Below are 72,089 nucleotides of genomic sequence, written 5' to 3'. Positions count from 1 at the left end.
AAACTTTGAATCAGAGCTCAGATGAAACTTCAAAAAAGCAGTGTACTGAACTCTCACTTGACTTTGTACCAGACAGTGTTGATGATGGGGATGTCTATGACTTTACATCTGACGCAGTTGTTCCTGAAATTGTAAGTCAGGGTCAGGGGCGTTATAGACTGAGACCGAGACGAGCCCCTAGAATTACTTCTGACTGGACAATGAATAAGTGGACTAATCCTTACCATACGCAAAGGTTTGACTCGTAAGAATGACAGAATGACAAACAAAGTTAGATTGATGTTTAAAAATGTTGTATGTTCATGGTTCCCAACTAAGAAGAGGTGAGAATTTAATTGTTGTGTTGTGGGCATACTTTCTTGAGTGTTACTAAACTAATGTATGCAGTGTGAACATGTATGCTTGTACTGCCTGTGCATTATCTACCCCTATGTCTTGTTAACTTTTCAACTAAGTCATGTATGAGTAGTTGTTAAGTACAAGTGCTCACTCTGCTGTGTACGGCTGAGGGCAGCCTTTTTTCTGGCCGGGGGAAATATGTAACGAGTAGAAATATAGTGTGGCCCCTTTAAGAGCTGCGCGCGCTCCCTGTGAACGAGTTCTGCATCTTGTGTAGGTGCGCAGAGTTTTTGAGCTCCCATGCGTGGGGATTATTCTCTGTTTTTCTGTTGCTAACAGTCAGGTATTTTGTTTTATTGATTAATGCTGTGGAAGGAAATGGAGTTGTGATGAGAGTTCAGCGGGGGAATAAAGCGCGACATGTTTGACGTTAATCGCCTCCGTGTTTGCATCCACTCCAGGTTATATTAAGTGAGCTATCCGCATTTTTCACCCGGACACAAGCATTACACACACATCTATGCACATTTAATAAAACCACCAATTTGGATTATAACCTGAGTGAGACATCATTGTTCTGACCGGACAAACTGTAGCCTTTAACCAAAACCGAAATAGCAATAAGAGTGAAGATTTACAATATTTTTCACAGCAGGGCAAGTTCAGATCTCATGAGTCTAGACTTCTGAACTTCTCTTGCAGTTTAAAACATTTCACAATTTGAACATTCAAATTCACTTTCCAACATAAGATTTTTAATGGCAAATATCACACGTCTGTTTAATCTCTTCATCTGTCGAATGAGAGTGAGCATTTGTCTTCCTTTCCAGGTCAATTCTCTACTGGGAGAAGTTTTCTTTTCTTGTGGCTTTAAAAGTTCTTTTCTCTTTCTTCTCAGTCTTCCTGAGCTGTTTGGCGAGCTCCCTCTTGCATCGTTGCGCTAAAAGATTATCCATAAACAGTTCATTTGAACTTCACACTTGTATTACTATAATTAATGTATTAATGAGAAGATGTGTTGCCGGGGAATCAAAGGAATTCAATTATTGACCATTCATGGCCAATTCAACAAAGTGTATCCATCCATTAAAAAAGTGCATCTATCCATCATAAAAGTGCATCCATCTTTCATAAAACTGCATCCATCCATTATAAAAGTGCATCTATCCATCATAAAAGTGCATCCATCCATTATAAAAGTACATCAATCATCATAAAAGTGCATCTATCCATCATAAAAGTGCATCTATTCATTATAATAGTGCATCCATCCATCATAAAAGTGCATCCGTCCATCATAAAAGTGCATCTATCCATCATAAAAGTGCATCTATCCATCATAAAAGTGCATCCGTCCATCATAAAAGTGCATCCGTACATCATAAAAGTGCATCCGTCCATCATAAAAGTGCATCTATCCATCATAAAAGGGCATCCGTCCATCATAAAAGGGCATCCGTCCATCATAAAAGGGCATCCGTCCATCATAAAAGTGCATCCGTCCATCATAAAAGGGCATCTATCCATCATAAAAGGGCATCCGTCCATCATAAAAGTGCATCCGTACATCATAAAAGTGCATCCGTCCATCATAAAAGTGCATCTATCCATCATAAAAGTGCATCCGTCCATCATAAAAGGGCATCTATCCATCATAAAAGGGCATCCGTCCATCATAAAAGTGCATCCGTACATCATAAAAGTGCATCCGTCCATCATAAAAGTGCATCTATCCATCATAAAAGGGCATCCGTCCATCATAAAAGGGCATCTGTCCATCATAAAAGTGCATCCATCCATCATAAAAGTGCATCTATCCATCATAAAAGGGCATCCGTCCATCATAAAAGTGCATCCGTCCATCATAAAAGGGCATCTATCCATCATAAAAGTGCATCCGTCCATCATAAAAGTGCATCTATCCATCATAAAAGGGCATCCGTCCATCATAATAGTGCATCCATCCATCATAAAAGTGCATCCGTCCATCATAAAAGTGCATCCGTCCATCATAAAAGTGCATCCGTCCATCATAAAAGTGCATCCATCCATTATAAACGTGCATCCGTCCATCATAAAAGTGCATCCGTCCATCATAAAAGTGCATCCGTCCATCATAAAAGTGCATCTATCCATTATAAAAGTCCATCTATCCATCATAAAAGTGCATCCGTCCATCATAAAAGTGCATCCATCCATCGTAAAAGTGCATCTATCCATCATAAAAGTGCATCCGTCCATCATAAAAGTGCATCCGTCCATCATAAAAGTGCATCTCTCCATCATAAAAGTGCATCTATCAATCATGAAAGTGCATCCATACATTATAATAGTGCATCCATCCATCATAAAAGTGCATCTATCCATCATAAAAGTGCATCTATCCATCATGAAAGTGCATCTATCAATCATAAAAGTGCATCCATCCATCATGAAAGTGCATCTATTCATCATGAAAGTGCATCTATCCATCATAAAAGGGCATCTATCCATCATAAAAGGGCATCCATCCATCATAATAGTGCATCCATCCATCATAAAAGTGCATCCGTCCATCATAAAAGTGCACCCGTCCATCATAAAAGTGCATCCGTCCATCATAAAAGTGCATCCATCCATTATAAACGTGCATCCGTCCATCATAAAAGGGCATCCATCCATCATAAAAGTGCATCCGTCCATCATAAAAGTGCATCCATCCATTATAAACGTGCATCCATCCATCATAAAAGTGCATCCGTCCATCATAAAAGTGCATCTGTCCATCATAAAAGTGCATCCATCCATCATAAAAGTGCATCCGTCCATCATAAAAGTGCATCCATCCATCATAAAAGGGCATCCATCCATCATAAAAGTGCATCCGTCCATCATAAAAGTGCATCCGTCCATCATAAAAGTGCATCCGTCCATCATAAAAGTGCATCTGTCCATCATAAAAGTGCATCCATCCATCATAAAAGTGCATCCATCCATCGTAAAAGTGCATCCGTCCATCATAAAAGTGCATCCGTCCATCATAAAAGTGCATCCGTCCATCATAAAAGTGCATCCATCCATCGTAAAAGTGCATCTGTCCATCGTAAAAGTGCATCCATCCATCGTAAAAGTGCATCCATCCATCATAAAAGTGCATCCGTCCATCATAAAAGTGCATCCATCCATCGTAAAAGTGCATCTGTCCATCGTAAAAGTGCATCCATCCATCATAAAAGTGCATCCATCCATCATAAAAGTGCATCCATCCATCGTAAAAGTGCATCCGTCCATCATAAAAGTGCATCCGTCCATCATAAAAGTGCATCATAAAAGTGCATCCGTCCATCATAAAAGTGCATCCATCCATCGTAAAAGTGCATCTGTCCATCGTAAAAGGGCATCTGTCCATCGTAAAAGTGCATCCATCCATCATAAAAGTGCATCTGTCCATCGTAAAAGGGCATCTGTCCATCGTAAAAGTGCATCTGTCCATCGTAGAAGTGCATCTGTCCGTCATAAAAGTGCATCTATCCATCATAAAAGTGCATCTATCCATCGTAAAAGTTAATCTATCCATCATAAAAGTGCATCTATCCATCATAAAAGTGCATCAATCCATCGTAAAAGTGCATCTGTCCGTCATAAAAGTGCATCTGTCCATCATAAAAGTGCATCTGTCCATCATAAAGTGCATCAATCCATCATAAAAGTGCATCTATCCATCGTAAAAGTGCATCTGTCCATCATAAAAGTGCATCCGTCCATCATAAAAGTGCATCCGTCCATCATAAAAGTGCATCCGTCCATCATAAAAGTGCATCCGTCCATCATAAAAGTGCATCCATCCATTATAAACGTGCATCCGTCCATCATAAAAGTGCATCCGTCCATCATAAAAGTGCATCCGTCCATCATAAAAGTGCATCTATCCATTATAAAAGTCCATCTATCCATCATAAAAGTGCATCCGTCCATCATAAAAGTGCATCCATCCATCGTAAAAGTGCATCTATCCATCATAAAAGTGCATCCGTCCATCATAAAAGTGCATCCGTCCATCATAAAAGTGCATCTCTCCATCATAAAAGTGCATCTATCCATCATGAAAGTGCATCCATACATTATAATAGTGCATCCATCCATCATAAAAGTGCATCCATCCATCATAAAAGTGCATCTATCCATCATAAAAGTGCATCTATCCATCATGAAAGTGCATCCATACATTATAATAGTGCATCCATCCATCATAAAAGTGCATCTGTCCGTCATAAAAGTGCATCTATCCATCATAAAAGTGCATCTATCCATCATGAAAGTGCATCTATCAATCATAAAAGTGCATCCATCCATCATGAAAGTGCATCTATTCATCATGAAAGTGCATCTATCCATCATAAAAGGGCATCTATCCATCATAAAAGGGCATCCATCCATCATAATAGTGCATCCATCCATCATAAAAGTGCATCCGTCCATCATAAAAGTGCACCCGTCCATCATAAAAGTGCATCCGTCCATCATAAAAGTGCATCCATCCATTATAAACGTGCATCCGTCCATCATAAAAGGGCATCCATCCATCATAAAAGTGCATCCGTCCATCATAAAAGTGCATCCATCCATTATAAACGTGCATCCATCCATCATAAAAGTGCATCCGTCCATCATAAAAGTGCATCTGTCCATCATAAAAGTGCATCCATCCATCATAAAAGTGCATCCGTCCATCATAAAAGTGCATCCATCCATCATAAAAGGGCATCCATCCATCATAAAAGTGCATCCGTCCATCATAAAAGTGCATCCGTCCATCATAAAAGTGCATCCGTCCATCATAAAAGTGCATCTGTCCATCATAAAAGTGCATCCATCCATCATAAAAGTGCATCCATCCATCGTAAAAGTGCATCCGTCCATCATAAAAGTGCATCCGTCCATCATAAAAGTGCATCCGTCCATCATAAAAGTGCATCCATCCATCGTAAAAGTGCATCCATCCATCATAAAAGTGCATCTGTCCATCGTAAAAGGGCATCTGTCCATCGTAAAAGGGCATCTGTCCATCGTAAAAGTGCATCTATCCATCGTAGAAGTGCATCTGTCCGTCATAAAAGTGCATCTATCCATCATAAAAGTGCATCTATCCATCATAAAAGTGCATCTGTCCGTCATAAAAGTGCATCTGTCCATCATGAAAGTGCATCTATCCATCGTAAAAGTTAATCTATCCATCATAAAAGTGCATCTATCCATCGTAAAAGTGCATCTGTCCGTCATAAAAGTGCATCTGTCCATCATAAAAGTGCATCTGTCCATCATAAAGTGCATCTGTCCGTCATAAAAGTGCATCTGTCCGTCATAAAGTGCATCTATCCATCATAAAGTGCATCTATCCATTGTAAAAGTGCATCTGTCCATCGTAAAAGTGCATCTGTCCATCGTAAAAGTGCATCTGTCCGTCATAAAGTGCATCTGTCCGTCATAAAAGTGCATCTGTCCGTCATAAAGTGCATCTATCCATTGTAAAAGTGCATCTGTCCATCGTAAAAGTGCATCTGTCCATCGTAAAAGTGCATCTATCCATCATAAAAGTGCATCTATCCATTATAATAGTGCATCCATCCATCATAAAAGTCCATCTATCCATCATAAAAGTGCATCTATCCATCATAAAAGTGCATCCGTCCATCATAAAAGTGCATCCGTCCATCATAAAAGTGCATCCGTCCATCATAAAAGTGCATCCGTCCATCATAAAAGTGCATCCGTCCATCATTAAAGTGCATCCGCCCATCATAAAAGGGCATCCGTCCATCATAAAAGTGCATCTATCCAAGTGTAGCTGTAAATCTGGTAAAATGTTACACAAAATATATTCATGAAAAACAAGTAAATATATCAACAAGTGCTCTAACCAATACACCTATAGGTCGTTTGTCACTTCCTTGAAATACGACCCTTAGAAGCGTATACTAAAGTTGCACCCCTTTCGACAATATTTTAATTAATTTAGTAAGATGCACAGGAGCGTTTTCTAAAGTTGTGCTCCTATTGACAGCAGGACACTTTCATTTTAAAGCATTTTTCCCTTTTATCTGCTTAATATTTCAGGTCTTGAATAGCTATGTGTTGGTAAAGCATTGCACTATACAACAACAACATGTGATCATGCGATCGTTTGTAAATTAAAAAAAATATTTTTGCTAAATGGAAATATGACAAATGGTGGTAAAAAAATGTTGGAGTATTTTTTTGGAGGACAGGTTGAAATATATTCAGAAATAGAGCCTATATACTAAGAAATTACATTTATTTTAAATGAATAGTGCATCTTTTTAATAAGGCGGCAACATATAGATAGGGCGGAACAAGAAAGGCTATTAATAAGGCTTTCATGGCGCAACAGCGCGTATGCGCATCCCGTGCGCAGGATGATGCGCTTGAAGCAACACCGAGTCACATGCTCACAGCGCTCCGTGCCTCCGTCCGCATTGAGAAGTTCAAAACAAGATATAGACGCGTCGTGTATCTATGCAGTATTCTTATAAGCCGTTTATTTTAACATTTCAGTTACTGTGTGTGAAGAACAATACAATCTCTAGTCCAGTGTTGTGATGTAACAGACACCCGGTAGAAAGTAACACGATTTACAGCAATAAACGCCAGCAAGATAGTCATTTTATGAGAAACCATAGACTGATAATAATAGAAACAAAAATAATCTTGGAGAGAGTTTCATCGTGTTGACTGTCGCAACCGAACGCAGCACGCAGTTTAAAGCTGAATGGAGAGTGACTGAGCCGCAGTGGAGGGAAGCATGTGTAACGGGATGAATATCATAGTTCAAGGGTTCTTTAAATAAATCCCGCTGTAATGTGTTCACGCTTCCTATTGGCGGCGCTGGTGGCGCTGTAATTCACTGCGCTCGAACGATCTGCAGCAGAGCTAGAGAGAACTGCTGTGGGTGAGTCGTTTCTGATGCAGCTCCGTATTAAAAGTTAAAAATAAAAGTTTCATATTGAATGTTAGACGATGTATGAAGGGGATTGCACACATTGAACACTAATTGACATCTAGAGTGTGTTTTCTGTTTATATTTTTGTGTATTTGATAGTTTTATTTCTGTTTTAATGAACTCAATCTTTCCATGTGCGCCATTTTCCATGTGCGTTCTAACAAGGTGAAATATGTTTCGAATAGATGGAGCTGAAGCGTTTGTACTCACTACTTTCTCTCTCTTCACTGCTCTGTGCAGGTAATTGTTTTTTGTGAAATGGTATTTAAGAATTTACTGTTTTGCAGAACATGTTTTATGGAAAATGTTATTTCTATTAATTTTACTCTGTTTAATGTAAAGTGGATGATTATTATCTTATATTTAATATATAATATCTCTGTCTATTCATATTCCTAATTAAATGTTGGAAAAATACTATACGATCACAAAGCATTACATTTAAGAAGCTGAGTGGTTTTGTTAAAGTCTATAGTAATAATTTTTCAGAATTTGTTTATTTCTGATTAATACAACACAATGTGAATAAATTGTTTACTGTTATATTGAGAATAGCAGAGCTAGAGAGAACTGCTGTGGATGGAGCTGAAGCGTTTGTACTCACTACTTTCTCTCTCTTCACTGCTCTGTGCAGGAAAATAAATTTCATCAAATCTACTACATTCTGAGTGTATGTGCTTTGAAGGGTGGGACAAACCGGGCCAGAGCAAGATCAAAATGGTCACACATGCATTGACGTGAACTTGAATTTAATGACTTAAATATTCATCTGTACCTCACAATAAACAATGGAATGGCTTTAGAACACTTGTAATATAGTACACAAATTATTGATGATGCTTTATAATGTTTCTGTGCCTTTTTGTGGGGCACTGGGGCTTAACAATAACACAGAATATTATATGCACAGTATCGAATTTGGATCGGTCCTGTCTGATCGATACCCGATCCGGCAAATAATGGCGGATCGGAGCCGATACCGATCCTGAGTATCGGATCGGTGCATCCCTAATCCGTCCATCGTAAAAGTGCATCTATCCATCGTAAAAGTGCTTCTATCCATCGCAAAAGTGCATCTATCCATCGTAAAAGTGCATCCATCCATCGTAAAAGGGCATCTATCCATCATAAAAGTGCATCTATCATCATAAAAGAGCATCTATCCATCATAAAAGTGCATCCGTCCATCATAAAAGTGCATCCGTCCATCATAAAAGTGTATCCATCCATCGTAAAAGTGCATCCGTCCATCATAAAAGTGTATCCATCCATCGTAAAAGTGCATCTGTCCATCGTAAAAGTGTATCCATCCATCGTAAAAGTGCATCCATCCATCATAAAAGTCCATCTATCCATCATAAAAGTGCATCTATCCATCATAAAAGTGCATCTATCAATCATAAAAGTGCATCTATCCATCATGAAAGTGCATCTATCCATCATAATAGTGCATCTATCCATCATAAAAGTGCATCCATCCATCATAAAAGTCCATCTATCCATCATAAAAGTGCATCCGTCCATCATAAAAGTCCATCTATCCATCATAAAAGTGCATCCGTCCATCATAAAAGTCCATCTATCCATCATAAAAGTGCATCTATCCATCATAAAAGTGCATCTATCCATCATAAAAGTGCATCCGTCCATCATAAAAGTGCATCTATCAATCATAAAAGTGCATCCGTCCATCATAAAAGTGCATCTATCCATCATAAAAGTGCATCTATTCATCATAAAAGTGCATCCGTCCATTATAAAAGTCCATCTATCCATCATAAAAGAGCATCCGTCCATCATAAAAGTCCATCTATCCATCATAAAAGTGCATCTAGCCATCATAAAAGTGCATCCATCCATCATAAAAGTCCATCTATCAATCATAAAAGTCCATCTATCAATCATAAATGTGCATCTATCAATCATAAAAGTGCATCTATCCATCATAAAAGTGCATCCGTCCATCATAAAAGTCCATCTATCCATCATAAAATTGCATCTATCCATCATAAAAGTGCATCCGTCCATCATAAAAGTGCATCTATCCATCATAAAAGTGCATCTATTCATCATAAAAGTGCATCCGTCCATCATAAAAGTCCATCTATCCATCATAAAATTGCATCTATCAATCATAAAAGTGCATCCGTCCATCATAAAAGTGCATCTATCCATCATAAAAGTGCATCTATCCATCATAAAAGTGCATCTATCCATCATAAAAGTGCATCCGTCCATTATAAAAGTCCATCTGTCCATCATAAAAGTGCATCTATCCATCATAAAAGTGCATCCATCCATCATAAAAGTCCATCTATCAATCATAAAAGTCCATCTATCAATCATAAATGTGCATCTATCAATCATAAATGTGCATCTATCCATCATGAAAGTGCATCTATCCATCATAATAGTGCATCTATTCATCATAAAAGTGCATCCATCCATCATAAAAGTCCATCTATCAATCATAAATGTGCATCCATTCATCATAAAAGTGCATCCATCCATCATAAAAGTCCATCTATCAATCATAAATGTGCATCCATCCATCATGAAAGTGCATCTATCCATCATAAAAGTGCATCTGTCCATCATAAAAGTGCATCTGTCCGTCATAAAAGTGCATCTATCCATCATGAAAGTGCATCTATCCATCATAAAAGTGCATCTATCCATCATAAAAGTGCATCCGTCCATCATAAAAGTGCATCCATCCATCATGAAAGTGCATCTATCCATCATGAAAGTGCATCTATCCATCATAAAAGTGCATCTATCCATCATAAAAGTGCATCCATCCATCATAAAAGTGCATCCATCCATCATGAAAGTGCATCTATCAATCATAAATGTGCATCTGTCCATCATAAAAGTGCATCTATCAATCATAAAAGTGCATCTATCAATCATAAATGTGCATCCATCCATCATAAAAGTGCATCTATCAATCATAAATGTGCATCTGTCCATCATAAAAGTGCATCTATCAATCATAAAAGTGCATCTATCAATCATAAAAGTGCATCTATCATCATAAAAGTGCATCTATCAATCATAAATGTGCATCTATCCATCATAAAAGTGCATCCATCCATCATAAAAGTGCATCCGTCCATCATAAAAGTGCATCTATCAATCATAAAAGTGCATCTATCCATCATGAAAGTGCATCTATCAATCATAAAAGTGCATCTATCAATCATAAAAGTGCATCTATCCATCATGAAAGTGCATCCATCCATCATAAAAGTGCATCCGTCCATCATAAAAGTGCATCTATCCATCATAAAAGTGCATCCATCCATCATAAAAGTGCATCTATCCATAATGAAAGTGCATCTATCAATCATAAAAGTGCATCTATCCATCATGAAAGTGCATCTATCCATCATGAAAGTGCATCTATCCATCATAAAAGTGCATCCGTCCATCATGAAAGTGCATCTATCAATCATAAAAGTGCATCTATCAATCATAAAAGTGCATCTATCCATCATAAAAGTCCATCTATCATCTATCCATCATAAAAGTGCATCTGTCCGTCATAAATGTGCATCTATCCATCATAAAAGTGCATCCATCCATCATAAAAGTGCATCCGTCCATCATGAAAGTGCATCTATCCATCATAAAAGTGCATCCATCCATCATGAAAGTGCATCTATCCATCATAAAAGTGCATCCATCCATCATAAAAGTGCATCTGTCCATCATAAAAGTGCATCCGTCCATCATGAAAGTGCATCTATCCATCATAAAAGTGCATCCATCCATCATGAAAGTGCATCTATCCATCATAAAAGTGCATCTGTCCATCATGAAAGTGCATCTATCCATCATAAAAGTGCATCTATCCATCATGAAAGTGCATCTATCCATCATAAAAGTGCATCTATCCATCATAAAAGTGCATCTATCCATCATGAAAGTGCATCTATCCATCATAAAAGTGCATCTATCCATCATGAAAGTGCATCTATCCATCATAAAAGTGCATCTGTCCATCATAAAAGTGCATCTATCATCATTAAAGTGCATCCGTCCATCATAAAAGTGCATCCGTCCATCATAAAAGTGCATCTATCAATCATAAATGTGCATCTATCAATCATAAAAGTGTATCTATCAATCATAAAAGTGCATCCGTCCATCATAAAAGTGCATCTATCAATCATAAATGTGCATCTATCATCATAAAAGTGCATCCATCCATCATAAAAGTGCATCCGTCCATCATAAAAGTGCATCTATCAATCATAAAAGTGCATCTATCAATCATAAATGTGCATCTATCAATCATAAAAGTGTATCTATCAATCATAAATCTGCATCTGTCCATCGTAAAAGGGCATCTATCAATCATAAATGTGCATCTATCATCATAAAAGTGCATCCATCCATCATAAAAGTGCATCCATCCATCATAAAAGTGCATCTATCCATCATAAAAGTGCATCTATCAATCATAAATGTGCATCTATCAATCATAAAAGTGCATCTATCATCATAAAAGTGCATCCGTCCATCATAAAAGTGCATCTATCAATCATAAAAGTGCATCTATCAATCATAAATGTGCATCTATCAATCATAAAAGTGTATCTATCAATCATAAATCTGCATCTGTCCATCGTAAAAGGGCATCCATCCATCATAAAAGTGCATCTATCCATCATAAAAGTGCATCTATCAATCATAAATGTGCATCCATCCATCATAAAAGTGCATCCATCCATCATAAAAGTGCATCTATCCATCATAAAAGTGCATCTATCAATCATAAATGTGCATCTGTCCATCATAAAAGTGCATCTGTCCATCGTAAAAGTGCATCTATCAATCATAAAAGTGCATCTATCAATCATAAAAGTGCATCTATCAATCATAAATGTGCATCTGTCCATCATAAAAGTGCATCTATCAATCATAAATGTGCATCTATCCATCATATAACTGTGCCACACGGCTCCAGAGGTAAATAAAGGCCTCCTGAAAGCGAATGAATGAATGAATGAATGAATGAAGTATTCAAAGGTGCCATGGCATGGATTTTTTTTTATTATTTTATAATGTTTCCTGAGGTGTACTTATATTGTTAGTATGGTTTTTACATCCAAAAATGTCATAATTTAGAAATGAAAGGCATTTTTTCTATACTGATATTAGCCCTCTGGCTGGAATGCTCTGTTTCAAGAGGCGTGTCTTCTGTGAGTCTTCAGTGAAAACACCCACTGTTGCTTGGCTGACATCTTTGCATTTGAATTGAGATTACGTGTGGACGGGGCATGGTTTAGTCAGGCGCGAGCAGGAGCAGCACTCACTGCCAGTCGAGAGAGAGAGCGAGAGACAGAGAGAGAAGGAGCTGGAGAAAGATTACTGAGAAAGTGTTATTGTACCGAGTTTTTGAGAGCGTGAGTTTTTGTTGGTCTCTGAGAGCTCTGAATAAACACGAGTGAACTTTGCAATGTATTTCTCTCACAAATTGCTTTCACCACAGCTAACAACAAACATGACATCGACATGAATACAGTAAGAGCTTCTGTTGAGCATAATGAGCAGCGTCATTCAAACGGCAGTTTGGACGAGTGTGCACTGCAGATATACGTGTGATTGATAGATCCGAACATTATAAAGAGTGTTCTTTGATCGCTCTCTGTAGTTTAATCATTTAAATAACAGATTTGTTTCATGCTGCTAACAGAAATGACGTGAAGTTGATGGTTTTAGTCACTGGCTTGATTCACTGATGCATCAAGACGGCCAGCGGCGGGACTGAGAGTTTTAAACGATTTAGAAAGAAAGTCTGTGTGAACTTGAATGATTAGCTACACATCAGAATTCACTGATCCCAGATCAGGCATTATTGAACACTGTTACTCACTCTCTGTGGCGGTGCTGTTGAATCCATATGGTAAAACTGACTCCTTTCTCTAATTCTCTGGGCGGAAAAGCAGAGGAAGGAGAGGAAACCTTTCCTGGTATGATGTCATAACAGGATAATTCAAGATCAGCTCGTCTGAGCTCTCATTTTCTCAAAGGTAGAGAAAGAGCCAGAACTCGGTTTACACTTATCAACATTTCTAGCCACTTGGGGACAATATTCAGGCTAGGGGAACTCATATCAATGTCGAAAAACCTCATAAAATGAAAATGTCATGCCAGGGGACCTTTAAACACTGTTGGCGCTTTAAAAAGGGGGAGGACACAGAAAGAAACTCTGGGTTAACCGAAGAAAACCTGCTTCAGACCATGTTAGGTTCACAGAGTAAGTAACCCCGGTAACTGACTGAGTATAAGTTACCTCTCTTTCAGAAACGGGCTTGACTTACCCTGCTTTCTCAGGTTTAACATACCTTCCATTCTGAAACAGAAAACCCAGAGTTCCCCTTATTTCAGGGATTAACTTTCTCAGGGTTTTCATTTAACCTCCTTTCTGAAATGGGCCACTGGTCTATAACTCCTCCGTGAACCTCCCGCTGCCCTGTATCTTTCTCTCTCATTGGTTGTCGGTCATCGCTGATGTTATTTTCAGACAGAACTCTCCATTTCACACAGCAGGAGTTTGAATCACAGACAAGTCCAGATATTTAGCATGCCAAATATCTCAGAGGTGTCAGACTAGTCTGCAATTCTCTTTGATCAAATCTTTGATCATTCACACTGTGTGATTGTCATTTGTGTGAACGAGCATCGATTTGCAGAGGTGGAAAGTATTCTCAATAAGAGCTTATTTAGATGTCTGACAAAAATAAAGTCAGTCTGGTTAGTAATGTGTGAAGCTGGTAATGCTGTTTGGCAGGACTATATATACTACATACAGTATTGTTCAAAATAACAGCAGTACAATGTGACTAACCAGAATAATCAAGGTTTTTAGTATATTTTTTATTGCTACGTGGCAAACAAGTTACCAGTAGGTTCAGTAGATTGTCAGAAAACAAACAAGACCCAGCATTCATGATATGCACGCTCTTAAGGCTGTGCAATTGGGCAATTAGTTGAAAGGGGTGTGTTCAAAAAAATAGCAGTGTCTACCTTTGACTGTACAAACTCAAAACTATTCTGTACAAACATTTTTTTTTCTGGGATTTAGCAATCCTGTGAATCACTAAACTAATATTTAGTTGTATGACCACAGTTTTTTAAAACTGCTTGACATCTGTGTGGCATGGAGTCAACCAACTTGTGGCACCTCTCAGCTGTTATTCCACTCCATGATTCTTTAACAACATTCCACAATTCATTCACATTTCTTGGTTTTGCTTCAGAAACAGCATTTTTGATATCACCCCACAAGTTCTCAATTGGATTAAGGTCTGGAGATTGGGCTGGCCACTCCATAACATTAATTTTGTTGGTTTGGAACCAAGACTTTGCCCGTTTACTAGTGTGTTTTGGGTCATTGTCTTGTTGAAACAACCGTTTCAAGGGCATGTCCTCTTCAGCATAGGGCAACATGACCTCTTCAAGTATTTTAACATATGCAAACTGATCCATGATCCCTGGTATGCGATAAATAGGCCCAACACCATAGTAGGAGAAACATGCCCATATCATGATGCTTGCACCTCCATGCTTCACTGTCTTCACTGTGTACTGTGGCTTGAATTCAGAGTTTGGGGGTCGTCTCACAAACTGCCTGTGGCCATTGGACCCAAAAAGAACAATTTTACTCTCATCAGTCCACAAAATGTTCCTCCATTTCTCTTTAGGCCAGTTGATGTGTTCTTTGGCAAATTGTAACCTCTTCTGCACATGCCTTTTGTTTAACAGAGGGACTTTGCGGGGGATTCTTGAAAATAGATTAGCTTCACACAGACGTCTTCTAACTGTCACAGTACTTACAGGTAACTCCAGACTGTCTTTGATCATCCTGGAGGTGATCATTGGCTGAGCCTTTGCCATTCTGGTTATTCTTCTATCCATTTTGATGGTTGTCTTCCGTTTTCTTCCACGTCTCTCTGGTTTTGCTCTCCATTTTAAGGCATTGGAGATCATTTTAGCTGAACAGCCTATCATTTTTTGCACCTCTTTATAGGTTTTCCCCTCTCTAATCAACTTTTTAATCAAAGTACGCTGTTCTTCTGAACAATGTCTTGAACGACCCATTTTCCTCAGCTTTCAAATGCATGTTCAACAAGTGTTGGCTTCATCCTTAAATAGGGGCCACCTGATTCACACCTGTTTCTTCACAAAATTGATGACCTCAGTGATTGAATGCCACACTGCTGTTTTTTTGAACACACCCCTTTCAACTAATTCAACTAATTGCCCAATTGCACAGCCTTAAGAGCGTGCATATCATGAATGCTGGGTCTTGTTTGTTTTCTGAGAATCTACTGAAACTACTGGTAACTTGTTTGCCACGTAGCAATAAAAAATATACTAAAAACCTTGATTATTCTGGTTAGTCACATTGTACTGCTATTATTTTGAACAATACTGTATAACATATGGCAGGACTTTTACTTTCTGACCCCTTGACTTTACACCTCTGGTGATTTGCCTATGATTTCGGGCATTTGTCTGCGATTTCGCAAAACCTGTCATCAAACCAAAATTGGGGCTTAAAGGGTTAGTTCACCCAAAAATGTAAATTCTGTCATTAATTCCTCATGTCGTTGGACAGCCGTCAGACCTCCGTTCATCTTCACACACAGATGAAGATATTAGTATTGAAATCCGACGGCTCAGAAAGGCCTTCATTGACACCAATGTCATTTCCTCTCTCAAGACCCATAAAGGCACTAAAGACGTCGTTACAAAGCCCATCTCACTACAGCGGCTCAACAATCATTTTATGAAGCCACGAGAATAGTTTTTGTGTTAAAAATAAATAAATAAATAATGGCTTTATTGTGATGGGCTGATTTCAAAACAAAGCTTCTTGAAGCTTCGAAGCCTATGAATCAGTGTATTGAATCATGATTTGGATCGCGTGTCAAACCACCAAAACTGCTGAATTCATGTGACTTTGGCGATCCAAAACGCTGAATTTGTCTTGTTGCACTGATGCTTAACAATGAAAATAAAATAACCTAGTGTTCTGCCAGTTTTCACCTCTGATATTATAACAGTGATTAAGTATCAAACTTATGTATTGACCCGTAAGTATGCAGATGTCTTTTTGTCGGGTGCTGTTGCCATGGTGAATCCATGCATCTATCCAAGCCACAAGAACATAGGGTGTCCCATTTGTCATTTAAGCTTAAAGAAAAGTGCTTGTGAGCACTACCTTTGCAGCTGTAATGCACCCTCGATGTGCACTTCAGCTGAGCCCGCAAGTTCACAAGCTAAGCAAAGCAGTCTACCCGGCAGTCTTCTTCTACAAGAAGTCAAAGCGGCATTACATCGTGAAAGTGCGGACTCAGAGTTGAATGAACTAACTCAATTCAACTGTTAACAGGGACCAATAGCTTATCATGTCTCTGGTCCCCACTGTAAATTCTAACAAGCTCAGTTTACTTAAAGGAAGTGTATGTAAGATTGTGACCAAAACTGGTACTGCAGGTGTAACACTGATCACCATGATGGTGAGAGGAGTGGAGGAAGTGAGTCAAAAGTCTATTAAAAAATGCCCCGCCTTAAAAACACTTTGGCCCGCCTGTTTTTGTTGTTGTGGTTGTTGTTGTTTTGTTTTGTTTTTTGCAAAATGGTGCTCAAACCAGTCAAGTAATGCTTACTTTAAGTACTTAAAGCATAACATCCAAATAGTTTGGATTACTAATTTGTTCAACAAATTACTGGACATTAAGTTTACTAAAAAGTCTATTAAGAACAACTGTTGTATTTTACAGTGTATAAAATAGGACATTTTAACCTTTATTTGAATAATTTGATATACTTTTACTGTAACAACAAAATAATAGTGGGCCAATTAATATTTTGAGCCAAAACTAAGGCTTCTTTGGTAATTTTTTTATGTATTTATCTTTTTCCCTCTCACATCATATTAATGTTTTTTTTCTAGGCTATATAAAAATACACGGACCAGACATGATACCAAATCTGTGTTTAAATGTGGTCTTGCTGGGAAGAACTGGTGCTGGGAAAAGTTCAACAGGAAACACAATACTGAGACGAGAAGCTTTCAAATCAAGGAAAAGCCCTACTTCAGTCACTCGAGATGTTGCTGCTGAAGATGGTTTTGTTTGTGGAATACCAATCACTGTTTATGACACACCAGGATTTTTGGGTTCTGAAAGTAAGGAAGAGCTTCGTAAATATCAGAAGGTTCTGCAGAAATGTGAATCCGGTCCCTGTGTGTTTCTGCTGGTCATCAAAGCTGACAGATTCATTGAAGAAGAGAGAGAAACTGTGGCGAAGATTGAGGAGCTGCTGGGAGAAAAGCACCTGAAGGACACCTGGATTCTCTTCACCAGAGGAGACGAACTGGAGAAAGAAAACAAGACCATAAATGAAGTCATTGTTGAAACTGAACCACTAAAGAGACTCGTTCAGAAATATGAGGGCAGATGCCACGTGTTCAACAACAAACACATAGAAGAACCTGGTGACCAAATTAAATCTCTGATATCTAAAGTTTGCGAGAGGAAAAAAGAGAATCGTAAGTTCAGTTTAAAGGGGTACTTCAGTGCTGGGAAGATGAATCTGTATTTAAACTGGGTCATTAATGTAGTTGAAATGTGAAATTATTTTTGAATTTGGTGCCTTCTAGACCGAAAATGTATTTTTGTCTCATGGGGATGAAAGACTACAATTCCCAGAATGCTTCGCTGCCCTTTGAGGCCATTCCCAAAGCCACCGCTACTAGATTACTGAATCACTGATCACTTTCATAAAATCAGTTCAGTTAGAGAACAGACACTACAATTAAAAACTGAACGTGTCTGTTTAATATGTGATTTAGCCGCTGAGGGAGTCTCACAGCCCAAAACGCTGCTGGAGTCACATTGACAGTCATGGATGAGCTCGTGATGAGAGCTGAGGTAAACGCGCCCGCGGCATAGATTCACAGCGCATGTTCAGTCTGGCGCGTTTTCAGTTCATGCCTTTGAAAGCGTAACTTTCATAGGAATTAGTTTGAGAAGTTGAAAGACTTACTTTAACCCGCTGGCTGCACCGTTTAAACATGAAGGCCTGAGGCTGCAGCTGCCAGCTTAGCTGTGAGTGTGATCTCCATCCCCCACGCGCGAGATGAAAACATGTGGAAATAGCTCCCTCTGCTGGCTGTAGTCTTTAGCCTCTGGCCAACAATTCCTCTGATGGCGCAAATTGACAATATTTGGCAATCAATCACGACGACAATCATTCGAATATACTCCAGGGTTTCTACTGATACAAAGCCATATGCTAATCGCTAAAGTAACCCTTTAACAGTATTGAAAGGAAATGTTTTACCCATGGTTATCCTAAGTGATGAAGAAATTAAGCTTGCTCATTAATTCTTTATTTCAGTCATTTGTTTAACATTTGCACAGGTTTTCCATGGAAGCAGTAAAAAAAAAAAAAAAAAAACTCCCAGGTCTTTTTTGACATGAAGAAAGTGGCTTAAATTATAAATGTAATTTTGTAACCAAACAAATTATATGGACAAAGCAGAACTGTTTGTGATTTTAAGCAGCAATGCTACTGTTTCCTTTATCTGGATACCAAACTAGTATTTACTGTAAGTTAACAGTAGAATATGAGCATACATTATAGTAATATAAGTTAACAGAGTATATAAAGCTCATTTGGTAAAATAAGTCACTGAGTGATCTGTTCTCTTTAATGCAGTCTCAAGGAAACCACAGCAAAGAATTCCAGTCAACATCCAGGATATTCCTGCTGACAGTCTCTCATCCAGACGGATTGTTCTTCTGGGTAAAAGTGGCATTGGGAAGAGTGCAGCTGGAAACACAATCCTGGGACAGAAAGAGTTCAGATCTGAGAGGAGAATGATTTCAGAAACTACCAAATGTTCAGATGCTCACGCCACTGTTTCAGGCAGATCTGTGTCTGTAGTTGATACTCCTGGATTCTTTGACACAGAGATGAGAGCTGAGGAGTTAGTGACAGAGATAGCCAGAAGTGTTTATATATCCAGTCCTGGACCGCACGCTTTTCTCATTGTGTTCAGAGTAATTGACAGATTCACAGAGCAGGAGCAGAAGATACCTCAGATGATTGAGATGTTGTTTGGTCAGGGGGTGTTAAAATACTCCATCATTCTCTTCACTCATGGAGATCTTCTGGAAGGAGAGTCTGTAGAGGAGCTCATTAAGGAGAACTGTAGATTAAGACGTATAGTTGATCAGTGTGGAGGCAGATTTCACGTCTTCAACAATAAAGCTCAGAATAACAGAGAGCAGGTGAATGATCTACTGCAGAAGATTGACTCAATGATAGAGCAGAATGGAGGAGGACACTACAGTAATCAGATGTACGAAGATGCTCTGAGATTCAGACGAGAGGAAGAAGAGCAGGGACTGAGAGAGGAAAAGGAAAGACTGAGAGAGGAAGAGGAGAGAAAACAAGAGATGGAGAAACAAAGACAAGATGAGATTGAGAGAGTGAGAAGGGAGACGGAGGAAAGAGTCAGATCAGAGATGGGAGCTAAACATAAGTCTGAGCTAGAAATATGTAAAGCGGAGAGAGAAAGAAATATCATGGTTAGAAAAGAACAGGAAGTTAAACAAAAACAAGTGGAGATTAAGGAAGCGAGAAAGGAGAAAATCAGAGCACAGTGTGTGACTCGACAGAGATCTAGCGAGAGTAAAAGTAAATTTCAAGAATTTTTTTCAATGTATTGGGAATATTTTTATTGGGCTGCTGTTGGTGGAGCTGTTGTTGGAGGTGTTGGTGGAGCTGCTGTTGGAGGTGTTGGTGGAGCTGTTGTTGGCGCTGTTGTTGGAGGTGTTGTTGGAGGTGTTTTTGGAGTTGTTGGAGGAGCGGTTTCTGCAGCTGTTAGTGTAACCACTAAGACGGCGAAAGGGACACAAGATGGATTTTGAAGAAACTAATGAGGCCTAGAATCCCTAATGACAGCAGTGGGTGGGGTTGCTTGTGAAATATGTGTTTGTTAGGACAATAATCTTTGATCAACAACATTATCTTAACCAGGGCTCTGGACTGGTTCAAGGAGCAAAAAAAAATAAAAAAATAAAAATAACAGAAACTAACACAATTTTATCAAGAACTTAAAAACAACCGTTCTGGACAGAAGTACTTATTTGAATTTAAGATTAACGGATTATTATCTTCTCCCCCACCAAAATTGGTTAAAAAAAAAAAAAGTGCCAGCAACTGCCAGGGTTTTTTATAATTTTCACAAAAATGTTATGGCCCATAGATTATTTTGTTAATAATATCTGAGCATGAAATATATAAAAAGAAAGGATAGACCCTCTGTTTTTAAACAAACAAAACATTTTTTTTTATTCTTATCAACACTAGAATATGGGCGAGTTTCATCAAAAAGCAACATTTTTATCAAAAAGCTGAGAAAAATCACGATTTTGTGAAAGACTGAATCCAGATCAATTTCAGAGTGATGATCAAACACAGCTGGAGTATATGGAGACCATAATGCTTGCACAGTCCTGTAGCTCATTAGAAAAGAAGACTAATCTATGAAGATCTCATCAGAGGAGGATTAAACAACTCCACAAACAGCATTACCAGCTTCACACATTACTGACCAGACTGACTTTACTTCTGTCAGACGTCTACAGAAGCTCTTATTGAGAATCAGCAGAAATTTAGATGTTGAGGTTTTAATGAAAATAAAATAAAGTCACCATTATGGAGATTAGTGTTTGCTTTAGTTGGGCTCTTGGCCCTTGACTTTTAAACATCAGACTTTCTTTATTTGCTGTAGCTGTGTTTGTTATGGTGAGAACAGCAAGATAAAACATGATCAGATGAGTTTGGCTACTTGATGATACAGAAGTAATCATCATGAAGTGTATTCTCTGTGTTTGCTGATCTCTTTGATTATAGCAACCATGTGAATCTACAGCATGATATCCAGCAGTGTTTTAATCAGATCAACTGAAGAGGCTGATTCTTGATATATGTGTGTGAGGAAAACTTGCAGAAGTATAAAATGTTTAGTGTACAATGCATTTTAAAATGTATTCACATATTCTGATTAAAATGTGCTATATATCTTGCTGTAGAATCACCACACGACAATACTCAGACAGAAATTAATAACAAATGTCACACATATACAAATCGGACATAAGATCAGTGAATTCAGCAACAACGTGACGATTATATTCGTATCAATAAGCCAACATCAACTGATCACATTTTCTCTTTTTTTCTCACGCCATAACAAACAGACAAAAAAACACAAAAAATAAATAAAAATAAATTAGGGCTGCACGATAAATCGCAGTAAAACCGCTGAATGCTTGAAACTAATTGGTTGACAAAGGTTCTAAGGTGTGCAATTATTTTCAGGGAAACACATGGCTAAAGTAGTTCCAGCAGGTCTTGACTGCATTACAGGTCCATATCCCTTCACCAAATGATTTCAGTTATTTCAACAGTCCTTACAGCAATTCTTTAGCAGCACTAAGCAAACAAAGAAATATAGTAAACAATGGGATAAAAACCACAAATTTGTATGTTTTTTTCCCCCCACAAAATTACATTTAATTATGTACAGACAGGATTCCCGTCTTGCTCCCGCTATCTCTGCACTCCCATTCAAACACACACACACACACACACACACACACACACACACACACACGTTGTCATCACGGTTCTGATTATTTTATCAGCAAAATAGTTCAAAGCTACGTGACATTTGTCACTAGTGAGGCACTTTTCTTAGAGTTTAGTATTAGTATAGTTGCTGCTGTTGAATACTGTTGAGAGAGATGCACAGACTGACGCAATTCACATGCGCGCTCTCTCTCTCTCTCTTTAATAACTCATCGCATTAATAACGGCATTATTCTGCTATCAATGGCTCAATTTATAGCTCTAAAATTACGATTTGGGATTAGGAACAGAGGCTTGGGTTTAGATGCGTAAGAAATTAGTCCTGCACACAAGAGCGTTTTAAAGACAAAATCTGACTAATGTTTTTTAATAAATCATCTTAAAGGTGGGGTAAGTGCTATCTGGGAAACGTTGTTGATATTTCAAATCACCCAAACAAACACGCCCCTACCCCCAAAATGGTCTCGCCCCTATTTTGATAGCGCCGTCCCACACATACGTAACCCAGGCAACGGCTATGGCAGAATCTGTGTGTAACTAATCCAGGTCAAATATTCAATGAAAAAGTCATCCCTTCATCACAAAAACACAAACCGTTCTCATGAACAACTTGATAGAACACAAGCGGACAGTCCAGCTAATGACATATTACAATTATGACCAGATTAGAGTTATAGCGATCACAAAACACAAACCGTTCTCATGAACATCTCGATAGTACACGAGCCGACAGTCCAGCTGACGACATATTACAATTATGACCAGATTAGAGTTATAGCGATCACAAAAACACAAACCGTTCTCATGAACAACTCGATAGTACACGAGCCGACAGTCCAGCTGACGACATATTACAATTATGACCAGATTAGAGTTATAGCGATCACAAAACACAAACCGTTCTCATGAACAACTCGATAGAACACGAGCCGACAGTCCAGCTGACGACATATTACAATTATGACCAGATTAGAGTTATAGCGAACACAAAAACACAAACCGTTCTCATGATCAACTCGATAGAACACGAGCACGACAGTCCAGCTAACGACATATTACAATTATGACCAGATTAGAGTTATAGCGATCACAAAACACAAACCGTTCTCATGATGAACTCGATAGAACCCAAACCGACAGTCCTTCTAACGACATATTACAATTATGACCAGATTAGAGTTATAGCGATCACAAAACACAAACCCTTCTCATGATGAACTCGATAGAACCCAAACCGACAGTCCTTCTAACGACATATTACAATTATGACCAGATTAGAGTTATAGCGATCACAAAACACAAACCCTTCTCATGATGAACTCGATAGAACCCAAACCGACAGTCCTTCTAACGACATATTACAATTATGACCAGATTAGAGTTATAGCGATCACAAAACACAAACCGTTCTCATGATGAACTCGATAGAACACGAGCTGACAGTCCAACTAACGACATATTACAATTATGACCAGATTAGAGTTATAGCGATCACAAAACACAAACCGTTCTCATGAACAACTCGATAGAACACGAGCCGACAGTCCAGCTAATTACATATTACAATTATGACCAGATTAGAGTTATAGCGATCACAAAACACAAACCGTTCTCATGAACAACTCGATAGAACACGAGCACGAGTCCAGCTAACGACATATTACAATTATGACCAGATTAGAGTTATAGCGATCACAAAACACAAACCGTTCTCATGAACAACTCGATAGAACACAAGCCGACAGTCCAGCTGACGACATATTACAATTATGACCAGATTAGAGTTATAGCGATCACAAAACACAAACCCTTCTCATGATGAACTCGATAGAACCCAAACCGACAGTCCTTCTAACGACATATTACAATTATGACCAGATTAGAGTTATAGCGATCACAAAACACAAACCCTTCTCATGATGAACTCGATAGAACCCAAACCGACAGTCCTTCTAACGACATATTACAATTATGACCAGATTAGAGTTATAGCGATCACAAAACACAAACCGTTCTCATGATGAACTCGATAGAACACGAGCTGACAGTCCAACTAACGACATATTACAATTATGACCAGATTAGAGTTATAGCGATCACAAAACACAAACCGTTCTCATGAACAACTCGATAGAACACGAGCCGACAGTCCAGCTAATTACATATTACAATTATGACCAGATTAGAGTTATAGCGATCACAAAACACAAACCGTTCTCATGAACAACTCGATAGAACACGAGCACGAGTCCAGCTAACGACATATTACAATTATGACCAGATTAGAGTTATAGCGATCACAAAACACAAACCGTTCTCATGAACAACTCGATAGAACACAAGCCGACAGTCCAGCTGACGACATATTACAATTATGACCAGATTAGAGTTATAGCGATCACAAAACACAAACCGTTCTCATGAACAGCTCGATAGAACCCAAACCGACAGTCCAGCTGACGACATATTACAATTATGACCAGATTAGAGTTATAGCGATCACAAAACACAAACCGTTCTCATGAACAACTCGATAGAACCCAAACCGACAGTCCAGCTAACGACATATTACAATTATGACCAGATTAGAGTTATAGCGATCACAAAACACAAACCGTTCTCATGAACAACTTGATAGAACACGAGCACGAGTCCAGCTAACGACATATTACAATTATGACCAGATTAGAGTTATAGCGATCACAAAACACAAACCGTTCTCATGAACAGCTCGATAGAACCCAAACCGACAGTCCAACTAACGACATATTACAATTATGACCAGATTAGAGTTACAGCGATCACAAAACACAAACCGTTCTCATGAACAACTCGATAGTACACGAGCCGACAGTCCAGCTAACGGCATATTACAATTATGACCAGATTAGAGTTATAGCGATCACAAAAACACAAACCGTTCTCATGAACAACTCGATAGTACACGAGCCGACAGTCCAGCTGACGACATATTACAATTATGACCAGATTAGAGTTATAGCGATCACAAAACACAAACCGTTCTCATGAACAACTCGATAGAACACGAGCACGACAGTCCAGCTAACGACATATTACAATTATGACCAGATTAGAGTTATAGCGATCACAAAACACAAACCGTTCTCATGAACAACTCGATAGTACACGAGCCGACAGTCCAGCTAAAGGCATATTACAATTATGACCAGATTAGAGTTATAGCGAACACAAAAACACAAACCGTTCTCATGATCAACTCGATAGAACACGAGCACGACAGTCCAGCTAACGACATATTACAATTATGACCAGATTAGAGTTATAGCGATCACAAAACACAAACCCTTCTCATGATGAACTCGATAGAACCCAAACCGACAGTCCTTCTAACGACATATTACAATTATGACCAGATTAGAGTTATAGCGATCACAAAACACAAACCGTTCTCATGATGAACTCGATAGAACACGAGCTGACAGTCCAACTAACGACATATTACAATTATGACCAGATTAGAGTTATAGCGATCACAAAAACACAAACCGTTCTCATGAACAACTCGATAGAACACGAGCCGACAGTCCAGCTAATTACATATTACAATTATGACCAGATTAGAGTTATAGCGATCACAAAACACAAACCGTTCTCATGAACAACTCGATAGAACACGAGCACGAGTCCAGCTAACGACATATTACAATCATGACCAGATTAGAGTTATAGCGATCACAAAACACAAACCGTTCTCATGAACAGCTCGATAGATCACGAGCCGACAGTCCAGCTAACGACATATTACAATTATGACCAGATTAGAGTTATAGCGATCACAAAACACAAACCGTTCTCATGAACAACTCGATAGAACCCAAACCGACAGTCCAGCTAACGACATATTACAATTATGACCAGATTAGAGTTACAGCGATCACAAAACACAAACCGTTCTCATGAACAACTCGATAGAACACGAGCTGACAGTCCAGCTAACGACATATTACAATTATGACCAGATTAAAGTTATAGCGATCACAAAAACACAAACCGTTCTCATGAACAACTCGATAGAACACGAGCACGACAGTCCAGCTAACGACATATTACAATTATGACCAGATTAGAGTTATAGCGATCACAAAACACAAACCTTTCTCATGAACACTTCGATAGAACACGAGCTGACAGTCCAGCTAACGACATATTACAATTATGACCAGATTAAAGTTATAGCGATCACAAAAACACAAACCGTTCTCATGAACAACTCGATAGAACATGAGCACTCCAGCTAACAACATATTACAATTATGACCAGATTAGAGTTACAGCGATCACAAAAACACAAACCGTTCTCATGAACAACTCGATAGAACACGAGCCGACAGTCCAGCTAACGACATATTACAATTATGACCAGATTAGAGTTATAGCGATCACAAAAACACAAACCGTTCTCATGAACAACTCGATAGATCATGAGCCGACAGTCCAGCTAACGACATATTACAATTATGACCAGATTAGAGTTATAGCGATCACAAAACACAAACCGTTCTCATGAACAACTCGATAGAACACGAGCACGACAGTCCAGCTAACGACATATTACAATTATGACCAGATTAGAGTTATAGCGATAACAAAAACACAAACCGTTCTCATGAACAACTCGATAGAACACGAGCACGACAGTCCAGCTAACGACATATTACAATTATGACCAGATTAGAGTTATAGCGATCACAAAACACAAACCGTTCTCATGAACAACTCGATAGAACACGAGCCGACAGTCCAGCTAACGACATATTACAATTATGACCAGATTAGAGTTATAGCGATCACAAAACACAAACCGTTCTCATGAACAACTCGATAGAACACGAGCCGACAGTCCAGCTAACGACCTATTACAATTATGACCAGATTAGAGTTATAGCGATCACAAAACACAAACCTTTCTCATGAACACTTCGATAGAACACGAGCTGACAGTCCAGCTAACGACATATTACAATTATGACCAGATTAAAGTTATAGCGATCACAAAAACACAAACCGTTCTCATGAACAACTCGATAGAACACGAGCACGACAGTCCAGCTAACGACATATTACAATTATGACCAGATTAGAGTTATAGCGATCACAAAACACAAACCTTTCTCATGAACACTTCGATAGAACACGAGCCGACAGTCCAGCTAACGACATATTACAATTATGACCAGATTAGAGTTATAGCGATCACAAAACACAAACCGTTCTCATGATCAACTCAATAGAACACGAGCCGACAGTCCAGCTAACGACATATTACAATTATGACCAGATTAGAGTTATAGCGATCACAAAACACAAACCGTTCTCACGAACAACTCGATAGAACACGAGCCGACAGTCCAGCTAACGACATATTACAATTATGACCAGATTAGAGTTATAGCGATCACAAAAACACAAACCGTTCTCATGAACAACTCGATAGATCACGAGCCGACAGTCCAGCTAACGACATATTACAATTATGACCAGATTAGAGTTATAGCGATCACAAAACACAAACCGTTCTCATGATCAACTCAATAGAACACGAGCCGACAGTCCAGCTAACGACATATTACAATTATGACCAGATTAGAGTTATAGCGATCACAAAAACACAAACCGTTCTCATGAACAACTCGATAGATCACGAGCCGACAGTCCAGCTAACGACATATTACAATTATGACCAGATTAGAGTTATAGCGATCACAAAACACAAACCGTTCTCATGATCAACTCGATAGAACACGGGCCGACAGTCCAACTAACGACATATTACAATTATGACCAGATTAGAGTTATAGCGATCACAAAACACAAACCGTTCTCATGGACAACTCGATAGAACACGAGCCGACAGTCCAGCTAATGACATATTACAATTATGACCAGATTAGAGTTATAGCGATCACAAAACACAAACCGTTCTCATGAACAACTCGATAGTACACGAGCCGACAGTCCAGCTAACGGCATATTACAATTATGACCAGATTAGAGTTATAGCGATCACAAAAACACAAACCGTTCTCATGATCAACTCGATAGAACACGAGCCGACAGTCCAACTAACGACATATTACAATTATGACCAGATTAGAGTTATAGCGATCACAAAACACAAACCGTTCTCATGATCAACTCGATAGAACACGAGCACGAGTCCAGCTAACGACATATTACAATTATGACCAGATTAGAGTTATAGCGATCATAAAAACACAAACCGTTCTCATGAACAGCTCGATAGAACCCAAACCGACAGTCCAGCTGACGACATATTACAATTATGACCAGATTAGAGTTATAGCGATCACAAAACACAAACCGTTCTCATGAACAACTCGATAGAACACGAGCCGACAGTCCAGCTGACGACATATTACAATTATGACCAGATTAGAGTTACAGCGATCACAAAACACAAACCGATCTCATGAACAACTCGATAGAACACGAGCCGACAGTCCAGCTAATGACATATTACAATTATGACCAGATTAGAGTTATAGCGATCACAAAAACACAAACCGTTCTCATGAACAACTCGATAGTACACGAGCCGACAGTCCAGCTGACGACATATTAAAATTATGACCAGATTAGAGTTATAGCGATCACAAAACACAAACCGTTCTCATGAACAACTCGATAGTACACGAGCACAACGGTCCAGCTAACGACATATTACAATTATGACCAGATTAGAGTTATAGCGATCACAAAACACAAACCGTTCTCATGAACAACTCGATAGTACACGAGCCGACAGTCCAGCTAACGACATATTACAATAATGACCAGATTAGAGTTATAGCGATCACAAAACACAAACCGTTCTCATGATCAACTCGATAGTACACGAGCCGACAGTCCAGCTAACGACATATTACAATTATGACCAGATTAGAGTTATAGCGATCACAAAACACAAACCGTTCTCATGATCAACTCGATAGTACACGAGCCGACAGTCCAGCTAACGACATATTACAATAATGACCAGATTAGAGTTATAGCGATCACAAAACACAAACCGTTCTCATGAACAACTCTATAGCACACGAGCCGACAGTCCAGCTAATGACATATTACAATTATGACCAGATTAGAGTTATAGCGATCACAAAACACAAACCGTTCTCATGATCAACTCGATAGAACACGAGCCGACAGTCCAGCTAACGACATATTACAATTATGACCAGATTAGAGTTATAGCGATCACAAAACACAAACCGTTCTCATTATCAACTCGATAGAACACGAGCCGACAGTCCAGCTAACGACATATTACAATTATGACCAGATTAGAGTTATAGCGATCACAAAACACAAACCGTTCTCATGAACAACTCGATAGAACACGAGCCGACAGTCCAACTAACGACATATTACAATTATGACCAGATTAGAGTTATAGCGATCACAAAACACAAACCGTTCTCATTATCAACTCGATAGAACACGAGCCGACAGTCCAACTAACGACATATTACAATTATGACCAGATTAGAGTTATAGCGATCACAAAACACAAACCGTTCTCATGATCAACTCGATAGAACACGAGCCGACAGTCCAACTAACGACATATTACAATTATGACCAGATTAGAGTTACAGCGATCACAAAACACAAACCGTTCTCATTATCAACTCGATAGAACACGAGCCGACAGTCCAACTAACGACATATTACAATTATGACCAGATTAGAGTTATAGCGATCACAAAACACAAACCGTTCTCATTATCAACTCGATAGAACACGAGCCGACAGTCCAACTAACGACATATTACAATTATGACCAGATTAGAGTTATAGCGATCACAAAACACAAACCGTTCTCATTATCAACTCGATAGAACACAAGCCGACAGTCCAACTAACAACATATTACAATTATGACTAGGGATGGGACGATACACTTAAACTCACGATACGATGCACCTCGATATGCCAGGGTTACGATACGATATGTCACGATACGATATCAAATTTTATTTTTATTTTTTTCAAATCTGTGATTTTTTTACCACCAAAGTAATGTACTTAAACGAACGGTAGGATTTTTCTCTTTTTTTGCATTTTGGTTCTATGTTGTTAAAAAAAAAAGAAGAATTTTTAGAAGTCTGCGACCACATCTTAAACAGGGGTGCCAATAATTGTGTAGGGCTGTCAATCGATTAAAATATTGAATCGCGATTAACTGCATGATTGTCATGAGTTAACTCGATTTTAAATCGCACCTTTTTAGCAACTGTAAATGTATCTTAAATTAAGTTTAAATTAAGTTTTTAATATCTAATCAACATAGGTATGGACAAATATGCATGCTTTATGCAAATGTACATTTATTATTAGTGAAACCATACTTATTCAATAAAAATCAATACAGTATGAAGACTAGACATATCAAAGGTCATAGATATGTTTATCTAAGAAATCGTTCTCCTAAGCCTAAACTTAAAAATAATGAGTAAGTAACTGTTAGTGATTTCTCTCATTTTAAGAATATAAAGGGAGTTTTTACACTGGCAGTTTAATTCAGAACAGGGCAAAGTTCATATGAAAAATTGTTAATGTGTACCAGTGAGCGAACCAGAACCACACCATACCTGGAGGAGGTCCATATTACACGAGTAGGAATATAGTGCGGCCCCTTTAAGAGATCCGCATTTCCTGTTGAACTGCCGGTATTTTGCGCGTGCGCGCCGAACTGGGCCGCGATTCACGTGGACAGTGTGAAGAACACGGACTCGGGAGCGCGCTTGTTCAGGAAAGTAACCTGTGCATTCGTTTTAGCCGATTGTAATGTATTTAGTTCAATAAAACAGGTGTACTGTAAGCGGGGTGATGGTGTTAATGATTTACCTCAGACATGAGCGAGAGTGAGCTGCAGTGCATCGCGCTCAGACTGCAGAGAATGTGCTCAGTGAAAAAATGCCCTTTTCTTTCTGGAGTCTAATAAAAGTTAAACAGAAAATATGGTAGTTTATGTAGGCAATAACTGCATTTTTGGTTTAGAATATTAATGCTAATGTCAACCCTTTTCTTTCCCTATTAATGTTTGCTGCTGCACCCCAACCTCATTCTACGCAAATCATGCAGCAGTGCCATCTATCTTTATTTCGCGATACATTTTTTTCGACCTCGATGCGTTTCGTCACGTTTTGTATCGCGATATTTTGTCAAACGATATTTCGTTCCATCCCTAATTATGACCAGATTAGAGTTATTGCGATCACAAAACACAAACCGATCTCATGAACAACTCGATAGAACACGAGCCGACAGTCCAGCTGACGATATATTACAATTATGACCAGATTAGAGTTATAGCGATCACAAAACACAAACCGTTCTCATGAACAACTCTATAGCACACGAGCCGACAGTCCAGCTAACGACATATTACAATAATGACCAGATTAGAGTTATAGCGATCACAAAACACAAACCGTTCTCATGAACAACTCTATAGCACACGAGCCGACAGTCCAGCTAACGACATATTACAATTATGACCAGATTAGAGTTATAGCGATCACAAAACACAAACCGTTCTCATGATCAACTCGATAGAACACGAGCCGACAGTCCAGCTAACGACATATTACAATTATGACCAGATTAGAGTTATAGCGATCACAAAACACAAACCGTTCTCATTATCAACTCGATAGAACACGAGCCGACAGTCCAACTAACGACATATTACAATTATGACCAGATTAGAGTTATAGCGATCACAAAACACAAACCGTTCTCATTATCAACTCGATAGAACACGAGCCGACAGTCCAACTAACGACATATTACAATTATGACCAGATTAGAGTTATAGCGATAACAAAACACAAACCGTTCTCATGAACAACTCGATAGAACACGAGCCGACAGTCCAGCTGACGACATATTACAATTATGACCAGATTAGAGTTATAGCGATCACAAAACACAAACCGTTCTCATTATCAACTCGATAGAACACAAGCCGACAGTCCAACTAACAACATATTACAATTATGACTAGGGATGGGACGATACACTTAAACTCACGATACGATGCACCTCGATATGCCAGGGTTACGATACGATATGTCACGATACGATATCAAATTTTATTTTTATTTTTTTCAAATCTGTGATTTTTTTACCACCAAAGTAATGTACTTAAACGAACGGTAGGATTTTTCTCTTTTTTTGCATTTTGGTTCTATGTTGTTAAAAAAAAAAGAAGAATTTTTAGAAGTCTGCGACCACATCTTAAACAGGGGTGCCAATAATTGTGTAGGGCTGTCAATCGATTAAAATATTGAATCGCGATTAACTGCATGATTGTCATGAGTTAACTCGATTTTAAATCGCACCTTTTTAGCAACTGTAAATGTATCTTAAATTAAGTTTAAATTAAGTTTTTAATATCTAATCAACATAGGTATGGACAAATATGCATGCTTTATGCAAATGTACATTTATTATTAGTGAAACCATACTTATTCAATAAAAATCAATACAGTATGAAGACTAGACATATCAAAGGTCATAGATATGTTTATCTAAGAAATCGTTCTCCTAAGCCTAAACTTAAAAATAATGAGTAAGTAACTGTTAGTGATTTCTCTCATTTTAAGAATATAAAGGGAGTTTTTACACTGGCAGTTTAATTCAGAACAGGGCAAAGTTCATATGAAAAATTGTTAATGTGTACCAGTGAGCGAACCAGAACCACACCATACCTGGAGGAGGTCCATATTACACGAGTAGGAATATAGTGCGGCCCCTTTAAGAGATCCGCATTTCCTGTTGAACTGCCGGTATTTTGCGCGTGCGCGCCGAACTGGGCCGCGATTCACGTGGACAGTGTGAAGAACACGGACTCGGGAGCGCGCTTGTTCAGGAAAGTAACCTGTGCATTCGTTTTAGCCGATTGTAATGTATTTAGTTCAATAAAACAGGTGTACTGTAAGCGGGGTGATGGTGTTAATGATTTACCTCAGACATGAGCGAGAGTGAGCTGCAGTGCATCGCGCTCAGACTGCAGAGAATGTGCTCAGTGAAAAAATGCCCTTTTCTTTCTGGAGTCTAATAAAAGTTAAACAGAAAATATGGTAGTTTATGTAGGCAATAACTGCATTTTTGGTTTAGAATATTAATGCTAATGTCAACCCTTTTCTTTCCCTATTAATGTTTGCTGCTGCACCCCAACCTCATTCTACGCAAATCATGCAGCAGTGCCATCTATCTTTATTTCGCGATACATTTTTTTCGACCTCGATGCGTTTCGTCACGTTTTGTATCGCGATATTTTGTCAAACGATATTTCGTTCCATCCCTAATTATGACCAGATTAGAGTTATTGCGATCACAAAACACAAACCGATCTCATGAACAACTCGATAGAACACGAGCCGACAGTCCAGCTGACGACATATTACAATTATGACCAGATTAGAGTTATAGCGATCACAAAACACAAACCGTTCTCATGAACATCTCGATAGTACAGAAGCTCGGTAGTCCAGCTAACAACACATTACAATTATGACTGGATAAGCGTTATATAGATCATTAAAAGATGAAACAAACATATATTAGGAGTATAGTATCTTACCTGTCGGACATTTTGTGAGCTAAAACAGACAGCGAGGAGATTTAGATGCTTCATACGGTGTGGAAATGAACAGGTCTTTATCATCGCTGAAGTGAGCCACAATTCGATCGCAAATGGACAAACAAGCGAACATGACACACGAGCATAGTCAAGCAAAAGCCAGCATATAACGTCCGTCATGTGTGTCGTGTGTTTTGAATAATGACGTGCACTGAGCCTCTCTTCTCACCATCAATAGTAGACACGCCCCTTACCTGCTGATTTGCTACAAGTTTGTTATTCCACTTGGCCCGAGTCCTTTTTCTAAAACGGTTTTGAAATAACACTTACCCCACCTTTAATGTTTTGAGGTGTGGCAACCGTAGTAAAAGTGGAATAATTGATGACGGGTCGTTGAATTATTAGAAAAATAATGCACTTATGTAGTGACCGCATTACCACCTCAGCTGTGCATTATTTAATCTAATAATTCAACGGCCTGTCATCAGTTATTCCTTACATAAAAATGTATTTTAAAAATGTAATCACAATGTAACATGATAAGGTGTAGGTAATGTAATGAAATTGAAATAATGAATCCAGAAATTATTTAAATAATAATTTTCTAATTTCTTATCATAGCCCCACATATTTTGATTTTGCAATTCAATGGTTATTATTCAATCACTATAATTCAGTGATTTTGATTAATCTGTGTTTTAGAAAGCATCTTGTGTTTGAGGGCATGGGTCTTTGTCAGGAGTGCAGTTTTTAATCTTTTTATTCTTTTATCCTGGAGTCAAGATAGTGATCATACATCTGTGATGCTCTTTCTTTATGATTATCTTATTTCCTTGAATATTTACTTGTTGAATCACTCATTGTATTCATTTTTATGTGTACGATTTGTTAATTGTACTGGTATGAGAGAGAAAGTATTTTCCCCTGTAACTTTCTAATAATTAAGACATCTATTTCTCTATATTTAATGTCTTCAATGTCAATTTCCTTTACTTTGTATAACAAATGTGTTGCATTTGATTCTCATCAGATCTTTGCCAAAGATGTAACTGGTTATTCATTAAATATTATATGTGTCTCATGTTCTTCTGTGGAATCTTGACTTTGCAACTTTCTCTATAATCAGTAAAAGGTCTTGAATGTAAAATATTTTTTAAATTCATGTGTTGCTGTCATGCAGCTTTTTTGGGTTTTTTCAAAATAAATAAAAATGGATCTATCCTGTTTAACAGTTTTGTTGTTGTTTTTGTCTTTTTGTTAAATTACAAAGATTTAAATCAATCAATCAACTTTATTTATATAGCGCTTTTACAATCACGATTGTGTCAAAGCAGCTTCACAGTGTCAAACAGGATAATATTGCGACAAAATTAGATTTGGCTGTACAGTCGTACTGGAGAAAACAGTGATGTTATCAGCTTATTTTAATTTATCATATAGCGACAATGTTGGCAGATCAGTATTATAGTTTATAGAATTAAATAAGACCTAATTCATACATTTTATTTGTATAATAAGTTGAATAACTTTAATCATATTTTAAGTGTCCCCAACTGAGCGAGCCAAGCCAAACGCGACAGTATCATGTAGTGTTTGTGCTCAGGGACGACACATGTTGAATTGATTTTAATCAGGGGTGTAAAGTCCAGAGGCCTATTGCACAAAACGTCTCGGTTACGTATGTAACCCTCGTTCCCTGAAGAAGGGAACGGAGACGTACGTCGGAACTGAACCGACGAATTGGGATCTGACTTCAGAGACCTATCCACTTCGAGTGTATAAAACGAGCCAATCGGAGATTGGCATGTGATCCGCACATTCCACGCTCCGCCCCGCAGCGCGGGTATAAATAGGAAGTGGGATGGCAGATCAATGCTTTTTTCAGCTGAGGAGCCGAATACGTGACTGGGCTCCTAGCGGAAGCACAGCACCTGGCGACGGGACGTACGTCTCCGTTCCCTTCTTCAGGGAACGAGGGTTACATACGTAACTGAGACGTTCCCTTTCAGTCGGTTACGTTCGACGTACATCGGAACTGAACCGACGAATTGGGATCCCTTTGGAAAACGCCAGGATGCTGGCCCTTCCAGCATCCTGCTTGAGCACACTGGACCGTCTAGTATGGTACGGAAGTCAGGGCTCCAAGCAGGGAGGTCAGTCACTGCTATTTCTGCAAGACCCACTTCAAGAGTGACCATAGACCGCTGGGAATCGTGCTCTTCCCGGAAGAAAGTACGCTGCGGGGCCAAGTCCTTCAGGGAAGGAGTGGTGGCGGAATACACATAAGGACTAACCTGGCAGGGTAGTGCAACATATGGCAGTCTCTGGGGTGGTTCCAACCTTATTGTAGGGGGGAAAGAACACGCCCAGAGATGACAGAGTGGGCTCTGTCAAGGGAAAGACATGGGGCTAGCCCGAAGGGTAGCTGGTACCGTGGAGGAATACACATATGGGGTTGCCGTGAGGGAACCGCTACATATGGAACCCAGCCTACAACCACGTTCCACAAGCATACGGGTGCAGGCCTAGCGTCAGACGGTCCGCAACGTCTGACACCGCATGGGGTGACGGAGGAGCTCGACAGGGTTAGCCGGTTTCCCGGGGAACACAACTGGAGGCAATAACGCACGTATCCGGCCCAGAGGGCGGGAGTGGCGTTGCTAGCCAAGACTTAGAACGGGCACTTAGCGCTCCTGGCCACCAGGGGCGAGGATGCGGGAAGATACCGGCTCTACACGGAGGCTATAAAATCTAGCAAACGTGTTAGGTGTCGCCCAGCCCGCAGCTCTACAATGTCTGTCAGTGAGGCGCCTTGAGCCAGCGCCCAGGAGGATGATACACTCCGTGAGAAACGTCATGTCTGACCAAGGACTGAAAGTTTGGCGGCAGTACGGAGTCACTGGGACCCAGTTCTGGTCGCTCTGCCACACCCACTTCGGGACTCGGCCATGAAGCCAGTGTTGGAGCGGTCTCATATGAAGCAATCCGAGCGGCGTCACCGCGGCTGCAGATGCCATATGCCCTAGGAGCCTCTGAAAAAGTTTCAGTGGGACCGCTGTTCTGCCTTTGAACATATTCAAGCAGTCCAACATCAACCTGACTCGCTCCTCCGTGAGGCGCGCAGTCTGGTTGACCGAATCCAGCTCCATACCAAGGTAAGAGATTCTCTGAGTAGGACAGAGCTTGCTCTTCTCTCGGTTGACCTGAAGGCCCAACAGGCTGAGGTGACTGAGCACCATGTCCCTGTGTTCGCACAACTGCTCCCGAGACTGGGCGAGAAAGTTGAGAATGCGAACGCCACGTTCTCGGAGTGGAACAATGGCTGCCTCCGCGATTTTCGTAAAGAGGCGAGGCGACAGGGACAGCCCGAAGGGCAGGACCTTGTACTGGTATGCCCTTCCCTCGAACGCAAAGCGTAGGAACGGTGTTGAGGGAGAATAGAGACATGGAAGTACGAGTCCTTCAGGTCGATCGCTGCGAACCAATCCTGGGGACGGATGCATTGAAAAATGCGTTTCTGCGTTAACATCCGGAACGGGAGCTTGTGCAGGGCCCGATTCAGGACGCGCAGGTCCACGATTGGCCGTACCCACCCCCTTTCTTGGGCACGATGAAGTAGGGGCTGTAGAACCCTGTCTTCATCTCGGCTGGAGGAACCGGCTCGATCGCGTCCTTCGCCAGGAGGACCTCAATCTCTGACCGCAAGACTTGGGCATCGCTGCTTTGCACTGAGGTGAAGAGGACGCCCTTGTACTTGGGTGGCCGGCGAGTGAACTGAATCGTGTAGCCGAGTCTGATGGTGACATGCCCAGGGTGGGGCAGCGCAACGGAGTACTCTGGCTCGACTCGGGAGGCCCGGAGTGTCGCGCGAGCACTCCTGTAGCAGCCGAGCGGGCTCCGAGGACGCCTCCAGGCCTTCTCACCTGCTCCCTTCCCGGAGGCAGAGAGGTGGGATGCTCAGACCCGACTCGGGAGGCCCGTGGGTGGCCCGGAGTGTTGTCTGAGTATTCCCGGGTGGGGCAGAGAGGGGGTGAGAAGGCACGGAGGCGTCCTCGAAGCCCACTCTGCTGCCCACCTCAGGGCTGCTCCCCCTTACGCTTGCCGGCAGGCTTAGCGCCCTGGACAAGTTGGGCGCCACCCTTGCGCCCGGCACCCTGCTTGGCCGGTGGAGGCTGTTGCTTTGGCTTGGCAGGGGCGGAGGTGGACGCCGGGGGACGCCCTCGGCGACGAGTAGGCGGGGGAGCTGCGGCCGGCGACTGGGTGGAGGCAGCAGCGGGTCGCCGGGGCAGGATGTTTTTGATAGCCTCCGTCTGCTTCTGGGCCACAGAGAACTGCTGGGCAAAGTCCTTGATGGCGTCACCGAAGAGGCCGGCCTGACAGATAGGGGCGTTCAGGAATCGAACCTTGTCCGCATCACGCATATCTGCCAGGTTCAGCCACAGGTGGCGTTCCTGGACCACCAGCGTGGCCATCGCCCGACCTAGGGAGTGTGCAGTGACTTTCGTTGCTCGGAGAGCGAGGTCCGTTGCCGCACGCAGTTCCTGCATAACGCCCTGGTCGGAACTTCCCTCGTGCAGTTCCATGAGCGCTTTGGCATGGTAGACCTGCAGGAGCACCATGGCATGCAATGCCGATGCGGCTTCTCCACAGGCTGTGTAAGCCTTGCCGGTTAGCCCGGACGAGAACTTCCAGAACTTACACAAGAACCAGCACGGGCCGTCCTGACAAACCAATCATCCAACCGTGAAAGTTCAAGACAAGGTGGAGGGTTCCACTCGAGCCCTACGCTTGCGGCGGCTCGGGAAAGCATAGCCGTAAGCTCTGGGTCCGATTCGGGCAACGCTGTCACACCCGAAGGGGGCAGCGCAGCCAAATCATCATCCTCAGAGCCCATTAGCTCGTCCCCCGATGCTGCGACCGACATCCTGTCTTCCGCCGGAGCCCCGAAAGAGACGGCTGGCAATCTGCACGAGAGGTCAGCACGCCCTTCCGGAAACTCCACCGGCACAGTGGAGGGGGGAGGAGCCCAAGGAGCCATCTGACACGTCGGGTTTGCCCTGACCGTTACCCTCAGGTCCCCACCCAAGTCATCAGCCAGAGTAGCAGCCCTCTGCTTAGGCGCAGAAGGACCGCTAGACCGGGGGATGTGCGAGGGTGCTCCACCTGCTTTGAGGTATTGGAGTCTGGACCTCAACACTGCGATGGTCATGTTCCCGCAGTGGGAACATGACTCATTCACAAACGGAGCCCCAGCGTGCTGAACGCACAAACACGTGAGACGTGCGACAATCGTTTTCGTACAGAGTCTATTTTGTGATGCTGTTTTTAAATAGCCTATTGTAAGTTTCTAATTTAAAATGTTTGTGATTTTTGGCTATAACCTATGTTTAAATGTTTTGCCACTTGTGTGAGCTAAATCTAAAGTACTAGGCTATATAAATATGAATTAATGAATTTAATAAAATGTTGTTTAAATGAAGGCTAGTATACGGTATCCTGACTTCTATGAAAGAGTAAACAAAGAGAATTGCAATTCTGACGAGCCATGTTCAGTAACAACTTTTGGATTTTAAATAAAAAATAATGAATAAATGCTGTTTGTGGTATGCAACAGCGGATCAGATGCGGACTACAAATGCAGCATATGTGAAAGCACAACAGGGCGTGCGGATCCTGTACTGCATACACAACACGCACCGCAGACGGGGTATGACATGACATCAAAGGAACGATTGGTCAACGAGACCTCGCGCCTCGCGGTATACCAAAGCGCACTTGTGGGAGAGGTGTCTGGCTGATGCTAATAATTATGTCAAAAGTCCAAAGTGTGGGATCATTTTTAAAAGTCGAAGGACGACCCTAAAAAGGCTGTTTGCAAACTCCGCAGGTCAACATCGAATATGTCTTATCATTTAAAACATGTAAGTAGTAACATTTCCTTTTTGTAGTGTTTCTAATTGCTATCTGTAAGGCTATATAAAAAAAAGAGTATTTTTATAACGGGTAGGCTATAAAAATAAATAAATACATATTATTTTTATTTATTCGTTTTTATAAAATGCAGAAGTTGTTTTTTATTCTGTAAGAAAAATTTGTCAGATGTTTGCAACTTGTTTCAGTTCAAGACTCATCCGTCGTCTTAATGGCAGTTTGCGGCTTTGCTCTGATATTTTTGATCTGTAGGCCTATTAGTGTTCTTTACATTATTTGTTCTGCATTTTGTCTTAAATATAGTCGTTCTAAATCATTTAGTCAAAGACTTAGGCTGTTGATTTGTTTGCCGCCTTCTTTTTTTTATTCTAAGTTTTGGCGTTGTGCCATGTGCATTTATTAAATTGTTTGTTTTTGTTAATTTTCCGTTTGAACAATATAAAAAGTATATAAATTTTCCACTGTATTTTTATACCAAACAGCGTTTTAGCTACAGTACTTGTTTTGTACTAGGCCTAAGTTATAATACGTTTATTTAATTTATTTTTAAAGAACGAATTTTAGTTTATTTTATTCAAAACTATTTTATTACATGTAACTGTTACAGTTTTTGATAATAAATTATTAAAATGCACAGGCAGTCTGATTGCTGTTTTTAATGTTATTTTTAGCCTATAACGTTCCGGCCACTGATTTTTGTGTCCGTAAGCGCTGTATACTTTAAATACTTTACTATTCTGTTTTAAGCACTTCATTTTTATTTTGAATGTGCTAATATCATGCTTTAGCATTTTCTGTCATAAGGAAGTGTTAAACTTCAACTTGGACTATACCTTTCCTTGTATATACGCAAGTTTTTATAATAATATCATAAATGAATGATTATTCGACTAATCGCTAAAATGCAGGAGTGTTAGTCGACTAGGAATATCTTTCGACTAGGAATATCGACTAGACTCCATCAAACAACTGTGGTAAGTTTTGGATTCATCAACAAATGCGGTAAGCCATGTCTTCTTCTCCTGTCATTGTCACTTGCACTGCATGCTACATGTTTAGCATATCTATCTCCGTTGGCAAACAGGGCTTCATATGTGATAAATATAAGGGATTAATCAGGCTGATGGAGAAGATTTCAGATTTAGAGACACACATCCAAGCTTTATGTGAGAGTAGTGAAAATGTAACAGCTTTAGATACTGCTTTGGATGCGACTAGTTTAGCGAACACTCATTGTTTGGTTCCGGCTGAGCCCGCGCAGCAGGGCTGGGTGACGATGAGAAAGCTTAGTCGCGAATCAAAAAACCACTCTTCCGTTCCGATTAGAACATCAAACAGGTTCTCCCCACTCAGTGACGCACCCACTGAGGATCCTGTTGAAAGTGCCCTAGTTATTGGCGATTCTATTACACGGAACGTGAAAATAGAGACACCAGCCACCATAGTCACATGTTTACCGGGGGGCCAGAGCATCTGACATCAAAGCAAATTTAAAAGTGCTGGCTAAAGCTAATCGTAAATTCTCTAAGATTATTATTCACGTTGGCACTAATGATGTTCGACTTCGCCAGTCGGAGATCACCAAAATTAACATTAAAGAGGTGTGTAAACTCGCAAGTACGATGTCAAAGTCAGTATTTTTCTCTGGTCCCCTCCCTGCTACAAGGAGTGATGAAATAGTTAGCAGATTATCATCACTCAATGGCTGGTTGTCTAAGTGGTGTCTGCATAATAACATAGGGTTCATAGACAATTGGAAAAGTTTTTGGGGCAGACCTGACTTGTTGAAGATAGACGGCATTCATCCCTCCTGGGCTGGTGCTGCTCTTCTCTCTAGTAATTTGGCACATAGTCTTAGACCTAAACCTTGACTCACTGGGGCCCAAGTCAGGAAGCAGACAAACTCGCTAAACCAACCATCTGCTAGCTGTCTCACGTCACCAAAGTCAGCTAAATCACAGCACATAGAGACTCTTTCACCTAGATATTATCACATAGAGACTGTGTCTGTTTCCCGAATTAGTAAATACAAAAAACCATCAAAACCATTCAACAGTAAAAATTTAATTGATGTCCAACAAATAAACAACAGATATAATACGTATATATGTAATACAATTGATAAAGCTTGGGTTGCTGAATATTCGATCCCTTTCTCCAAAAACGCTTAATGATATGATTATAGATCATAACTTAGATGTGCTGTGTTTGACAGAACCCTGACTAAAACCTGACTACTACATTACTTTAAATGAGTGCACCCCCCGAGATTATTGTTATAAACATGAGCCACGTCTGAAAGTTAAAGGGGGAGGTGTTGATGTTATTTATAATAATATTTTCAATATTACTCAGAAGTCTAGTTTCAAATATAATTCCTTTGAAGTTTTGGTGCTCTATGTAACATTGTGTAGTGAAAATGATAAATCCCGTTTGACATTTGTGTTGGCTACTGTATACAGGCCACCAGGGCACAATACAGACTTTATCAAAGAATTTGCTGGTTTCGTATCAGAGTTAGTATTAGCTGTAGATAAAGTACTAATTGTTAGTGATTTTAATATCCATGTAGACAATGAAAAAGACGCATTGGGATTGGCATTTAAAGACATTCTAAACTCTATTGGAGTTAGACAACACATATTGGGACCCACATATAATCACCCAATATGATTATACATATTGGGTATAATCATACTTTAGATCTAATAATGTCACATGGAATAAGTTTTGATACTGTTAAAATTCTGCAGCAGAGCGATGACATCTCAGATCATTTACTAATATCATGTATACTTAATTTACCTAAGGCTGCAAAGCCATCCTCTCGCTTCAAATATGGCAGGACGATAACTGCTGCGACTAAAGATTGCTTTGTACATAATCTTCCTCATCAGTTCCATCTCCTCAGCATTTCAGATAGCCAAGAGGAACTTGATGCTGCAACAGAAACATCTTGGTTACATATGTAACCCTCGTTCGCTGAAGGAGAACGGAGATGTACTTCAGAACTGAACCGATGAATGGGATCTGACTTTAGAGACCGATCCTACTTCGAGTGTTTAAAAACAAGCCAATGAAATTTGGCATGCGATCCACGCATTCCACGCTCCGCCCCGCAGCGCGGGTATAAAACAGGAAGTGGAATGGTAGATCAGCGCTTTTCCTGCTGAGGAGCCAACTAGTGACCGGTCTCCCAGCGGAAGCACAGCACCTGGCGACGGGACGTATGTCTCCGTTCCCTCCTTTAGGGAATGAGGGTTACATACGTAACCGAGACGTTTCCTTTCAGTCGGTCACGTTCGACGTACGTCAGAACTGAACCGACGAATGGGATCCCTATTGAAAACGCCAGGATGCTGGCCCTTCCAGCATTCTGCTTGAGCACACTGTACCGTCCAGTATGGTATGGAAGCCAGGGCTCCAAGCAGGGAGGACAGTCACTGCTGTTTCTGCAAGACCCACTCAGAATGACTATATTTTGGATAACGCTGGGAAATCGTGCCTACCTCGGGAGATAGAACGCTGCGGACCACGGCCCCCTGAGGGCATGGTGGTAGAGTACACATAAGGACTAGCCTAACAGGGTAGTGCAACATATGGCAGTCTCTGGGGTGGTTCCAACCTAATTGTAGGGGGGAAAGAACACGCCCAGAGACGACAGAGCGGGCTCTGTCCAGGGAAAGACACGGGGCTAGCTCGAAGGGTAGCTGGTACCGTGGAAGAATACACATATGGGGTTGCCGTGAGGGAACCGCTGCATATGGAACCCAGCCTACGACCACGTTTCACAAGCATACGGGTGCAGGCCTGGCGTCAGACGGTCCGCAACGTCTGACACCGAAGGGGTAACGGAGGAGCTTGACAGGGTTAGCCTGTTTCCCAGGGAACGCAACTGGAGACAATAGACGCACGTATCCGGCCCAGAGGGCGGGAGTGACGTTTGCCAGCCAACAATTAGAACGGGCACTTAACGCTCCTGGCCACTGGGGGCGAGGATGCGGGAAGATACCGGCTCTACACGGAGGCTATAGAATCTAGTGAATGTGTTAGGTGTCGCCCAGCCCGCAGCTCTACATATGTCTGTCAGCGAACTCCTAGTGGAGTGTGCTCTTACACCGAACGGGCAAGGCACGTCTTGGGACTGGTAAGCCAAGACTATAGCATCCACTATCCAGTGGGCTAACCTCTGCTTGGAGACAGCCTTTCCCTTCTCCTGGCCTCCGTAACAGACGAAGAGTTGCTCTGAGGTCCGAAGCTTTGGGTCCGGTCGATGTAAGCGCGAAGAGCGCGGACCCGACACAGCAAAGCTAGGGCTGGGTCTGCCTCCTCCGAAGGCAGCGCTTGCAAGTTCACTACCTGATCTTGAAAGGGAGTGGTAGGAACCTTGGGCACATATCCGGGCCGGGGTCTCAGGACAACGTGAGAGTAACCGGGCCCGAATTCTAGGCACAATTCGTTGACCGAAAGTGAGTGCAGGTCCCCTACCCTCTTGATAGACAATATCTTAAGCTCATAAGACGCCAAAGGCTCCTCTAGGTAGGGCTCTGAAGTGCTCTCAGCACTAGAGCTAAATCCCAAGAGGGTATCGAGGTTGGGCGAGGAGGATTTAGTCACCTCGCACCTCTGAGGAACCTGACGATTAGGTCGTGCTTCCCCACGGACTTACCTTCTACTGCATCGTGGAATGCCGCTATTGTGGCGGCATATACTTTGAGCATGGAGGGAGACAGCCATCTTGCTCCAACCCATCTTGCAGGAAGGAGAGCACGACGCTAATCGAACACCTTCGGGGGTCTTCCCGGCGGGAAGCGCACCACTCAACGAACAGGTTCCACTTCAGCGCATAGAGGCGCCTCGTAGAGGGGGCTCTAGCTGAAGTGATGGTATCTACGACTGCTTGGTAGTCCATCTAGAACCTCCGCGTCCCGTCCAGGGACTAAACATGAAGATTCCAGAGGTCTGGACGCGGGTGCCATAGAGTGCCCTGTCCCTGAGAAAGAAGGTCCTTCCTCAGGGGAATGGGCCAAAGAGGGGCTGTCGCGAGGAGAGTTAGCAGCTGTGCGCCAGTGCATCTGTGCCGAGGGTACCCCCGGTCAGGGAATAGTACCACTGGCAATGGGTCGAGTCCGGAGAGGCAACAGGTCTACCTGTGCGGCTCCGAACTGGTCCCATATCAGCTGGACCGCCTGGGGGTGGAGTCACCACTCTCCCGGAGGTGTTGGCTGACGAGATAGCTCGGGCCGTCTGGTTCAGCGCACCAGGGACATGAATGGCCCGAAGCGACCTCAGCTGCTTCTGCCTCCACAGGAGGAGGTGGCAGGCGAGTTGGAGCAAACGACGGGAGCGTAGACCACCCTGACGGTTGATGTACGCAACGGCCGTGGTGCTGTCCGTACGGACCAGTACATGCTTGCTACACAGCAGCCCCTTGAGGCGGCGGAGTGCCAAGTGTACTGCCAGTAACTCAAGGCAATTGATATGCCAATGCAATTGCGGCCCTGTCCACAGTCCTGCAACTGCATGCCCGTTGTACGTGGCCCCTCAGCCGGTGGCCGAGGCATCCGTGTACAGCACAGCATGCCTGGACACTTGTTCTAAGGGCACCCCGGCCCGGAGAACGAAGTGCTGGACCACGGGCTGAAGGTTTGGCGGCAGTAAGGAGCCACTGGGACCCGGTACTGACCTCTCTGCCACGCCCACCCCGGGACTCGGCCATTGAGCCAGCGTTGAAGCGGTCTCATATGAAGCAATCCGAGCGGCTTTACCGCGGCTGCAGATCTTTTAATATGCCCCAGGAGCCTCTGAAAGATTTTCAGTGGGACCGCTGTCCTGCCCTTGAACATATTCAAGCAGTTCAACACCGACTGGACTCGCTCCTCTGTGAGGCGCGCAGTCCGGTTGACCGATTCCAGCTCCATACCGAGACAAGAGATCCTCTGTGCGGGACAGAGTTTGCTCTTCTCTCGGTTGACCCGAAGAACCGGCTCTATCGCATCCTTCGCCAGTAGGACCTCGATCTCTGACCTCAAGACATGAGCCTCGCTGCTTTGCACGGAGGTGAAGAGGATGCCCTTGTACTTGGGCGGCCGGCGCGCGAACTGAATCACGTAGCCGAGTCTGATGCTACAGATGAGCCAGCGAAACGGCCTGAGAAGACCTAGTCAGGCCCCCGGAGACCATGCAAGCGGGACCAACGGCACCACAGACGTGCCCGGGGTGGGGCAGCGAAGCGGAGTGCTCTGGCCCGACTCGGGAGGCCCGGAGGCGGCCCGAAGTGTTGCCTGAACACTCCTGGTTTGGACAGAGGGTAGGTGAGAAGGCCGGGAGGCATCCTCGAGCCTACTCTGCTGTCCACTGGCCGAAGGCAGGGAGGTGGAGTACTCAGCCCCGACTCGGGAGGCCCGGAGGCGGCCCGGAGTGTTGTCTGAGTATTCCAGGTTGGGGCAGAGTGCGGGTGAGAAGGCCCGAAGGCGGTCTCGGTGCCCACACTACTGCCCCCTGGCGAGGGGAGGGGAGGAAAGAAGTGGCAAGGCCCGGGGGCGTCGCACACTACCAACCTGACCCTCTTGGGGCCCAGAGAGAGAGGAAACTGCTCTTGAACATGTGGGTACCACTGGACTCCGGAGAGCTAGTGGCAGAACCGTTAACCAGTCAGGGCCCCCCGGTCCTCCTCCGGGAGGGTGGGGGAGGGATGCGAACATCGTCTCCCCCGAGCAGCTCCTGTTCTCCCTAGCCGGCCTGTCTCAGGGCCACGTCCCCTTGTGCTTGCCTGCCGGTTAGCGGGCCTTGGACGGGTTGGGCGCCTCCCTCACGTCCGGCACCCTGCTTCTCCAGTGGAGGCTGCTGCTCGGCTCTAGCAGGGTGGAGGCGGACGCAGGAGGGGATGCCCTCGGCGACAAGCGGGCAGAGGCGCTGCGACCGACGACCAAGCAGCTGGTCGTCGGAACCCTGGTGCAACGCCCCCGTCTGCTTCTGGGCCACCAAGAACTGCTGGGCAAAGTTTTCGATGGTGTCGCCGAGGAGGCCAGTCCGACAGACAGGCTTTTCTTACGCATATCTGCCAGGTTCCTATTCCTGGACCACTAGTGTGGAAGTCGCCCGACCCAGGGAGCGTGCAGTGATTTTCATCACCTCTAGGGCGAGGTCCAACACCGCACGCAATTCCCACTGTAATCCTCAGGCCACCAACGCTTATCAGCCAAAGTAGCCCTTTTCCAGTAACACTAGAAAATTAACTAGATCGGGGGATAGGCGAAGGGACTCGACCCCATCTGAGGTTTCATAGTCTCGACCGCGCATCTAGAGCGGCGACTGACGCGCGCTGGTTGTTGTGACAACCACCGCTGTCAGCCTGTCGCTATACGGCACATGGCACGCTGAACACTCAAGCCCTTTATGAGAAGGGTGAGACGAACAACGCACCGACGTGACCATGTTCTTCTTCGAGAACATGAATCACCCACAATCGCAATCTCACATGCGGTCGTGGCCATCAACGAGGACAGTAAAAAAGTTGCATAACAGGAATACACAGTTGAATGAAATTTTGAAAAAGACGCAGGGTCAAACGGTGTTGCTCTTTTGTGAATGGAAAACTGCTCTTTTAGCGTGCTGAAGAACTCAGGGAGATGACCGCGGCTACACACAGTTCGATCGTGCAAGCCTGTGTGAGCTCTCAGTGTGTGTGTATATGTACAACGCCCAGCGAACCAACAACTCTTTTTCTTTGAATGGGAAACCGCCACCGAACAAGCTCTTTTAGTTTCACTTTCGTCGATCACCCGCACTGGCAGTTTTCTCTCACGAGACTCGAAATTCACACTCTCCGTAGAAACAGCAATACAACTGTTCGGCTCCGAAGTAGAAAGTGCTGATCTACCATTCCACTTCCTGTTTTATACCCGCGCTGCGGGGCAGAGCGTGGAATGCGTGGATCGCATGCCAAATTTCATTGGCTCGTTTTTATACACTCGAAGTAAGATTGGTCTCTAAAGTCAGATCCCATTCGTCGGTTCAGTTCTGACGTACGTAGAACGTGACCGACTGAAAGGGAACTATTGACTCTCTCTTTACTAGCACTTTAGACATAGTTGCTCCCCGGCGCTTAAAGAAGATTAAAGCAAATAATCCAACACCGTGGAACAACGAGCACACTCGGGCCCTTAAAGGTCCCATTCTTCACGTGTTTTCGAAGCTTTGATTATGATTACAGTGTGCAATATAACATGAGTTCATGTTTCGCGTGTAAAAAAACTGTATTTTTCACACAATTTACTTATCTGTATACCGGTGTTTCCTCTGTCCTAAAAACGGCCTGATGATTTCCTTGTTCTATGAAGTCCCTCCTTCAGAAACACGTAACGAGTTCTGATTAGGCCAGCGCTTTCCGCGCTGTGATTGGACAGCAGCTTAGTGCACGTTGCACGGAAAGGTATCGCCTCTTAGGGTAGATACGCGCGCTCAATGTTATTGCAAAAATGTCTATATTGCCTTATCAATTTGAGCCGGAATCAGACCCGGAGAATATCGAAGAGGATCGATTACAACCTGCTCAGGAAAGACTTTTGCTGGATGTTTCAGAATGGTAAGCTGTCTATTCAGGAGTTTAAACTGATCATTACAAACGCCAACAATCGGTGGTGTCTGAATGAATTACTACACTTATATGCTAAATTTTTCGGATTAGTTTCAATTACCATCTAATGTTAGTTAACAAAGCTAAACAGCGTTTAACTTTGTGTCATGAGTTACATAAACCAAATGGACCAACTTAAATAGTAAAATACACTTACCGGTTGTGCGCACCATAAACAACGCCTTCTCCAGACAAAGAGGGAACTGCGTCGTCTTTTAAGAATAATCTTTCTGCGAATCCGGCATTAAACTGATTGAGATTGAGGAAGCAGTCCTCAGCAAAATGTGCTGCACATAGTTTTAAATTGTGATTATAAATTTCTGGAACCGAGTTAACCATAAACTGTAGCCATTGATCTCGTACATCGTCAGGGCTGTAGTCCAAACCGGCCGTTCGCTGTAGGCTTTGAAAGGGAACTTCTGTTAAATAAAATATCTCGCTTGGCATTGAACTTTGAGCTTTATAATTTTACAGGTATTATTTATGCTCTAACAGCAACATTACACACTAACTAAAGTTTGAAAGATGGAATCGCAAAGAATGGGACCTTTAAAACAGCAGCCAGAAAAATGGAGCGCAGCTGGAAGAAAACAAAACTGGAGGTTTTTCGCAATTTGTGGAAAAAGAGCATGGTGGCATATAGAAAGGCCATAAAAACTGCTAGATCTGCTTATTTCTCAACTCTTTTAGAAGAAAACAAACACAACCCAAGGTATTTATTCGATACAGTGGCTAAACTAACAAAAAATAATGCTTCAACTTCAGACGTTTGTAAACAACACAGCAGTAATGACTTTATGAACTTCTTTACTAGTAAGATTGATAATATTAGGAATAAAAGTATAACCATGCAGCCGCCTACTACAGTATCACTTCAGACAGAGCGCTGTAGTGTCACTGGAAAAATTACACTCATTCACTACTATAGGAGGAGAAGAATTGGCTAAACTTGTTAAATCATCAAAATCAACAACATGTATGCTTGACCCTATACTGACTAGGCTATTAAACGAGATACTTCCAGAGGTCATAGATCCTCTGCTTAATATCATTAATTCATCCTTTACATTAGAATATTGTCACGGCCGGCTCACAAGCCGCGACAAAGAAGGAGATGACATGTTGCTAAATGCACAAAGAAATAACATTTATTAAAGTAAGATTAATAAAATAACAGACAGGACCAAACGACAACAGAATCATAATGAAGACGACGACGACAACCAAACTGGCACGAGGGGAGAGAGCGTGCGCCATGACCACTGAAGGGAGCTGCTTATAATTGCCGGCATCATTCTAGCACAGGTGTAGACCATCAGTGATTAGGATGTCACTCACGCTAACTCCAACCTACGAGAAAAGAAACAAAGGACAACCAAACCCACACAATATGACCCATACTCTGGGGCATAACACCCCCCTCCATAGAAGAAAGGGTGTACATTATTGAAACCCGTCACCCGATAACTCCCAAAACTAGAAAAAAACCCACCATACTGTAATACTCTCCAATATCCTCAGCAACTACGGGCCCTGTAGAAGCAAATTAAGAAAGATACGTAGAGCAAAACAAGACACACAGCAAAATCTCCAGTGTCAAAATCTTGGTGTTAAGGACTCTTAGAGTAAAGAGTTAATTTTCTGGTGTTGAATTAACACTGCTAGTGTAAACCGCACTCTCTGGCTGGTGAACATATTCAGAGTTAAATATCAATAACACTGACAGAGAGTATAGTGACATCCGGGACATTTCGGCAGCGGAACAAGCTCAAACTTTTTCTCACAGACGCCATTTTCTTTGCCTCGCGATGCGTAACATCAAGGAGGGGAAACGCTGATATTGCGTGTTTCATCCTATCGTTCCATCTCATTTACGTATCCATTTTATAGCATTATATTGTTTTATAACTAGTTATGTGCTGTGCACGGTTAAACAGCTTTCATAGAGGCATTTTCGTTGATGTGATTCGGACGGAGCAGACCAGGCGGGTGCTTTTTCACAGGGAAACGCCGTAAGTAAGTGTTTTAGGTCATTTACAATATGTATTTTATAAAATGTTTATTTAACGCGATATTTAAATGCTCTGCACGCTTAAACGAAACAACCTTTCTCACAAGCGGCATTTTCTTTGACTCGTGAGTGGTGACATGGAACTGACGACGAGGAGGCAGGTGCACGCTGCTTGCACGTTATGAGGGAAACGACGAAAGTAAGTGTTTAGCCTAATTTGCAACGTGTTTTTTTAATGACGTCGTTTAACGATATCTAACGCTTTTAAAACGCGCCTAAACCTTTCTTACAGACTAGGCTTGTGACGCAGTTGAAACACGGAGTGTGCTTTTAACAGAGAAAACACCTAAAGTAAGTGTTCTACACATATAATAATCTGTATAATTACTGTATAATTATGTATTTATGTCTTGGAAAAACACATTCAGTAGCTACTGCTGCTTAAAAGGCAGTGGCCTCACTGGTGAAGCAGCATCAAACGGGGGTTTCTAACATGCTTTCTCTTCCCCGTTATAGTTCATTCACCGAACTGTAATCTTATTGCACTACTTAATCTTTGTGTATGATTTTTATTGGGTAGAATTCCAGATTCAAAGACTCATATTACTAACAAAGGAAAGCTATTTTTTTGCGAAATCAAGTGACAAAGTTTTAGGCAGGATTGTTTTATGAACTTCTAAAAATGTTGACCTAATTTGCTTTTGACCTGTCTCTGTCTTAAGAAGCATCATGTTCATCAGCTGCATCAACATTGATTTTTGACCACCCCCCTGGACTGAAACCAAGGCTGACAGATGACCATGCTTTCTGTTCTGCAGCAAAAAGGTATGTTTAAGGTATAGAAAACTGTAGTGCTTTTCTTGGCAGATTATTGGTAAATATCTTTAAGCACAGATATTGATCAATAATATTTATTTACAATAAAGGACAACTAAGGCAAAAAGTGCATGCATCCCTCCATGGATGCTGGATCTTATACACTAGAGATCAACAGTGTGAGAAAGAAAAAGATCAATGTCAATGTCTATGGTGATGCACTTTTATGATGATAGATGCACTTTTATAATGGATGCCTGCACTTATGATGATAGATGCACTTTTATGATGGATAGATGCACTTTTATGATGATGGATGCACTTTTATGATGGATAGATGCACTTTTATAATGGATAGATGCACTTTTATAATGGATAGATGCACTAGAGTCTGTGTTTAAAACTAATGAAACGTGTATACTTTAAGACTGTTTAAAGTATTTCTTCATCCTCAAACTATATTTTGCTCGTTGCCAGCACACCTACCATATGACTGAAAAACAGAAGAACAACTCCACAAACTGCAGACCAATACCCTTGAAAGTGTCACTATTATTGGAGGACCAATACTTTTAGAATGGGTAATTCATTCTTTCAGACTAAATATTTATGCAAAATGTAGGCTTATTATCACTAACTTTTGGTTAACGTTTGGATATGCCTTCATGTTTAAATGTATTGTTTTTGCTGTTTGTGTTTTTAGGAGAATTTCTATGATGCAGCAAGTAAAGGGTACCTGGCTTGGTGTTTGAAGGCTGTACAGACTAGAACCTGTCTGGAGATGGTACGATTTAACATATAACATGAGAGAATCATGGCCACAAACATCACATTTGTTGGTATTTGGCTAATAGAATTGAGTCAAACTAATTGTTTTCATGATTTGACAGGTATATATTTTCTTTTTGATTTTAGACTCAACAGATTCGGAAATCACCTGCCCCCAACATCACAAAGTCAGGAAGAAGGGAACAAAAATCATTCCAGCAGATGACAAGTAAGTGAGATTTCTTAAGGGTTAGTTCACCCAAAAATGAAAATTCTGTCATCATTTACTCACCCTTATGTCGTTGGACACCCTTAAGACCTCCATTCATCTTCAGACACAGATGAAGATATTAGTGTTGAAATCCGACGGCTCAAAAAGGCCTTCATTGACACCTATATCGTTTCCTCTCTAAAGACTCATAAAGGCACTAAAGATGTCGTTACAGAGCCCATCTCACTACAGTGGCTCTACAATAATTTTCTGAGGTGACGAGAATAGTTTTTGTGCGTAAAAAAAACTAAATAACGGCATGGCAGATTTCAAAACACCGCTTCATTAAGCCTCGGCGCATTTTGAATCATAGACAGTCCATGCAACTACCACTTTCAAGCCACAGAAATATATAAAGGTACATCATTAAAGTACTCCATGCAACTCCAGTGGTTTAACATACATTTTCATTAAACTATGCAAATGGCGTGTTTGCAAAAAAAAAAAAATAAATATATATATATATATATATATATATATATATATATATATATATATATATATATATATATATATATATATATATATATATATATATATTATAAATGGAGTTGAGATTTTTTGAGCAAATAAAGCACTTGTTTCATAAAAATGAGGTTAAACCCATGGAGTCACATAGATCACTTATGATTTCCTTTGTACCTTTCTAGGCTTTGGAAGTGGAGGCTGAATAGGCTGTAAATGAAAGGACAGAAATTTCTTAGATATTATTAAAAATATGGAAAAAAAGATGAAAAAAAGTCTTACGGGTTAAGAACAACATGAGGGTGAGTAATTTAATAACAGAAGTAACTTGGATGAAGTAAGCCTTTAATGTACTTGGAAATCAGTCAATTCTAACCAAAATAGTTTATTGGTTGAGTCACCAAAGTCCAAGATGATTGAACTTTTTGCACCATAAACTTACTGTATTTATAAAATACAACTAGTATTAATTGTAATTGGTCTGGTATTGTGTTGTTTAGGGAACCAGGATTCCAGAGAGTTGGATCTACACAGCTTTTCCTGCTCTGCATATGAAACCACAACTGAACTGCACTGTTAGCAACTAGGCACACCTGATCCACAGATATCCTGCGACTGTTTTTTCATCTGCTGAATGTTGTGTTGACTCAAGTACTGCTGTTCTGTTGCAAAGTTGAAGGTACTGAACCAACTTCACTGTCACAGGACATATATTCACTGACATGCAGGACTTGAAGTATTACACACTTATAAGCAGCTTTAATAGCTTATGAAAGAAATGCATATATTATGCCTTCATCATTTATTTTAAAAGTTAACCTTCTGTGATGTAAATGGACTTGCTCGTAAATAAAGAACTAGTTTAAAACAACTTTTTGCATTCTTTATTTTTTACTTTACAATGAACAGTGTGTGTGTTTTTTTTTGTGTGTGTGTGTGTGTGTGTGTGTGTGTGTATGTATGCATGTATGTGTGTATATATATATATATATATATATATATATATATATATATATATATATATATATATATATATATATATATATATATATATATATATATATATTAGTTGAGTAGATTGATTTCCATTTTTCTGAAGTGTTAGGTCAACACCAGAACAGTGTAGAATTTTAACTCTGCCAGTGTTTTCTACAAAGCTGCACTTAACTCTGTAAGAGTGTTGTTGTTATCTGCATTGGTGTTAATATTTTACTCTATTAGAGTTTATAGTAACACCGAGTTGGGTGTTGTGAGAGGCAACACTTTTTAAAGTGTTGAATTAACACTTTGCGGGTGGTTCCCATTGTTAACACCATATATACACTTTTAAAGTGTTGAAATTAACTCTATTGGTGTTGATTTCCGGATTTCAAATTTACTGTGCAGTAATTCAGTTAAAAGGAATAAGGTGCTCTAGACAATGCGTCAGCTACCACATTGTCAGTCCCCTTAATGTGCCGGATGTCAAGTGCATATGACTGCAGAAAGAGACACCAACGAGTCAGTCGTTGGTTTGGACACCGCAAAGAATGTAAATAAACGAGCGGGTTGTGGTCAGTATACACAACCAATGGGTCTGACACAGATCCACATACACTTCGAAATGGTGAAAGCCCAAATCAAAGCTAATGCCTCCTTTTCAACCACAGAATAATTCAACTGATATGAATTAAACTTTTTTGAGAAGTAGCTAACTGGACGGTGAATTCCTTCCTCATCAGGCTGTAACAATACTGCTCCAGCACCTAAATTGCTAGCATCTACACACAATTGGAAAGAATCAAAACGAGGTGCTGCCAGCACAGGAGTGGAAGAGAGCAGTGATTTAGCTGCCTCAAAAGCCCCCTGACAGGCAGAAGTCCAAACAAAAGCTACTTTTGCTTTCAACAAATCAGTTAGTGGGGCTACCACGGTAGAGAAATTCCTGCAAAATCCCCGATAGTAACCCACTAACCCCAAGAAATGCATTAATTCTTTCTTAGTGGTAGGAGACAGAAACTGATCAATGGCCTCAACCTTGGCCCGAACGGGTCGCACGCATCCTTGTCATACTACCTTACCTAAGTAAGTCACAGTGGCTTTGGCAAACTCGCATTTAGCCAAATTTACGGTCAAGCCAGCCTCTTCAAAATGAGAAAACAGGTCTGCAATATGCTTCAAGTGCTGCTCCCATGAATCACTGTAAACTACTACATCATCTAAATAGACGGCCACTCCCTCCAGCCCAGAAACAACCCTATTCATATGTCGCTGAAAGGTTGCAGGTGCATTTCTGAGGCCAAAAATCATCACGTTATAAGAGAATTACCCCTCGGATGTAATAAAAGTGGAAATCTCTTGAGCTCTTTTGGTCAGTGGAACTTGCCAATAGCCTTTAAGCAGATCGAACTTGCTTACAAATTTCGCCGACCCAACCCGATCAACACAATCATCATTTACATTTATGCATTTAGCAGACGCTTTTATCCAAAGCAACTTACAACTCAGGAGAACAGGAAGCGATCCGTCAAGAAGAGGCAACGAAACACAAAAAGTGCCCTAAATACTAAGATTTGTACACTGCTCAGAGTAGCAAAGACCAGAAAAGGAAAGAAGAAAGGAGAAATAGAGGGGGAAATAGTTTTTTTTTTTTTTTTTTTTTAATGTAAGATTAAGTGCTCATGGAAGAGATAAGTTTTTACCTGTCTTTTGAATGAGGCGAGTGATTCTGTTGTGCGTATGGAGGACGGAAGATCGTTCCACCAACCAGGAACAATGAAAGAAAAAGTTCTAGAGAGGGATTTCATGCCTCTCTGTGATGGTACCACAAGCCTTCGCTCATTAGTTGAGCGAAGGCTTCTGGTGGGTGTGTAGACTCGTAGGAGTGAGTCGAAGTATGCGGGTGCTGCGCTTGTGGAAGATCCATAAGCAAGAGTCAGAGCTTTGAATTTGATCCGGGCAGCGAGTGGTAGCCAATGCAGAGAGATGAATAGAGGTGTGACATGAGCCCTTTTGGGCTCATTGAATACAAGACGTGCTGCAGCGTTCTGGATCATTTGCAGCGGTTTGATTGCACAAGATGGAATTCCAGCCAGAAGCGCATTGCAATAGTCAAGTCTAGAAATGACCAGGGCTTGGACAAGAAGCTGTGTTGCATGCTCCGTAAGGAACGGTCTGATTTTCCTGATGTTGTGAAATGCAAACCTGCATGACCGAGCCGTCTTCGAGATGTGGTCTTTGAAGGACAGCTGGTCATCAAAGATTACTCCAAGATTTCTGACCGACCCTGAAGGAGTAATCAAAGATGAACCTAGCTGGATGGTAAAATCATATTGTATGGTGGGGTTAGCAGGGAAAACAAGCAGCTCAGTCTTTGCTAGATTGAGCTGCAGGTGATGTTTTTTCATCCATGCCGAGATGTCCGACAGACAGCTTGAGATTCGTGCAGCTACTGTGGGATCATCTGGTTGAAATGAGAGGTAGAGCTGTGTGTCATCAGCATAGCAATGATATGAGAGGCCATGTGCCTGAATGATGGGTCCCAATGATGTAGTGTAAATGGAGAAGAGGAGAGGTCCAAGCACTGAGCCCTGAGGAACCCCCGTGGTCAGTTCATGTGTTTTGAATACCTCTCCTCTCCAGGAAACCTTAAAAGACCTACCTGTGAGATAGGACTCAAACCAGTGGAGTGGAGTCCCTGTGATGCCCAGTGATGAGAGGGTGGACAGAAGAATCTGATGATTCACAGTGTCAAAGGCAGCAGACAGATCAAGGAGGATGAGGACTGCTGATTTGGATGCAGTTTTAGCCATCCGCAGGGCTTCAGTAACTGACAATAAAGCCGTCTCAGTTGAGTGGCCCTTTTTGAAGCCTGACTGGTTTACGTCCAGTTGATTAGACTGTAAGAGGAAAGATGAGACCTGGTTGAAAACAACTCTTTCAAGTGTTTTCGCTATGAATGGTAGGAGAGAAACAGGTCTGTAGTTCTCTACAAGTGATGTGTCTAATGTGGGTTTTTTAAGCAGTGGGGTTACTCGAGCCTGCTTGAATGTGGTGGGGAAGATGCCGGTGGAGAGAGATGTGTTGATGATGTGTGTGAGTGCTGGTAAGAGTGTAGGGGAGATGGCTTGTAGGAGATGTGAGGGGATGGGATCTAGAGGGCAGGTAGTGGGATGGCTGGAGAGGAGAAGCTTAGATACTTCGTCCTCAGTGAGTGTAGAGAAGGAGGAGAGAAGATGTTTGGCTGTGGATGTGGCTGATTCAAAAGTGTGTGTGTGTGTGGAGGTGTGAACTGACTGCTGATGAGTGTGGTTTTTTTTGTGAAAAAAATGGCAAGATCGTCTGCAGAAAGAGAGGTGGTGGGAGGTGGTGGAGGGGGACAGAGGAGAGAGGTGAAAGTTTTGAAAAGTGTGCGTGAGTCTGAGGTGCTGTTGATTTTGTTGTGAAAATATGAGGATTTAGCTGTATGGACGTCCTGTGAGAAGGAAATGAGCATAGATTGGTACTTACTCAGGTCAGATGGGTCGTTTGATTTGCGCCATTTTCTCTCTGCTGCCCTGAGTTTGGTCCGGTGTTCACAAAGAACATCAGATAACCAAGGGTTAGAGGGAGTAGCGCGAGCTGGCCTAGAAGACAGAGGGCAGATATTATCTAGACAAGAGGTTAAAGTGGAACATAAAGTGTCTGTTGCAGTGTTGACATCCATAGAGGAGAATTGTGTGGGTGAAGGAAGAGAGGATGACACAACGGAGGAGAGGTGGAAGGGAGAAAGAGAACGCAGGTTTCATGCTTGGAGGCGCAACCACGGACAAGAAGTAATAACAGTACGATGTGCAAAAAGCAAGAATTGTCACACAATCAGATGTTTTTGTAGTGTTTATTTGCAAGTAGTGCAACCTGAGAACACAGAAATGTGGAATGCTTCAAGGTAAAAGGTTACAAATAAAAAATGAACACAGAAAACGGAGTGCAAGTTGTTGCACTTTATATAACGGAGTGCACTTTATATAACAATAATAAATACACTTAAAAAAAAAATTATTTCAATACTATATAAGCAAATAAATAGGTACCTATAAAATAACAACAAAAGACACAGAAAATGGAGGAAGTGCAACTTATAAATGTAGTAAACAATAACATTGCAATAACAAATAAAAACGGAGGCAGAGCAATTTCTTATATAATAAAAATAATAATATATACGTTTCGGTTAGACTTTATTTCGATAGTCCACTTTAAACATTCTACTAACTATGTACGTTTTCAACAGCATGTCAACTAACACTAATTAGAGAATTAACTGTACTGTTAGTAGACTGGTGGGTTATGGTTATACGTGTTGGGGTTCGGGTTAGTAGAATAAGTTGAATTGTAGTTGCAAAGTTACTTATAGTCAGTAGAATGTCTGTTGGGGACCAACAAAATAAAGTTTTCGTCGTCAGTGCTCCGCTCTTTCTTTGGAAATTCATGTGGATCCAAAACTTTAATAGTTCCGATTTTGTCTCTATAGCGGTCCCTGCCTTCCTTATTTAACGTATCCCGGTAAATTCCACATCCCTTTCAGGATTTTAACATGTTTTTTCTTTCTCCCAACTCTGCTTCTCCTCATTCGACTTGCTGTATGTTTACATTCGCGAGGCCAACAACATGGCCGCGACGTCCCAGAATGCAACGCGGCGCCCAAGCCCTATTACAGAGAGAGGTGTGGGTTGAGTATTTCCAATTGTTTGTGATAAGGAAACCTGTGCCTCCACCTCTGCCAGTGTGGCGAGGGGTGTGTGAGAAAGAGAAATTGTTAGAGAGAGCAGCAGGAGTTGCTGAGTCTTCTGGACGGATCCAGGTCTCAGTCAAGGCCAAGATATTCAGATCGGAATGAGTGGCAAAGGCTGGAATGAAGTCAGCTTTGTTTACAGCTGACTGACAATTCCATAGACCCAGAGAAAACGAGGGAGGAATATTAGTAGAGGAAGGAATAGGACGCAGATTAGCAGTGTTGCGCTGCCGTCTGCGTCTGATAGTGGAGCGAGGGGTAGAAATAGTGGGTATGTATTGAAAGCACATTGTGAGAAAAGAGAAGGAGAAAGAAGATAGAGAAATAAATAAATACTTAAGTGCGTTCTCGGTGTTCGTTCTACGCGAGGCGGCTGAACACGAGGGCTGAACGCTCCCGCTGACGCTGCCGCAACAGCGCTGACACGCTTATTAAATACACACTGATCACTACTTGAGTAAGAACAGGTGTGGGCGCTTTTATAATTATCCCAAAGATTAATCAACGCAACGGTCTGCCAACGACCTAAATCGAAACCAAACTATCACTCACTACCTGTGCTAAAAGCCAACAATTATTATTTGATAACGGCTGCCAATTGCGTACAGCGCGCTTCAAACTGCCCTGGTTAAAGTGCAATTTGTGAATAGCTCCCGGAACAAAGTTATGAATAAAAAGAATAAGTGCAGAAACGAAATGTATCTTCCTTCTAGTAATTAATACACCAAGCAATACAGCAAATACAGAGTATTTCGGATAGACTTACTTGCGATTCGAGCTCCTTCTCTGACCGACACGCTTCTCCTGCCTCATCAATACGAGGCAGTGGAAATGAGTCTGATTTTGTTACTCTATTTATTTTACGATAGTCAGTGCAAAACCGATAGGTTCCGTCCGATTTATTTACAAGCAAGCAGGGAGATGACCAACTAGAAAATGAAGGCCGTGCAATATCATGAGCGAGCATATACTGAACTTCTGCATTAAGATGTAAGAGTTTATTTGGAGATACCCGATAAAAATTCTGGCGAATGGGCTCAGAATCCCCGACATCAATATCGTGCTCCAACCAATGTGTGCGCGAAGGTACGTCACTAAATAAGGAGACATGATGATTAATGATGTCAATCAAATCACATTTATCATCAGGCAAATGAGCCAACATTTTATGCAACTTTTTTAGAGTCTCTGAATTCTTTAGACGACCTAACAGTACTGTATTCTCTGGACAAGAAACTCCTTCATCTATTCCCTCCCCCATAAGAATAGGCGGAATTCTTTCAGTTACTAATGCAGGTTTTACCTCATCGTCTAACATCCTATCAGAACGGCAATAATAGGGCTTTAACAAATTAACATGACACAACTGGTTGGACTTCCTTCTCTCTGGAGTGGCAATCAAATAATTTAAGTCAGTAACCTGTTTCTCTATTAAATACGGCCCTGTAAACTGAGCTTGAAAAGGCGAGCCTTCCACTGGTAACAGAGCCAAAACCTGATCACCAGGCATGAATTTGCGTTCCTCTGTTCGTCGATCAAAAAGATCTTCATACGCTTTTGCGAAGAATGCAATTGTTCTTTTGCTACCTTACCTGCTTCATACAGTCTACGCTTAAAATCATTCACATAACTAATCAAATTTTTAGGTGGTGCACTCTCAATCCACTGGTCTCGAAATACAGCCAACGGTCCCCGAACGGTGTGTCCGAACACCAAATCGTTGGGATTAAACCCAGTACTTTCCTGACATACCTCACGTGCTGATAACATCAACCACGGCAATCCTTGTTCCCAATCACCCTCCATCTCTGTACAATATGAACGCAGCAAAGACTTCAACGTCTGATGGAAACGCTCCAAAGCCCCCTGGCTTTGGGCATGATACGCACTAGCCTTATTGTGCAACAATTTCAAGACCTGAGAAACTAGATGAGAAGTGAAATTAGAACCTTGATCACTTTGCACAATCTTCGGAATGCCAAAAATGGAAATTAACTGAGTTAAGGCTTTCACCACTGATTTTGCAGTGATCGTACGGAGAGGATATGCTGCAGGGTAACGAGTAGAGGCACACATTACTGTAAGCAAATAAATGCTACCCGACTTCGATCTAGGTAACGGGCCTACACAATCAATAATCAGGTGCTCAAATGGCAGACTGACAGCAGGAATAGGACACAATGGGGCAGGTTTGATCTTTTGATTTGGTTTGCCTGTTAGTTGACAAGTATGACATGTCTTGATATACTGTGACACATCCTTCTTCAATTTTGGCCAAAAAAAATGACCAAGGATTCTATGATAGGTCTTTTTTACCCCTAAATGACCTGCCAGTTTATCATGGGAAATCTGCAGTACCAATGAACGATACTTCTCTGGAACTACCACCTGCATGACAGGATCTCCAGCAAAATCTCTACCATGAGGAGTCCATTTCCGCACCAACATTCCGTTCTGCAAATAATAACCATGAGCAACATTCCTTATCTCATCAGGAGACATCACACTCTCAAACAATTGATGGAGAGAAGAATCAAGGTTTTGCTCCAGGATCAATTCTGAAGAGGAAACAGAAAAGTCATCAGGCAAAGAAAATGGTTTGACTACAGCAGAATCAGAGGTTACCCTTGACTGAGCAGAGGTCATGGAACGTGTTACAGCGCATGCAGTAAACACTTCAGGATAGTTCTTGTGACTCTCGTCAGGACCTGGAATGGGAAAAGATAAAACCACAGGAGGTGAAAAAGTATCAGGCCACACTATACCCCCTGCCTAATTATTCCCCATGATTATATCCACCCTATCCACGGGCAATGACGGACGTACTCCAATCACAATTTCACCACTCACAAGCTCAGATGACAATGTTACTCTGTGTAAAGGAACAGACAATACATCCAACCCAATTCCTCTAACCAGAACACTAGTACCAGTGTCACTCAAAGATGAAAATGACAACACATCCCGCAATATAAACGATTCCGAAGCTCCTGTATCTCTTAATATTGTCACTGGAACTTTTGTCTCTGTACCAACTAGCGACACATGACCATAGGTGATAAAGGTTAAAAGGTGCATAATCATTTTTTAAATGGTTATCCGCTTTTGGAAATCCTTCACATGATGAATTAACAGGACTTAGAGGCGCCACAAGAGCAGCTGGTTTAACGCGAGGAGGTTTTCCACCTTTACTTTTAGCTTTAAGCACAGGGTACTCGCTTTTCCAGTGCCCCCTACCATGGCAGTAGTTACAGATCAGAGATGACTTTCTGGACATACGATCTTTATCTTCAAAAAATTCATTCCTTTTCTGAAACTCAAAACTCTTGTGCGTTAAAACATAATCACCAGCTAATTCAGCGGCTTTAGCACCTGTGTCAGCCTTCTGCTCATTTATATAGGTCGCAATACGAGCAGGTACAGAATTTTTAAAGTGTTCTAGCACAATTAAGTCAGTCAACTCTTCAAATGTGGTTACCTCAGATGCCATACACCAACGATTAAATGCAGTACTGAGCTCTCTAGCAAACTCAACATGAGCAACATTAACACTTCTGGATAATGTTCTAAATTTTTGTCGGTACGCTTCTGGTACTAACTCGTACGCCTTTAAAACAGCTGCTTTAACTGTGTCGTAATCGCTACAGTCTGCAAGTGGAAGAGCAGAGTAAACTTCCTGAGCCCTGCCAGTAAGAAAGCACTGTAAAAGCAGTGTACGTTCCTTACTGGGCCAACTTCTCGCTTCTGCAACCCGTTCGAACAAGATAAATATATCCGGATCTCGTTCGTTAAATTTAGGCATTAAACGCAAGTTTCCCGCAGTGTCAAATATTTTAGAAGCACCCTGAAAAAAATCCCCTAAATCGCCTTCTCTTATCAAGTCCAAGCGGTATTTCTGCAGCTCTATATTTGTCTGGTCAGTTCTAGCTTTTTCGCGCTCTATTTCTAATTTTACACGCTAATTTTCAAGCTGTAACAGCAACAACCTCTCTTGCTGTTCAAAAGTGAAAGAGCCAACATTTGGTTTAGTCTGACTAGCAGTAGCTGTATCAGACATTTCAACTAATATAGCTTGTTCTATCAAACTTGTTTTAATTGTCTCTCTAATAGTAACCTCCTTTAATCTCTTATCTACAAGTGCGATTTCATAATGAGCCGCAATTTCAAATAACTGATATTTTGTAAAGGAATCAAGTAACGCTTCAGAAGGAGAACTAATAAAATCTTTTACGAGATTAGTCATACTTCCCAAAATATGTTACAATTAATAGATAATGTGATTCACAAACCTCACATGGGAGAAAGAAAAAGGTTCCCCTTTCCCTAACTATAGAAAAAACAACTAACTAACTCACCCCTAATCTTCGTGTGGTTACTGGCGAGGGGTATTTTAAGCATCAAATACCGCTGGTACAAGAAGAGCAACCAGAACGCTGGCGACTCACCTATACCACGGCTAGGCTCCCGAGACAACTGCTCTACTCACGGTCACCACACAAAAATAACAAAATTACAATACCCACTTGTTCCAAAAGGGACCAAGCAGCTATACCTAACAAGGGAACATTAACACAATTCTCACCACGAAAAGATTTGTAAAACCACTTACCTTCTAAAAACAGCATAGAACAGCTCACTATCTAGCAACACATGTCCAAACAAATAAACGCAACGCCCATTTCCTTCCAAACAACTTGTTCCAAAAGGGACCAAGCAGCTATACCTAACAAGGGAACATTAACACAATTCTCACCACGAAAAGATTTGTAAAACCACTTACCTTCTAAAAACAGCATAGAACAGCTCACTATCTAGCAACACATGTCCAAACAAATAAACGCAACGCCCATTTCCTTCCAAACAACGAATAACATCCCAAACAATAGCGTTAATCAAACAACATTCATCCGGTTTTCCATTCAGTTAATGAACGTGCCAAGTTCATTACAAAATAACCAAATGCAACAAGAACGTTCCCAAATCATATCAACAAAAGCAGGAATTATCAAAATTTAAAGAACGAGCAGACAAGCGGATGAGTGAACGAGCTGACAAGCGGACGAGCCCCCATTTGTCACGGCTGGCTCACAAGCCGTGACAAAGAAGGAGATGACACGTTGCTAAATGCACAAAGAAATAACATTTATTAAAGTAAGAGTAATAAAATAACAGACAGGACCAAACGACAACAGAATCATAATGAAGCCGCCGACGACCAAACTGGCACGAGGGGAGAGAGCGCGCACCATGACCTTCTTCTTCATCTTCTTTAGGGTTTAACGGCAGCTTGCATCCATTAGTGTTGCACTACTGCCATCTTCCGGTTTCACTTTCCTGTAATATCCATTACATCATATTCTTTTCATCAGACCTGTCGTTCTTAAAAAATTGAAAAAACTTCCTCTTCTTTGTTCATTCGCCCCACTTTCCAGTATTTCCTTCATTCCTGTCTCTTTTCCTAATTCTTCAATCATTTCTTTTCTTTGTTCATCATACTGTTTGCAACTCATCAGCACATGCTCTGTAGTTTCTGCAACCTGACAATACCCACAACAACCCGTTGGATGCTTCCTTATAATATGTAGAGTGCTATTCAAATTACTGTGACCTATCCTTAATCTGGTCATAACTATTTCTTCTCTTCTATTTCCTCCCCTATTCTTCACATCCCCAAATTTATTTTGAATATTATACAAATGTCTCCCTTTAATTGTCCCTGTTCCACTGACTTTGCCATTCTCTAATATTTCTAATAATTTCTTTCCATATAATACTCTTCCCTTCTGATTTTGACAACTTAATATTTGTTTCAATACTCTCTTTTTTAACAGCTTGTTTGGCTAACTTGTCCACTCTCTCATTACCCACAATGCCGATATGCGCTGGAATCCAAATCAGTTGAATCTTACTACTTTTTTCCCTTATTCTTGTGTATATTGTCAATATTGTATACAGTAAGTCCTGATGACTATTTGACTTGCCTATCCTGAGACTGTACAATGCTGATAAAGAGTCACTTCCAATTAATGCTTTACTTATTTTGTTTTCCTCAATCCATTCTAATGCCATCATAATAGCGTATAATTCCACTGTATATACACTCAGATCATTGGTAGTTCGTCTGCAAATCTCACTTCTTTGATTAAAAATGTAAACTGCAGATCCAGTTTTCCCTGTTTCTGGATCCTTTGATCCATCTGTATAGATCTGTATGTGATCTTTATATTTATTTCCTGTATATCTATAAAATTCAGCTGCCAAATCTATACTATTGCTAGCTGTTTTGACTTGCAGTAACTTAAAATCAACTTCCATGATTTCTAGATTCCAAACCGGGATATCAGGCCATGTTACAGTTGAACAAATCTCCTTTTCATACACTCCCAAGTCTTTAGCTGCCGCATCTCCTATCCACCCAAAACTTAACTTTTGTGCTCTCTCCCTTTCCCAGTTATCTTGCAGTATTCTTTTGATAGGATGACTATTTCCATGTCCTTTTATATTTATCCAATAATTTACAAGCAACTGTTTACGTCGTATGTTCAATGGCATTTCTCCTGCTTCAACTTGAAGAGCACATACTGGTGATGTTTTTACAGCTCCTAAACATAATCTCAGTGCTTTCGCCTGCATTACATCAAGCCTCATTAGTACAGATTTGGCTGCTGATCCATATGCCACACTTCCATAATCCATCCTTGATCTTATTAAACTTAAATATATATACTTCAGCGATTTATAATCTGCTCCCCATTCTAGTCCTGTTAAACATCTCATTATATTTATTACTTTCTTACACTTGTCCTCCACATTCCTGACATGCTCTGCCCATGTTAACCTTGCATCAAAGTGTACTCCTAAAAAGCGAAATGTTTTAACTTTCTCCAAATTACTTCCATATAGTTTTAAATGGATATTGTCCTTGATTTTCTTCCCTGTAAAAAACATCACTTTAGTTTTCTCTATAGAAAATTTAAAACCCCACTTTATTCCCCACTTCTCAACCTGCTGGATCCCTTCTTGTACTTTTTTAACTATATGTTCTACATTTCTTCCTTTTTTCCAGATTGCCCCATCATCCGCAAACAGTGATCTTCCCATCCCTACTGGTATATTTCCATATATATCATTTATCATTATCGAAAACAAAGTGGGACTTACTACACTTCCCTGAGGTGTTCCGTTCTCTATTATATATTCACTTGATAAGTCTGCCCCTATCTTGACCTGAATTTTCCTCCCTTCAAGGAAATCCTTTACCCAGTTAAATAGTTTCCCACCAATTCCCATATTATGCAATTTAATCAATAATCCCTCTCTCCATAGCATATCATATGCTTTTTCTACATCAAAGAATACTGCCACTACCATCTCTTTATTTACTTGTGCTTTCCTTATGTCATCTTCCAAGCTTAATACTGCATCCATTGTATTCCTCCCTCTTCTAAATCCACTCTGACATTCAGCCACCATACCTCTTTTTTCTACAATGTACATTAGTCTCTCATTTATCATTCTTTCCATTAACTTACATACATGGGATGTTAAGGCAATAGGTCTATAACTTGTTGGTTTACTAGAATCTTTCCCTGGTTTTCTTATAGGGACAATAATTGCTTCCTTCCAATTCTTTGGTAGTTTCCCTTCCTCCCACACTTTATTGTATAGCATCAACAACTTCTTCTTTCCCTCTTCGCTTAACTGTTTCAGCATGCTATAGCAAATGTCATCTTTTCCTGGGGCAGTCTTCCCAGTTTTGTCCATTGCTCTATTTAACTCTCCCATATTAAATATTTCATTTAGTTCATCCTCAACATTTCTCATCTTCCTTAGTGCCTCTATATTTTCAGATTTAGTTTTTCCTCTGCCTTTCTTCCCTTCTTCAGATAAATTATTAGAGCTGTGCACTTTGACAAATGTATTTACTAACATTTCAACCTTTTCCTTATTCGTTACTGCAATTTCATTTCCAGTACTCAAAACTGGGTAACTCTATTCTCTCCTGTCTCCACCCATCTTTTTAATCATTGTCCACACCTCTCCAATCTGAGTTGTATTCCCAATTGAGCTACAGTAATTCCTCCAATATGTTCTTTTTGACTGTCTTACTGTTTTCCTTACTATTGCCTGATCATGCTTATATTGAATCATGTGTGTAAAATTATGAGTCCTTTTCATTATTTTAAATGCTTTATTCCTATTTCTGACTGCTTCTTTACATTCTTCATCCCACCAAGGTACTGTTTTCCTTTTAACATTACCTTTACTTTTTGGAATGGACTCTATTGCTGCTGTTATTATACCTTGCTTTATTTTATTTTCAATTGTTTCTATATCCTCTTTATACTCAACCTGATTCATACATTTATCACTTTCTTTCTGAAATTTTTCCCAATCAGCCTTCTCAAATATCCATCTTTCTTCTGCACTTTTAGATATAGAAATATTGACTTTACATAATACTAGATAATGATCACTTCCTACTGTTCCATCTTTATATACACTCCAATTACATATAGCTGCCACACTACTGGAAACCAGCGTCAATTAGCATCAATCTTCTCACTACCCCACAATGTATTATGTGCATTAAAATCCCCACACCACACAATATTACTTCTATTTTGCCCCTCTATTTCCTCAAGCTTGCTTATCTCTAATTTCCAACACGGATTGTAATAATTTATGACTACAATCTTTTTTCCTTCACCCCATGCTTCTATTACAACATATTCTTGTCCATTCCCTGTACCTAACACCCTGTGCGGTATCCCCTGTCTTATAAACGTAACACATCCTCCTCCACTACTATTTTTCCTATCTTGTCTAACTGATTCATATCCATATATGATAAAATACAAATTAGGCTTTAACCATGATTCCTGGACGCAGATAATATCTGGCTTTACTCTTCTACTTTTAACAAATTGTTTAAAATCCTGTCCATTTGCCATCAAGCTTCTTGCATTCCATTGAAGAATTAGCATTACTACTATTAACCTACACATGTTGACTCTTGACTCGACTGTACACTGAGTTCATCCCTTACTTCTTCCCATTTCAATCCTGTCATACCCATATGATGTATTGCTGCTTTAACAATAATCTGAATGCTTTCAGTTTTAGACCTGATTTCAGCTGTAGCATTTATCACCCCTGCTATGAATATCACTATTTTCTTTCTTTCCTCCTCCCATTGTTCCTTCTTTTCTTGTTGGCACTCCCTTACCTCCCTTACATGTCCTCTGCTCTGCTCTTTTTCCTGCTCAGTTCTCTTAACAGCCTCAACATACGAAAGTTTTTCTTTTGTTTTTATCTGTTGTATTTTAACTTCCTATCTCATCACTTCACATCCCCAAAATGCCACACTATGACTCCCTCCACAATTACAACACTTTGGCCTTACTTCCTCACCACACTTTCCATACTCATGATCACCACTGCACCTAGCACACCTTCTCTTTCCTTTACATACCTTAGCTATGTGCCCAAGCTCCTGGCAGTTATAGCATCTCATTGGTTTAGGTACATATTCCCTTATGTTGTATACCATAAATCCATAATACAGCTCTTTTGGCACATCCTTTGTTTCAAACTCAACCAACACAGACTCCGTTTCTATTTTTTCAATTCCTCTTGTCATTCTTACTGCATTTTTAACTGACCTATTCTGCCTTTTCAAGTTCTCCACCATCTCTTTCATACTTACTGTACGTGGAATTCCATATACCACTCCCTTACTACCACCTGTTCTTTTTCCCCCCACTCTTGCTACTTTTACTACCTTAACTTTTCCAATGCAACTCATCTTCTTTGCTTTTTCCATCTGCCTTTCATTACTACATCCTATCAGTAAATTTCCATCTCCCAAAATCCTTGCATATTTTACTTCTCCTACCTGTTCCTTTATTATTTTGGTTAACTTAATCGGATCAATTCTCTTAACTCCACCTTCTCCCTCAAATCGCACCACTACATTAAATAGCATGCTTTTGGGATCCTTCCTTTCATCTTCTCTTTTCTCACTTTCCGTCCCATTTGAGCAAGCATCTCCTTTTTTCTTTCTTTTACGACTAACTGCCTTCTTATCCCTGTGCACTCTCCCTACCTCCTCCCAATCACTTTCCCTCCTCTCATCACTGCCATTCCCCTCTATTCCACTATACTCCATATCATCTTCTTGCCTCCCTGCCATCCCAGCAAAATTATTAGCTTAATGACCGACTAGAAGCTGTGAGAGAGCACCGCTACCGGACCTATACAGGCCGTCGGCCGATGCACTCCCACACCACTCCCCAATCGACTCACCAGCCAACAAGATCGCACTTCGTATTCCAGATAGAGGGGAGAAAAAAGGGTCAAAAAAACTTGTATCCTCTCGCCGTCCACTAACAGTTTCTGCTGCTCTACTCCAGGAAATGACTCAACCCCGGAAGTCTCACTCCCAACCTTCTGCCCCACGCACCATGACCACTGAAGGGAGCTGCTTATAATTGCCGGCATCGGCTCTAGCACAGGTGTAGACCATCAGTGATCAGGATGCTACTCACGCTAACTCCAACCTACGAGAAAAGAAACAAAGGACAACCAAACCCACACAATATGACCCATACTGGGGCATAACAATATGTACTGAAAACTTTTAAGTTGGCTATAATTAAACCACTTATTAAAAAAACCGCAACTTGATCCTAAAGAATTAGTCAATTACAGGCCAATCTCGAATCTACCGTTCCTATCAAAAATACTAGAAAAGGCCGTGTCTTCACAATTATGTTCCTTTTTTAGAAAGAAATGGTATATGTGAGGATTTCCAGTCAGGATTTAGACCGTATCATAGTACCGAGACTGCTCTAATTAGAGTTACAAATGATTTACTCTTATCATCTGATCGTGGTTGTATCTCTCTATTAGTGTTACTCGATCTTAGCGCTGCATTCGATACTATCGATCACAATATTCTTCTGAATAGTATCGAAAATTATGTTGGCATTAGTGGAACTGCATTGACATCTCTTCATTTACTGCTACAAAATGATAACGGTCAGATAAGTACGATTTAAACCACACCGATCACAAGTTCAGTATGGGGTACCGCAAGGCTCAGTGTTAGGACCGCTGCTCTTCACCCTGTATATGCTACCATTGGGAGATATCATTAGGAAGCATGGCGTTAGTTTTCATTGTTATGCTGACGATACTCAGCTCTATATTTCCTCACGCCCTGACGAAACCTACCAATTCACAAGATTAACGGAATGCACAGCTGATATAAAAAATTGGATGAATAGTAATTTCCTGCAACTTAACTCAGATAAAACGGAATTTTTAATTATTGGACAGAAAAGCTCCACAAGTAGTAACCGAGAATACTGTCTAACACTTGATGACTGCTCTGTCAAGCCCTCGTCGTCAGTGAGGAACCTGGGTGTGCTCTTTGATACCAATCTTTTATTTGAAAGCCACGTTTCTAGCATCTGTAAAACCGCATTCTATCATCTTAAAAATATATCTAAATTACGGCACATGCTTTCAATGCAAAATGCTGAACAGTTAGTACATGCGTTCATGAGCTCAAGGCTAGATTATTGTAATGCTCTACTGGGTGGTTGCCCTGCTCGCTTAATAAACAAACTCCAACTGGTCCAAAACGCAGCAGCTCAAGTTCTTACAAGAACCATGAAGTATGCTCATATTAGTCCAGTTCTGTCAACACTGCACTGGCTCCCTATTAAACATCGCATACATTTTAAAATCTTGCTTATTACTTACAAAGCACTACATGGTTTAGCTCCCCAGTACTTGAGCGAGCTTTTAACACATTATACTCCATCACGTCTATTGCGGTCTCAAAACTCTGGCCAGTTGATCATACCTAGAATATCTAAATCAACTGCAGGCGGTCGATCATTTTCCTATTTAGCTCCTAAACTCTGGAATCGTCTTCCTAGCATTGTTCGGGAAGACACACTCTGTCAGTTTAAATCTAGACTAAAAACACATCTCTTTACTATGGCATACACATAGAACATCTTTAACTTTCATTATTCAATTCAATTGACTGATTGTTAGGCTGCATTAACTAGGTCAGCCGGAACCGGGAACACTTCCCATAACACCTGATGTACTCGTTACATCATAAAAAGAGTGGCATCTACGCTAATGTTAGTCTCTCTGTTTATCCCGAGGTTTATCCCGGATCTGGGCTGTGTCCGGATTGGATGGTGGACCTGCGCCGGGACATGACCAATGCATCCTGGAGCATCTGCTGCAGAGTTTCCGCTAGAAAAAAATGGTGCCGGTCAAAGTGACCGGCAGAGGTTTCGTTTTCCGGACATTTTGATGATATGCCGGTCAAAAACTCCTGAAAGCAGTTTATGTAACTTTAAAAAAATGACATAATCAGGCCGTATATGCAACATGTTTATTAGCCTAACTTTCAAATAGACGGAAAAAAAACATGAACGTCCGATTGGCGTCAATCAACCAATTTTTTTTTAACTCATAGGCGTAATTTGCGGGTGGGACAGGTGGGACATGTCCCTACCACTTTTTTAAAACATCTTGCTTCACGGATTAACCTAACTAATACAAACAAAACATCTCTGGTTAACGAGAAGAGTATCATTTCATTCGTTTGTTAAATAAGAGGCGATCTGGCGCTCGTTGCCGCTGTTATCAGTGCTGCCGATTTCTCTCGCGGCTCATGCAGCCTTCACACAGACGAGCGCTTTAATCTAACGCTTAACGCCGTTGCAGAGACTTTCTGTTTGTTCCGGTCAGATCGCGAAACAAAAAGCACAAAAACTGTTCCTGCTCTTGATGTACAACCACTGATGGTATTCGGTTTTGATGAGAGAAAAAATAGGTTACGAGGGCAGATTAGAAACGAGAACTTCTGACAAGTTTAACAGACTAGACCAGTGATTAAGCAAAGTGTGCAAATCTATTTGCCTTTATTCACGTGAAAAATCTTGGCACAACACTATTGTGTTTAGATGCAATAATTAAACGCAATTAATAAATTTAATTATAAACTCAGTATGTCTCATTTAGTTGGTAACATTTAAATTGGCCACCGTGTGAAATGACAAAATCATATAATAGAATATAACAGTATACTGATAACTGTAAGCAGGTAAGCACTACAATATGTTTTTGAAATCATTAGAGAAAACGACAAAATTACTTATTCACAAAATTACGTGTGTGAATAAGTGCTACCTGTTTAAAATGTGCTTGCACCCGATCATATTCAGTAGAAGGTAAAAAAAAAAAAAAAACAATCCCTTAAACTTTAACATCCCGCTCATGCCCATCGCCGTGATCATCTGTATCAAGCTGGTTGTTTACTGTGTGAGTTCTGAACACTGCACTATGCTTATTTAAATCTTTTCGTTTCTACACATATTAGGCTACATATTCCTCATGTCTGTGAGGCAAGCCGAGTTTCAGTTTATTTGAGACGCGCTTCAGTTCATGAGCAATGAAAGCGATGGCTTCCGCGACCTAGTCTACTTATTTATTTCTTATTTATTAAATACATGAAATTACCCGAAGAAACCTTTATTAAAATTAAGAGACAATTTGTACAAAACGAAAGAAAGGCTTTTTACAAAACAAAACTTAATATTAAACTAAATATAACCACCAAAATCATTTCTGACCCACTTGCATCTTTGCACTTATAGCCTATCATAATCAGATGAAATCTCAAAATAATATTATAATATTTAAACATAAATATGAAGAAAAAAAAC

The 72,089-nt window shown here is 40.9% G+C and overlaps 1 protein-coding gene and 2 long non-coding RNA genes across 3 annotated transcripts in view; all 3 read left to right on the top strand.

The window, feature by feature from the left end:
- The window catches only part of LOC137048326 (GTPase IMAP family member 8-like), a 20,428-nt gene extending 133 nt beyond the window's left edge, over window positions 1-20,295 (top strand). The window contains exons 1-3 of the mRNA XM_067426455.1: window positions 1-141; window positions 17,310-17,906; window positions 19,079-20,295. The exon at window positions 1-141 is cut by the window's left edge and continues 133 nt beyond it. Coding sequence (XP_067282556.1) covers window positions 1-141; window positions 17,310-17,906; window positions 19,079-20,295 — 1,955 coding nt within the window. The remainder of the gene's footprint in view (window positions 142-17,309; window positions 17,907-19,078) is intronic.
- A 30,174-nt stretch (window positions 20,296-50,469) lies between these two features.
- LOC137091175 (uncharacterized) lies at window positions 50,470-51,915 on the top strand. The gene is made up of 4 exons (XR_010908037.1): window positions 50,470-50,608; window positions 50,980-51,082; window positions 51,551-51,654; window positions 51,777-51,915. It is a non-coding gene; the product is annotated as an uncharacterized lncRNA (long non-coding RNA).
- Window positions 51,916-51,987: 72 nt separating this feature from the next.
- LOC137091220 (uncharacterized) lies at window positions 51,988-53,448 on the top strand. Its single transcript, XR_010908054.1, has 2 exons — window positions 51,988-52,070; window positions 53,078-53,448. It is a non-coding gene; the product is annotated as an uncharacterized lncRNA (long non-coding RNA).
- Window positions 53,449-72,089: the final 18,641 nt, after the last annotated feature.

This window comes from Pseudorasbora parva, chromosome 2 (assembly GCF_024679245.1).
Source record: "Pseudorasbora parva isolate DD20220531a chromosome 2, ASM2467924v1, whole genome shotgun sequence".
Taxonomy (NCBI): domain Eukaryota; kingdom Metazoa; phylum Chordata; class Actinopteri; order Cypriniformes; family Gobionidae; genus Pseudorasbora; species Pseudorasbora parva.
This window is presented reverse-complemented; position numbering and strand designations above follow the sequence as displayed.